The sequence below is a fragment of the Nyctereutes procyonoides genome, unplaced genomic scaffold (assembly GCF_905146905.1).
Source record: "Nyctereutes procyonoides isolate TBG_1078 unplaced genomic scaffold, NYPRO_anot_genome, whole genome shotgun sequence".
NCBI classification, from domain to species: domain Eukaryota; kingdom Metazoa; phylum Chordata; class Mammalia; order Carnivora; family Canidae; genus Nyctereutes; species Nyctereutes procyonoides.
The window spans coordinates 9932182-10004270 of record NW_026575121.1 but is presented as its reverse complement, the minus strand read 5'-3'; the positions used below and the strand labels follow the sequence as shown (position 1 = coordinate 10004270).

Below are 72089 nucleotides of genomic sequence, written 5' to 3'. Positions count from 1 at the left end.
TTCGCATCCTCTTCTCCCCCAACTAGTAACCTAACATCTGACCAGGATTTGAAGTTTTCTGAATACATCTGCTATTCCTTCTGCCTGAAATACACTCTCCCACCCTTGGCCAGCAACCAGTTGTTGGTTCTGTATTCCCTCTGCTGCTTCATATAATGGTACTTCCCTGAATGCTTTTCCTCTCCTAGTGTTGGTTTACCTCCTCTGCTAGGCCATCAGCATCTAAGGGAAGCGATTCATCAATGCCTGCCCCTATTCACATACCTACCCAGTGACTGGTACAGGCATCGGCTCCTGGTGGGCCACTCATGAGGTGATGGATGAGTGCATGCATAAACGGAGGCACGCAAGCACCAGAGAAACAATACAAGAAAATAAGGATTACTGAGGAGCAGTGGAGACTCCGCTTGAAATGTATTACATTTTACTGCCCAGGATCCAAATCCATCATTTAACTCAGTTCCATCACTTTCTCAAGCAACACCTAACACCTGGAGAGCAGAAGTGGAGCAAAGGGGAGAGAGCATCAGGGAAAGTTGCTTAGGGATACAGTGATGACAAAGGGGCTGGCATCATTGTGGAGTGGTGCTGAGCATGAGGATAAGTGACTGGTTGTGGCTGGTGATGTAGCAAGAGCTAGAGTGACAGCCCCGGAGCTGACGGAGCTGACGTGATAGAATTGTTGTGAGGTGGGGCTCAGGGAAAAGCTTTCCAGAGCATTCTTTCCCAAAGTAGTGCTAAAGTATGTAAATAGGTATTTATGCAATGGGAAAGTCTTCCATGGCCAAGAATTTGGGAAACCCTGAATTCAGTAAAGGTAGAGACAATTCTCAGTAGCAGGATTTCTCAGAGACCTGACTTTAGTAAACTGCTTTATGAAATGTCAAAAGGGTGCTGTACCAATGTTTACCAAATGTATTTGACCTAGTGTATCAGTTTGCTTGGGTGGTTATAACAAAGCTCCCTAACCTGGCGGCTACAACAACAGAAATTTATCATCTCACAATTTTGGAAGCTGCAAGTGTGAGAGCAAGGTGTGTGTGTGTGGGGGGGGGGGGTGGTTCTTTCCGGAGGCTGGGAGGGAGAATCTGTTCCAAGCCTTTCTCCTAGCTTCAAGTGGTCTCCTAGCAATCTTGGACAGTCCTTGGCTTATAGAATCACCCTAAATTCTGTCCTCACATTCACTTGCCATTCTCCCTGTGTGGGTGACTGCCTCCATATTTTCCTTTTCTATAAAGACACCAGTCACAATGGATGAGGGTTTCCCATTATACAGTAATAATCCCATCTTGACTTGACCAATAACATCTGCAACAACCCTATTTCCAAATAGTCACATTCCAAGATTTCAATATATAATTTTAGAGGGAAACAATTCATCCCACAGTAAAAGATTCAACCCCAGGTGAACTGTGGAGACCCTGGGTCTCAGGGCCTTGACACAGCCAGACCTGAAGGAATTGCTGAAGGTTCTTGGTCTTGTCACAAGAATGAATTTAAGGACAGGCATACAGCACAGTGGCTGAGTCACACATGCAGCCACCATGACTGGCCAAGTCCGACTTGGGCCAGTCTGGTTAGATCTGGCTTCTCGTGGAGTGCTGCGAGGACCAGCCTCTGATCTTCCCAACAGCTGGCCTTGATTTCCATGATGCTCACCTAGGTTATCCTGTTAGAACCTAACTAACTGCCTACGCTAACATTAGCATGCATTAACCTTTTGGCATGTAACTGTAGCAAAACCACTGCCTCACGGAACCCAGTTTTGGTAAGATCTGCTAGAGTGGATTCTCTATCATAAAGTTCTTCCAAAAGAGAGCTAAAGATAGGGGCCTCCATTTACTGAGAGCCTAGAAAGCACCAGGCAATCTAGGAAAGGTGGTATGGCGATGACGATTTTACAAATGAGAAATAAGAAATTTACAAATGAGAAAACATTCTGATCACTAAAGATACCCACCCAAGGTGACTGAGCCGTGTTTCAAACCAAAATCTGTCTCATTACCAAACCACTTCTCTCTCCACTCCAACTTGCTATTTCCCAAATGAATGTGAACATCATTAGAGTGAGATCCTTGCTGTGAAAATAATGGGGTTATTTTTTTCACCCTCACGAATGCCTAATCCATACTGAAAAGTGGTTGAGATTTGAAACAAAGCAAAGGCAGCAAGGCTTCTTTCTCATCGTTGAAATAAATCTGTTTAATACGTAGGAAGCACTCCTGGTTAAATGTTTACCTTTTGAACCCTACACTGAAGGAAATGGTTTCCTGAAGCTTTGGCTAATCTTTTAGCAAACTGTCAAACTAAAAACTTGGGTGCTTCTTGATGAGGATTTTAACTGCACTATTGATTATAGTGCAGCTAGAAACCATTTTCAGACTTATCTTCATATGATTTAATTGACATTGAGAGGTATTTTAATTGAAACGTTAGACTTCCTCAGTAGAACTACCCTTTGTTTCTAGCAAGGCAATCTAGCTTTTATGCTTTTAATCGCCATCTGTTGTTCAATAAATGTCAAATCGTTCCTAATGGTCTCTCTAAGCATAGGGTTGGTTTTTGTTTTTTTTTTTTTTTTTTTTAATTTGCTTTTGTACTCAGTGTTCGTTATGGGCAAATGAGTCCTTGCCGTAAAAAGAGTGCCATTTCTCATGGTGCTTCAGTCCCGTTAGAAGGAAAAAGTGATTAGAAATAAAGAGACAAGAGAAATGCTTCTTCTTCTTCTTTTTTTTTTTAATTCTTCTCCGCAGTGGGGAGATTTAGAAAGTCTATAAAAATGTTTCCTCTCAGCACTGCTGGTGATTTTGCTCCCACTCAAAGCATAAAAGGAACAGAGACCTCCAAAAATCTTTGAGTTGCTTAAACTCTCTGAAATGATAGAAGCTAATATATTTAAAAAGATGGGTGAAAGAGAACATCCACTGGACTCAACCAAGTTCGAGATGTACCAAAGATCTCTTGACTTCATAAGCCAATGGGGATTCTCTCTCTCTCTCTCTTTTTTTTTTTCCTACCTTGGGAGAATTTTGTAGAGATAAAGCAGAGGCCATACAAGGACTCCATTAACCAGGACCCCACAATGGATTCTGAATTGAACCAGCCTACTCTCCAGAGGTGGAGGAAGAGAATGGCCAGTGACTTCAAATGATGTCAGCAACGAGAGAAGGAAAGACCCTCCCTGGGGAGATGCAGAAAATTCTTCAAGAAAAAGAAAAAAAAAAGCAAGAATTTTTGTTTTTCCTCATTAGCTTCCTAATACCCAGCATCCTCCATGAAAGATCTATCTTCCAAGGTTAGGAAATCAAATGACACTGGCTCATTGGAGGCCCAGAGATAACGATTAAATGGCTGCTGGGAAGGGGGAGTGGTCTTTCATTGAGACTTGTGTGCATCAGGTCACAATTAGCTTGCAAACCAAGAAGTATGCTTCGTTGCTTGGATAAGGGTTTGAAATATTCTCCAAGGCTTGAAAGAAGTATTTTCTAAGAAGTAATTAGAATTGGTTGAAATACAGGGCTATAAATGGGGGACAGGCACAATTTTACACGAAACAGATCATAACTCAACATTCTAATAACTTTTGCTTTAGAGAAGGTCAGCAAAGCTATTAACAAGGGAAGTGGGCATGCAAAGTTCTCCATCCCAGACTGTGACTGAACTTTGAACAAAGTCCCTCCATCAGGATTTTGACTCTAATTATCTGAGCAGCTGCCTTTGCTCGGGACCAAGTGCTGAGAGGGGCTAAATGGGTGGCCGGGTTTCTGACTACCATTTTGCATGTCTCTGGCCCTCTTCCCCCAAAGAGATAAGAATAAAGATGATGACAAATTCATTTTTTCAGGTACTATAGCCAAAAATACCATGGATTATTACAAATATTAAAGTCCTCCAGACCCAAGTAGAATTTCCCACACATTAAAAAAAGGAGAGGAGGCTTAACAGCAGTCCCTCTGTCACCCTGTCCTCTTCCCTGAGATACAGGCAAACACGCCAACATGGGTCACATGGCCACAGAGGGATTTCAAAGGGGGACCAGTCTCCCGTGCTTCAATTTGGAAACATAGCCTGGATAATTTCAAAATGAACTCACTTGCCCCACAGCTGCTGTGTGTTACTTGCATACACATCAAATATACTCTCATTAGCTTTAAACTAAGGTTAGGGAATGTGTCTGTTTATTTTGTCTTTCTGCTCCCCATCTTTTAGTACTCAAAACACTGCCTGGGATCGCAACACATATTTATTAAATTAAAAATAAGGATTATAAACTGGGAGTTTTCAGAGGAGCTTCAGAGCAGCTTTGAGTTCTTCCCAATTACCCTAATCTTTCCCAGTGACCCAGGAATTTGGAGGGTGGGGCGGAGGGAGCAGTATTCCCTTCCTATATCCTTCTTGCTTTCTTTAAAAACCCAGCACCATTCTTACTCTTTTTTGTTCCTCTGGGGGTTCCCCACTGACTCAAGAGGAACTTGACCCTAGGCCTCTCCTTCTACAAGGCCAGGACCAAATTAATCACTAGAGTCAGTGTCAATAAAACTATACGTCTAGCTATATAGCTCTCCCCAGGTGGCCTCACTGAATTAAAACATTTGACCACTAGACTCCAGAATCAAAGTATTGTCTAGTCAAAATTATGAGGAACAAGAGGGGAATACATCTTTGGACCATCTTACCTTCCTTCCTTGCAGATTATCTATCACTCCCTCAATCATAATGATTCCTGATGGACTATATTTATATGTTTTATAAAACATAAATACATATGTATTTATATACATATGTATATAAATTATACATAAAATATAAACATATAAATTTACAATTTCCCTGTGTATGATTATATATGTCCTACAATTATATATGTCCAAAATTTCCTTTGTTTCTAACACTAAACAGTGTCACTTTTATGTTGAACTTAACTCTTGTTGCTCTCAACTCTTAAAAAATTGGAGAATTAATGGATGGGATCCTTTAACCCAACTTCCCTATATCTGTGATGTCATTTAGCCTTGGAGTCTGAATTCCTGGGCCTATTTCTGTCTTTGCTTCAGCTCACCTAAAGTCTGTTTATTTTCTGATTTCTGTGAACTCTAGGCTTCCTTCTGTGGAACCAAGGTAACAATATGTTGCCTTAATTACTCTTCAAAGATGTTTATTGTGAAAGAACACCAGAATAGCTTTTCCAGCCCTCCTCCTGTGAAGAATTCTAAAGGTTAAGGCCTCCAGTAAACTGTGATTAGAAAAAAAATCAACGAAGTAACTGTATAATCACTGCTATATTTAGCAGGCTAGTGATTTCCAGAGAAACCTGGCATTTCTGCCCTGCAGCCTCCTTCAACCCCTCAGGAAGTCTTCCGGCCAGAATCTGTGACGCTCTCCTAGCCCAGCACCTGGAGCAGGGCTACAGGCCTGAAATAGCTCAAAATACCTTAGCATTTCCTGTAACAAAAGGGAGTCCATCTCCAAAAGAAAAAGAAAGGGAAATGGCTTACCATAAAATGGTTGGGTGAGGTAGTGCTGGTTCATAAAACAAAACTATTGTATAAAATTCCAGTGAGTTTTTTTGTTCTCTTAGGTTCTTATAAGGTAGAACCCAATTTCTTTTTCTTTTCTTTTTTTTTTTTTAGTAATCTCTACCCCCAGCATGGAGCTAGAACTAACAACCCAAAGATCAGGAGTCACATGTTGTACCAATTGAGCCAACCAGGGGCCCAAACAGCCTCCTTTCTTAAATTGCTCAAGACCCTATAGTAACTGGCCTAGTAATTAGTTGTATTCAGGGACTAATGTCTCCTACAGACTCTGGGATTCCCTTTTTGTGGTTGTACTACCCTCCATGAAACTATTTCTCTTTTCCCTTCTAGTATTGCTCTGTGCTCTTCCTTTTCTATTTAAAAAAAAAAAAAAGCCTACTTGTCAGAAAGTCTGTCATTTATACCTTAGGATATATTGGATTCACTTGTGGGAAGAAAGATATAATTACTTAAATTATAATGGCTAACACGTATTTAGCACTTACCATGTGCAAGGAACCTTTCTAAGTTCATCTTATATATGAATTCAGTTAAGTCTCACAACCACCCAATGAGATAGTTTGCTATTATTTAATCCCCATCTTATAGATGAGAAAATTAAGGCACAGAGAGGTGAAAAAATTTGTCCAGGGTTGCACAGCTAGCTAGTAAATAGAAGAGCTGGGCTACACACTCAGGCAGTCTGACTCTATAAACCATGTTCCAAACTTCTAAACTATTCTATCTTTCACATACTTTTCACCACCAACACGTCTCATTTTTTTTTTTTTAAGGAAGATTGGAACAGAATGAGTGTTAAGTCTGGCCCCTTAGCACTGCCTTTTGATCCTGTCTGCACTCTAGCTATGCTTATTTGTCACAGAGGATCACAGGCACCCAGAAGATGAGAGGAATGGAGGGCAAAAGGGAGAGAAGCTGGTCTTCAGAGCTATAAAAAGGAATGGAGAGCTGCTCTCTGGGCTTTCAAACTGCTTTTCTCTACCCCCCAGAGTATCATCGTGGGAGAGGAAACAGGCCTCCAGGACCCCAGCTTCTGCCAGAGCAGCTCCACTTTCAGCTGCCTCACATGCAGGGCCCTGGGATTTACACTGAACACTGAGATTCATAGCTCAAAAAGGTTTGGAAACCCCTGGGGATAGAGCAATCACCTAGGTGTCAGGTTCCTTAATTGCTAAGCCCTCCTCATGGCTGATTTACACAGCCCTGTACTCCCTGGAGAGGAAAGGCAGGAGGGTATAGACCAGGGCACATGCTGGAGTCTGTCTGCCAGTAAAATCTCTGTGACTGTCAGCTGTCCTCGCCTAAAGCAGGGAGAGTGTTCCTAGGAGAGGTAGACAATTAGGGAAGACTGTGACTTTATCTTCAGCCCAGATAGGCAAGCTTAAAAAAATGTTCCATGGTAAATGGAAATAAGATGACTCTATGAGGGCAGCCCAGGTGGCTCAGCGGTTTAGCGCTGCCTTCAGCCCAGGGCCTGATCCTGGAGGTCCGGGATCGAGTCCCACATCAGGGTCCCTGCATGGAGCCTGCTTCTCCCTCTGCCTGTGTCTCTGCTCACCCCCCCCCCCCGCCCCCAGTGTCTCTCATGAATAAATAAATAAAATCTTAAAAAAAAAAAAAAAATGACCCTATGAGAGCCCTCCAGCAAGCACAAAGTATTTGGAAACCCATTTCTTCCCTTCTCTTCAAAATTCCTTAATTCAATTATGCAGTGTCCTTCTCTGGTCCCCATACTATTTTTCACTTGCCTGTCTATGCCCCATGAAATTCTGAAGAAGCACCGCAAACAGGTGTGTGTATGCATGCGTATGTGTGTGCATGCACACACCCATGTGCCTACACACACATGCTTAGGAGCTTGAAGCCAGATCAGCTCAAGACACCAACTGGGTGGTCTGCCCTGGGTATATTTCTCAGCAAGGCACCTGTAGATCAGAGAACCAACGTCCTGTTGTCAACCCATAACATAAATTTTATTCAGGGCACCCTCAGATTTACAGGCTCCAGGGGGGCCAAATAGTACAGTGATGGGGGAATGCTGGAGTCAGAATACCAGTGCTGGGATCCCAGTTTTGTCACTCACAAGCTGTGAGATCTCAAGAGACCTCCTAACAGAACTTCTCTGTCCCCCAGCTTTCTCCTCTGTGAAATCGGAATAACAATCATGCCTATTGGTAGGATTGCTGTTCTAAGCATAAAGTGCTGAGAACAGTGCCTGGCACATGGCAAGAGTTAAATAAGCATTAGCTATATTTAGCTATGGAAGCGCCTACCTGCACCCTTGGCCAGCCCCTCTGTCAGCCTAGCCCTAATTCCATTCCGGCTACAGTAAGAGCTCCTGGCTGCTATTGCTGCAGAGTGCAGGTGGCCACAGTTCAACAGGAAGATTAGCAGCCTTCCTTGTTGGAGACAAACAAACAAGTTACAAGGTTCCTGGAGGAGGCTGGCACTTCATTAGGCTTTCTTTATAGGAAAATGGAAAACACTGCCTGAAGCATCCTGTGATCAGAACCAATATTCTTCATGCATTCACCACATATTTATTGAGCACATCTTTAAAATAATGGGCAGCTACATATAAACACTCCCTGTATAAGCGCTGTACTAAGGGCTTTCTATCCACTTATAACAATGCTATCAGGGAGGTGCTGTCATTCCTTCCAGTTTGTATATGAGGCTCAGTGAGGTAAGACAACTTGCCACCAATGACACAGTTCTGGTGGAACTAAAATTCAACCAGAGAAATGCAAATCAAAACCACAAGGAGATAGCACCTGTCAGAATGGCTAAAATCAAACACACAAGAAACAACAGGTGTAGGCGAAGTTGTGGAGAAAAAGGAACATTTGTGGACTGTTGGTGGGAATGCAAACTGGTGCAGCCACTGTGAAGCATAGTATGGGGGTTCCTCAGAAAATGAAAAAAAGGGACGCATGGGTGGCTCAGCCGTTGAGCGTCTGCTTTGGCTCAGGGTGTGATCCTGGAGACCCGGGATCAAGTTCCATGTCGGGCTCCTTGCAGGGAGCCTGCTTCTCCCTCTGCCTATGTCTCTGCCTCTCTCCTCTCTCTCTCTCTCTCTCTCTCTCTGTCTCTCATGAATAAATAAAATCTTTTTTAAAAAAATTAAAAAGAGATCTGCCCTAAGATCCAGTAATCACACTACTGGGCATTTTCCAAAAAATACCAAAAAACCCCATTAATTCAAAGGGATATATGTACCTCTATGTTTATTGCAGCATTATTTACAATAGCCAACCTGTGGGAACAGCCCACATCTATCAATTGATGAATAGATAAATAAGTGTGTGGGGGTGGAATATTACTCAGCCATCAAAAAGAAATGAAATCTTGCCATCTGCAACAACGTGGATAGAACTAGAGAGTATAATGCTAAGTAAAATAAGTCAGTCCGAGAAAGACAGATATGTGATTTCACTTATATGTAGAATCTAAGAAACAAAACAAATGAGCAAAGAGATAAAAAAGGAGAGAGACAAACCAAGAAACAGACTCTTAACAACAGAGAACAAACTGCCAGTTGCCAAAGGGAACGGAGTGGGGGAATGGGTGAAATAGGTAAAGGGGATTAAGAGCACACATATCATGATAAACCCTGACTAACGTATAGAAGCGTTGAATCACTATGTTGTACAACTGAAGCTAATAGAACACTGTATGTTCACTATACTGGAATTAAAATTAAAAATTTAATTTAAAATATAATAAAATAATAAAATAAAATAAAATAAAATAAATAAAATAATAAAATAAAATAAAATAAAATAAAATAAAATAAAATAAAATAAAATAAATAAATAATAAAATAAAATAAAATGCCACCAGAGCCAGAGCTTAGTTTTGGACCAGTCTGCCCCTTCTCTCCTGTCTGAAAAACTCAGCCTTCAAAACCACACAGACTGGCAAGGTGGCCTGTGTCCTTTCTTCCTCCTCTTTCTCTGTCATCTGAAAGGGGAGGTTGCAAATCTCAATTCCTTTCTCAAGAACTAATAGAAAAATCCTGAGGCTTCTGTCCACACAGCACCCCACAGCCAGATGGGAACAATGCTGGAATAAGCATTGCTATTTAGCCACACAGAATCCAGGCTTCAGTTTAAACTTTTTACACAAACCTCCTCTAATCTCTCTGCCACCACATCAGACAGAAGGTGTGAAGAAAGGCTCCCTTGTTTGCAAACTGTACTAATGTAATTGTGATAAAAATTGTCTTGGTATGCCAGTCCTAGCCATTAAAAACAACAACAAAAAACAATCCCAGTAGGTATTTTGGGCTGCTTTTAAGCAAAGAGAAGCTATAGAATCCTTTTTTTTTTTCTTTCAGAGTAATGAAATCCTTTGTTTATTGTAATTAGCAGCAAGTATTTTGTCAACTGAACAATAACACTAGGCCCAAAGTATAGATAGTGTAATTACAGAGTATTCTCAAGGTCTCTAAAAATGTTCATGGTGACATCTAGTCAAATCATGTCTACCCCTACCCCCCCCCACCACCACACACACACAAAGAACTCAAGGAGGCCTTGCTCCCTGATTTAGCTACACAATTTCCATTCAAACTGGTGAATTTCACATAGCTAACACCCCATTCAGTTCTTTGAGTTTTTTTATTAATGTAAAAAAATCAAAATACATATATTAAAAAAATCTGTAAGGCAAGTCCTATGGTCAAGGGCATTTTTAGCACAGAGGACCAGACAGCAGTTCCTAGAGGGGTCCCTCAAATACAATGTCGTTCAGGTGCTAGGGAGTCTCTGAGCCCAGCAGTCCAGGAGATGTGGTGGTCACCTCTGTTCACAGTGACCCCTCTCAGCAGGGAAGATGCTCCCTTCCCCAGTTCGAAGAGCACAAGAGCATCCCAGGCCTCAACCCTCTCCTGTCTGCCCAGATTACCAGGTGGCCACAGGAGGTGAAATTTTCTGGCTCTTTCCTAGACAGCAATCCCTGTGGGTGTTGAGGCCTGGGGATCCCACACTCCTCCAGTGGCTCTATCAGGACTGCAAATCCCCACTCCAGGGCATGGCAGAGCCAAGGAGCACACACACTGGGGACTGTTGTGCCTGGGCTTGGGGGTGTGGCTCTGCTTTCAGCTGGATTTTAGACTTAGGGCCAGGGCCTGGCCCTCTCTGGACCTCTCTTTCATCATTGATTAGATAGTGAGGATAGTACTTACTTCACAAGGTGATTGTGAGATACAAGTGCGCTCGCCACAAATGATGATAAAGGGGCAGAAGAAAACTTTGGAAAATTTTTATGGCCTTGATAGAGGTGATAGTTTCACAGATGGATATTTACCCCAAACACATGGAGTTGTATACATTAAATATGTACACTTTTTAAAATATCAGTCATATGTCAATAAGATAGTTTTAAAAAAAAAGAAATAAAATATATAAAAATATTTGGTAAATGCTCACTCAATTTCAGTCTTTTTAGTTTCTTTCCTCTTTTATGTAATTTTCCCATCACTTTTCCTAATGGAGTTAAGGATTGAAATGGTTGATTAACTATCTTGGCAATAGTCTTTGGCAAAATCCTGGAAAAGGTGAAGCTAAAAGAAGGATGGAATGCTTCCTACAGAACATTAGAATTCTACTGGCGTATAGCTAATGATAGAGAGGAAATCCACACAGAAGGAGGTAGGCCTGGACCCTGAGGTTGACCTTCTCCTTGGGATCTTAGGGTGCTATCCACTGCCAGCTCCCCTACTCTCAGGGATCTGTCCTTCTCCTTTGTCCTCCAGCCCAGGCATTGTACCCTCCACCAGCCCCCTTGCAATAAAGCAGAAACCTGGCCACAGGTCTTTTGGAAGATTACACTAATGGTGGAGGAGTCAAAAAGAGAAATCAACAGGGGCACCCAGGTGGCATCAGACTCTAGATTCCAGCTCAGGTCATGATTTCAGAGTCATGAAATCCAGTTCTGCCTCATGTTCCACAGTGGGTGTGGAGCCTGCTTAGGACTCTATCTCTCCGTCTCCCTCTGCCCCTCTTCCTCTGCTCTCTCTCTCTCTCTCTCTCTCAAAAAAAAAAAAGATAAATCAACAAAAAAGAGCAAGCAAGCAGTCATATCTGTTTTACACGATGTAGTTTATCCATCTTTAGTATGTAGCTTCAGTGCGAAGGCCTCCCTGCCTGGCTGCCCTTCTGCCTCCCTGTGGTGGAGGTCACATTTAGCCCCTGCCATCCTAGAGGGATCCTGTGAATCTCCACGCTAGGAATGGCCAGTTCACATCCTACATTCTGCATGTCTTTCATAGGCTGCTCAGGACAGATGTCACCAATCAATCACAGCACTCTTGCTTGTTGAGTGCAGACTTGGATTTAATACTCAAGGTATCAACTACTAATCAGCCAAAGTAACATCAACCTATGATCCCAGCTTTACACCTCTCACAGTCCTTATCAAAGAAAGCAGAGCCCTGAGAAAAAATTCCCTATCATTGCTGATGAGGGCCCCCTTCTAAGTTCTGGTTCCCTGTCTGAAGACTACCTAATCTTGAAGTGAGTAATCTTCCAAGAATGACATACATCAGAGGAGCCCACACCTGACCACAGATGTGCCCCTCTCTGCTCACCAACTCAAAACCACACCTTCATATGAACATCAATAAGAGAAGCCTTCTCACAGGAGTGAGTCTCCTCTTATACTTTCTACCAAACCCTCAGGCCCAGAATTGAAAATACCAGATGCCACAGTATTGGCTGAAAATGGACACGTTCATCATGTTGTCATTACTCAAGCCACAGTTACCCTCACTGGGGACAGAGAAAAGTGCAAGCCACTAGTTGGTTAAAAGAATACTTGTGCCCCATACTAAATTTTCTGCCCTAAAACTAGGTGAACACCTACTAGGAATATGAAGATGTACAGGTATATCAGGGCCCAGGCCGGTGTGAGGGGATGTTAAGAGTGCTCCTTCTTTTCCCAATCTCCCTCCCTCTCCACTTACTGGTTCTGGAGAGGACCAAAGGCACTACGTGCCTACTAAGTATTTAGGTCATTAAATTTTCACACAAACTCTGTGAGTCATATACTCTTAATGCCCATTTTATAGATAAGACAACTAAAACTTAAAAATCTTTCCCAAGTGCATGCAACTTGAAACAGGTGCTGCACAGTTTCAAATCTTATGCTCTTCCTAGGCCATGCTGGCTCTCATGTCAAACACTGCAAGGCACAGTCAGAGGCCACACCCAAACCCAGCATGGTCCCAACCAGAGTCCTACTGCCATCAACTTTGGCCTTAAGACATATAAGAAAAAGCCTGACCCCTCAATGGAGGGCTTTGATAATATTGTTCACATAATAAAATATTGTGGGATGGTTCCCCATCACTAGTTAGTGATGACTAAATGCTGAAATCTTCTGATGACTCAAGAATCCTACCACTGCCTCTATGGTCATCACCTTAATGCAGACAAATGAGAGCAATGGCTAACAACCCTTCTTCCAGACCTAAGACTTTAACCACAACCAGCCCATTGTAAGTACAAGCTGTCTTCCTCTGAATCAAACCTCAAATCAGTTCACTTTTACCCCCCAGTGGTCCCACCAACCTGGTCCGAGCCACTATCATATCCTTCGGGAGCTGTAAATAACTCCTCTCCCTGGGTTACACTTTTACCCCCCAGTGGTCCCACCAACCTGGTCCAAGCCACTCATATCCTTCGGGAGCTGTAAATAACTCCTCTCCCTGGGTTACTCTGTTCCAAACTCTTGTCCCCACAGCTGTCAAATTCCTTGCAGTTAGAAGCCAATAACTTCTCCTAGAACAGAATTCAGTCAACCTGTGATGGCCTCCAAGCTTCTACCTACACTGACTCCTGCCTACTCACCTCATACCTTATTTATGTCCTTTCTGACCGGTTTTTCTACCCGTTTCCAGCAGAAAGTGTCTCATGGGAAAAGAGACTTTTCTATCTTGTTAAATATGTGAGTGAATGTTGAATATATGAATGAATGTTATCTGTGACATGTAGAGAAATACAAACTCACCCAAAAAGGCTTGCTTGATTTATTGAGTTTGAGGGACTAGAGAAGGGTAATGACCTAGAAACCAGAAGCCTTGGGTTTGGTTATTGCATTGCTACTTCAATTCACAGCATGATTCTGGAAAGACCTCTTAACTGTCTAGGGCCTCAGTTTCCCTGTCTATTAGTTCTGCCATTTCTGTGAACAGATAGGATGATGCTCCTGGTTCAGTAAACTTTATTGACTATTTGCAAGGCGCTGTCCTAGGTCCTGGCAATGCCGAGAGGACTAAGACACAGCTCTAGCTAAGAAGGAACACACAGTTGACTTGGGGCCAGAGGTGAGTACATAAATAATGTCCGATATCCTACTATGTGCTCTAACAGAAACCCGATGAAGATACAATATGACACGGAGGAGTGAGCTGCTGGTTTCATCTGGTGCTGAGAGTGGAGACCACTCTTGAGCAGGGCTTTGATAACAGGCAGGAACATTAGAGCAGTGTGCATAGAGCATGTGCAAAGCCCTGATGCATCATGTGTAGGGAACCGGAAGTGGTCCTAGATGGCCAGTTATGGAGAGTATAGAGGGGCACAGGTGAAAAATGAGGTTAGACAGGTAAGCTGGAGCAGGGAACATGGAGCTTCTCTGTCAGGCTAAGGAATTTAAATCCTACCCTGTCAGACAAGTGTTTTGAGCAGAGGCATGACCTAACTAAGTGTATTTTAGAAAGTTTATTTTGACAGCTGCCTGGAGGGTGGATTAGGAAGGAAACACAGTGGAACAGGACTACAGAGAGCAAACTGTGGTGGTAATCCAGGCAAGGAGGGTGCCATAAGGAGTCGCGGAGAACTGGAGAAGAGAGGTAGTGTATGCATGAGTGTTAAGAGACCAAGGAAGTCTCGAAAGCCTGGGAGAGGTGAAGCTTCCTACCTTGGGCGATCGATCATTGCCTTTCCCCCAACAGGGTACACAGGAGGAGGATCCAGTTTAGGAAGAAACGTATCAAGTTCTCTTTTGAACATGTAAGTCTGCTCCTACAGAAGCATATGCGCACAGGGTGTTGTGGCCAAAGTCTTATCTTAGGGTGACTGGAGGAGCTGAAACTGTGACCAGGTCACTGTGCTGTCCTTGCTTTGTCGCCTCTCTGGCAGGAGGAAGACCAGTTATGATCGCCTCTTTCCTCATGGGGGTGTTGCGAGGCTTTGTTTAGCTGTTTCAAGGGCTGTGCCACGCCCAGATGAAAGGAGCTCTGTTAGTGAAGAGCATAAGGAGACTGGGCACAAAGAAATATCTAAAAGACCGCCTGAAGGGTAGGAGACAGGCTAGCAAGGGGTTTGTTCTGGCCTCATAATGAGATTTAAAGACCCAGAGATGAAAATCAAAAGGCACTGGCAGCAGAAGATATGGTTTCATCCTCTCTCCAGATGGACTAACATTTGGATTGTTTTTCCCAGATGTAACTGGCCAGGATTAAAAACCCACCATGCTTCTCTCTCAGGGGGGACAGCATTGGGAGGCAGACCCCGAAGGGCTCCTAAAGAGACAGCTGTCAGCTCATCAGCTCACTGTGGGGACTGCTCTGTGCAGAGGTGTGGAGGCTGGGACCAGTCAGGCTTCAGGCATAAGATGCAGCCCTTCAGCAACCCAGGGAGCCACCATGGGTCCCTCCACCCTCACAGAGCCCAGATGCCTGGAGAAAATAAAAGGAAGTTTGCTTGATACTAAGCACCAGATGGCTCCCTTTCAGATAGGACTTTCGAAGTGTCCAGAGTGTTCTTTCTTCTCAGAAAGTAGCAGGCCCTCTGACTGCATCTGCCTCCCATAAACTGCTTCTCCCTGGGGCCTCTGTGAATATGGGCCAGCTTTTGTGCTTTTGTGAGTTCCGGAAAAGCAACTTCTCCCCCCGCTTACCAGTTTCTGGGAGAAACGGCACCTTCTTGTTGCAGGATTTGGCTCCTTCACACTCACCCTTTCCCTCCATACCCCTCACTGCCTGGTCTCTAACACTTGAGCCTTACCCATCCTTCAAAGCCCTGACAAATCACACCTCCCCACAAGGTCTTCCTTCCTACATTGGCCAGTAGGAGTTTCTCTCCTTATTCTTCTGTTGCACTTTATAGCCCTGCATTAAATCCATTTGCATTATACTTGCTGTGGTTCTAAGTTTCTTTCATACTCTTGATTTTCAGCCCTTGGAGACCAGGGCTGTGTCGGGCTTACCCTGTTAGCCTCAGGGCCTGCCACATTGAAGCTGTTTAATCAATGTTTGCTGAGTTTGTTAGAATAGATGAGTAAAAGCTGCAAGTTGTACTATTGCATTGAGGAGAGAGGCAGGTGCTCCCAGAATGAGTCTGCTTCTGCTAGAGCTGCCTGGATCTCATAACCTAACATTATTGCAGGGGGACTTAGGGATGTCTGGCAGGAGCCATGGTTATAGGTCTGGAAGCGGCCACTGGCCAGGCCTGCTGGCCATAAGGAAGGACAGGATAGTGGCCCTGCGAAGAGTTTCTGGCTCAGATGCCTTGGGTTGAATCCTGGCTGCCTCTCCCAGTTTTGAGCCCTGGAATAATAGGCAAGTGACTTCTCATGTTCTGATCCTCCATCACTTCATCTGCCAAGGGATCAGAGTCATTCCTACCCTTGCAGATAATTGTAGGAAGATAACTGTAGGTGCACATTGCCTGGCACCTACTAGATGTGCCATGAGTTCTCTGAGTTATTCATTGACAGAGAATATGAACAAAGAGACGGCACAGCCTGGAGATGGGGAATCTACAGCCTATGAACAAGGGTGATTCTTGTGATACAGCTTAGTGACAATGTCTAGGTGTGGGCACATCTGTAATTCTGTCCTAAAAACTCCGGTCCCCAGAGAATATGTCAAATACCAGCCTTGACTACATTGGGTCAAAGCTGTTCTTCCCACCACCTCCACATGGTTATTGTGAGTAATTAACCACTACAGACTGTTGAGTCTTTTAGGAAATGCAAACATATTGTACAGCCCAGCACCCAGGCCCTAGTAAGCAAGCCATGAATAAGGGTTCCTTTTATTATGATCTTTCTTTTGCTCTAGACTCTAAGCTCCATGGAGTCAGGTTCTGTGTCTGTTTTGTTTCCCATACAATACTCAGATCCTTACCACAGAACCTGATAGATGGGGGCCCAGGGGAGCTCGATGAATAGTTATTGAAGATATGAATTAATACCCATCTAGCATTTTTTTTAACTCTAACGCATGGAGGCTGTGATGATAATATTTATTTCATTCTATGACATTCAATGATTTCTAGTCAGAGGGGGAAACCAAGTTAGGAAGTATTTCCACTATTAAATCTGTGATTGCATTGCTTCATGGATAAAAATAAATCAACATATTTTTCCTTTCTCAATCTAGTTATTGTCTCTGTGCAATAATTGGGGATTGGAAGAAATTCTGTGTACCTTCTTTTTTAACGTTGAAAACCAATAGGTTGGTGAACTTGAACGCATGTTAGTGATTAGCATTGATTGATTTGATTTACAAGCTTGGGCACATAACTCTGAGCCTTGACTACACTGGGTCTGGAAATTCTGCAGATATTCTTGACCACTGCCACAGATAGGCAGAGAACAATCTGAAACCATGTTCATTATGAACTTCCTCTGGACCAAAGACCCACCCACACTTCTGACCCTGCCCAAACTCAGGGTTCCACAAGTGAGAAGGAAGAAGGAAGCCAAAATTTTTCATCTGCCATGCTTTGTGCAAGGAGTTCTTCTGTTTTCTGTTTTTTTGCATTTCCCTAGAAGTATTTTGTGCTGGCCACTGATAAGTATTTTAGGGTTTCTTCTGGGCACACTTCCCTTCTCCCTCAAAATTAGGTTTAGCCACATGACTTGCTTTAGATGAAGACATGTGAGCAGAAGAGATGCATGTTCCTTCTGGGATATAGTTTTAAGAGCCAGCCTGCTATTTTGCACATTCACTTTCCCTCTGCCATGACAATGTGCCACATGATGAAGCCTCCTTCAGCCTAGGACCCAGAGTGAAGATGACCTAGAAGAAAGCTCCCACAAATCCCTATGAGCGAGTGGCATTGGCAAGAAGTACATCTTTGGAAGTTTAAGACACTGAAACTTGGAGAGTCATTTGTTAGTGCAACATAACCTGAATAATCCTGACTGATATATATATATATATATATATATATATATATATATATATAGTAATCCTCATTAGAAAAAAAAACATTATGTGGTGTCGGTAGATGATTCTTCATAGATTTCATGCATTTCTTCATACATTCCTTACAGGCAAAGCTATAGCTCCCTTTATTCCGGAATATCTTCTCAAGGACATCTGTACAGAAAACAGCCTGGAAAGGTAGAGGTACTATCACCCTCCAGAGGAAAAGGCAGGCATACTTCTGTTCATTATAAATTTAGAATCCCTAAGCCTGGAAACCTAGAATCACTGTCCTAGGACATAGCTCACTGTGTGTACAGGCATCCATATGGGCCAATTGCAATGGGAAGTTATACAAATATCAAATATGGAAATGTTCATGTTTTGCTGTTCCATGAGTAATAAAATTGGTGTATCTGACCCAAAAGTCCATGTCTCCTGCCAGCCTCTCTGAAACTGTGACAGGCTAACATGTTAGATGGAAGTAAGGTAAAATTTCAGACTTTTCACAGTGCTTGACAGCAGGTATTAACATCATCATTTTATACATGACAAAACAGAGCCTTAAAGAAAAAAAGTTACCCAAAGTCACACTACTAATAATTGGAAAATACAATTTTCCCCATTATTCTCCATTGCTTGCTATGGGGAAAAAGAAAAAAAAAACTTTAAATACCATTCATTTATTCCTATATTCCTGAATTCATTCATTCACTTATTCAATTAATGTCTATTAAATACATGCTTTACTATAGCAGCCAAGCACTATGCTAGGATGCTATTTTCCAGAGTTCTTTAAAAATTAGCATTGAATTATCCCAACATACCCAGTTTTGATACCTAAAGTAAGATATTTGAGATTATCTTGATTTCAGCATACACTATACCCATTTTCAACTGCTTTTCCCCCAGCCAACAGATGACCTGGAGAGTATAGTAAACTATCAGATTCCCCATAAGTTAATGTCAAGAGTACATTTTGCCTATAGATTCAGTGATAGGTCTGGGATCTCTGGAGATCTCTGGAGGAAACACCAAGTACATGCAGAGTACATGCAAGAACTTTGGGTCACCCAGGCTACTCAGACCCAAATAGTGGTCTCACTCTACTTCCCTGCCCTGTTGTAGGCACTGCAACAGGATGAAGAGGCACTAGGGACTCAGCATAACTAGCATAACTGAGCTCCAGTGGAAGCATGCACTTCCTCCACTACAAAGCCTCAGGCTCTCAGATCCCAGGAAAGCTGAGCCAGAGCCTCATATCCAACCCCTTCAGGTCATTCTTTTATAGCGGGACATAACAGAAGGGACTTGGGCCCATAGATCCAGGTTCAATTTTTTCTTTTTTTAAAGATTTTATTTATTTATTCATGAGAGACACAGAGAGAGAGGCAGAGACATAGACAGAGGGAGAAGCAGGATCTTTGCAGGGAGCCCTATGCAGGACTCGATCCCTGCACCCTGGGATCAGGACCTGAGCCAAAGGCAAATGCTCAACCTCTGAGCCACCCAGGCGTCTGATCCAGGTTCAATTCTTAACTCAAACTCTGATCTACTACAGTAGTGATTTGGGTGCAAGATTTTTGAAGATTTTATTTATTTGAGAGAGAGAGAGAGCGCGCACACAGGCAGAGGGAGTGGCAGGCAGAGGGAGAGGGAGAAGCAGCAGACTCCCTGCTGAGCAGGGAGCCCAACACAGGGCACGATCTCAAGACCCCGAGATCATGACCTGAGCCGAAGGCAGATGCTTAGCTGACTGAGCCACACTTGCACCCTTGGGTGCAGGATTTTTAACCTCTCTGAGCTTCAATTTTCTCATCATAAAGCATAAATTACTCATTTCTAAGGTTTTTATAGAGATTGATGAATGCGATCCCCTACATAAAACACAGTGTCTGGCACATAGTAGTCTTTCAATAAATAGCAGCAACTTGTATTACCATCATCATTTTGCTTTGACTGAGTAGACAACATCCCTTCAAACAAAAAGAAAATTAGAAACTAGGTGCAGAGCCCCTGGCTGAAAGCCAAAGGGGAAGATAAAGCGCTCTAATTGCCTCTCCTGGGAAAAGCAATAAATCCAGGCAGCTGTGCTGCTCCCACTCTGTGGCAGCGTGGCAGAGAACTTCTGAACTTCTGTCTCAGGACCTGAGTGTCCACCATGCACCAGACATTCTGCGGAGTGATGTAAGGAGCAGAGAGAGGAGGCAAGCACTGTTCAGCCTTCCGGGTGTTTGTGATCTATAGAGATTGGCACAAAGGAAGGATTCAATAATAAGAGATAGATAATGGAGGTGGGTAATCTTTATTATCTACCAAGATTTGGACAAAGGGAATATTAGAAAATACTGTGTTTGGGGGGAACTGAGAAAACGGAAGTGATGTGCAGGTGTTCATGGTGGATGAGCTCTCATTCTGGTGACAGTGTGTTAAGACAGGCTTCATCTATAGGTATTCAGGATAGAGTATTCAGGATTTCAAGAGAGACATGGAGAAAAGGGAGGAGACTTAAGCAAAAGGAAAATAATTAATCTGACAAGTATTGGGTCCTTTCAGGGAACAGAGAGTAAGGATGTTTGACTGGAAAGTGCTTTGGGGGTAACCAGGAAACAGTCTATGCAACGGATGGCCTTGAAAGTGTGCTTAATCTGGTCCTCAGTGAAGAGCAGCAGCCTCAGGACTATGGCTAAGCAAGACTAATCTTGCAGCTATACGTAGGACAGAGTGGAGGAGGAAGATTTTGGCAGCAGGGAGACCAAGGAGGTAAGTATGCAGCACCCAAGGCATGAAGAATAGGAGCCCTGAACTGGAGGTAGCATACTAGAGGATAGAAAGGGTGAAATCAGGAAAGGTGAAGGTTCTGGATTCAGGGGAGAGAAGCTTGAGAAGCAGCTTAGCAATACCTAAGCCATGTAGCAAGCATTCCCTGTGCTGGACTCAGAGAGGTATCGGCAAGGCACCCCTGTGATGTAGTCACCATCCACACACTATGGAGAAAAAACATGAACTGGAAGACCTCTGCTTAATGGGACCAAACTGGTCAAATACAGAGGGTAAATTTAAGCAGCAACTTTCAAATATATAAGGGGTATTATCCACACAGCGATAGACTAAGCAAAGAACCCATGGACTCAACTGTTCTGAAAGCTTTTAAAAGATGAGCATGATGATAAATACCATTCCCCTAGTCAGAAGACTGACTTAGGTCAGCTGAGCTTGCAAGGTCAGCTCAGGTTTGAATAAGTCTCCAAAACAAGAGAGAATGTGAGGCTTCCTGGGGAGGAGATTCCAAAGGATTCCCAAATCATGGACATTTCCAACAGTCCTATGTGCAGCCCAGGAAGAGAAGGAAGAGGAAATTAGCTTTCAATTGACTGAGGATGTTATGTATTCTACTTCCCCTTTCACAAAAACAGCCCGGTGGGAAATGTTGACATGTGCAGCTTTGGAGAATGAGCTTTACAAAGCAAAGCACTGTTTCTTTCTGCAAAGCAACTCACAGTGTGAATTGAGATTCTGACATATGTTTATATTTTGACCCAATAATTTTACTTCTAGGAATCTATCGTAAGAAAATGATCAAAAGTACAGACAAAGATTTATATGCCAAAATGTTTATAAAGGGGAAAAAATAGGGAAAACAAACCAAATTGCAACAATAGGGAAGTAGTTAAATAAATTATGGTATGTCTACTTATGAAATCTTTTGTAGACATTAAAAATCATATGTTTGAAGAATAAGAGAAGATGTTCACAAAAGAATGCTAAGTGGAAAAAGCAGCCTGCTAAATTATACATACTTTGTGATACCATGATGATTCCACAGTAGGAAAGTAACAAACTCAGGAATGAAATGGAGGTAGCTTTCCTTCTTCATATTTTTACAAACCTTCAAATATTTCTATAAGTATTTATTAATAATAATAAGTCACATTTGTTGAAGCCTTCCTGTGTGCCATATGCGGTATTAGAATATATCAAGTCACTTAATCCTCATAATGACTCTACAAAATAGGCACAGTTACCGACCCATATTATAGATAAAGAAATAAAGTTCTTCACCCAAAGTCATCCAGTTAGGACAGAGTAGGGGTGAGACTCAAAGTCAGGCCCCCGTGGTCCCAATCTCCCAAACTTACTGACTACATTAACTCACCTCCATGATCAGTAAAGAATAGGTGACTGTAATGCGCTTAATTTAAATGTCCTTTTTTTCCCCTATACCCTTTACTTTATATGGGAATATATAGGATGTTTAGTGGAGGAAAGTATGGCCTTTGGGAACTGAACCCTGGTTTTATGCCAAACCATTCACTTTTTATGCCAATATCACCAAAACATGGATGATTAGACCTTCTTCTCTGGAGGAAGAACACGGATTAGAAAAGGTCAAAGGAAATTACTTTACATTGTTAACAATTAGCTAATTAAGTAAATTATGTTAAGTATTTAACACTAGAACTAGTCATTAGAGTTTACAGGTAGATTAAGAACAGATAGGAATGGGTTTTATAATTGGGAATAAAATGAGCTGGGAATGAGATCCCCTGGGAACCCCAAGTGTGTTCCTTTGCAGAAGCACTCATGCTCACCTGGACCCCAGCCCCAGCCCCTTGTCAGCTGTGTGAGGACTTCAGGTGAGTCACTTACTTTCTCCAGGTCTCAATTTCCTATCTGTAGGACAAAGGAGTCGGTCCAGATGATGTATTGGTTCATTTCTTGCTCTGATTGCTTCAATGACAAATTCTATGACAGAGGATAAACCTATACCTGAAAAGGCTGGTAAGCTGACTACCAGGCACAGGAATCTAGCATTTTGTGTGACCTTTCTCTTCTAGAAAAAGGACCCCTTCTCTTCTCTCCAGCCTGGCAGCCCCAGCTGAGGTCATAAGCCTTCATCCAAGCTTTTTGTGATAAAGCAGCCAAAGTGGGGGGTGAGGCTCAGAGAAAAAAGTGGGATCAGGGAAGATGGAGAGCTTTTGGGTGCTGTAAGGATTTCTAGACCATATTTCCCACCCATGCTTTGTGTTTGGAAGTGCTGCGAGAACTGCATTCTGATTCCTTTGTTACTGTTGCTGTTTCTTTTTTTCCCTTTAAAGCACTATCTATGGGAATAGAGGTTCATAATCTCAGGGATCGCTGAGCTAATTTATAAAATGAGAAAAGGAAGTTATTTTCTGTGCACGTAGCATGATATTCCCCCTGACAATGCACACACTGGGCTGGCAGCGCGGGGCTTGCTTCTCCTCCACACCACTTGATATTCTGCTCACAGTGCAGAACACGAGAGAGCCAAGGCCAAACATAGATGATGCACAATAGAAACAGGCCAAGAGCAGGCTTTTTTCTGGGGACCGGATCCTGTTACCCTCTTATCATTTGGGGAGGGCAGGAAACGGAAAGAGGAACAGGCCCTCTACGGTGTCTGAGAGGCCAACACCCATGCTAAAGCTCAACAGGACCCACCTGCAGGAACCTCAAAGAACAAAAACCTATCTCTGAGCAGCGTGGCCCCTGGTAAACCAGCAACAGCAACTACACTTCTCGCCAGCCAGGGGCCAGGCACATACAGGCCCACGGAGCATATGGAGTTATGTGAACTGAGGCAGAGCTAGAAGCTTCCAGGAAGGAATATGAAAACAGAAACTGAGTAAAAGATGGCCCATGGGCACATACCCTTGCCAGCAGAGAGTACATTTTCCTCTTCCACAAGCCTTCCCCGTTCAACTTAAAGATTCTTAAACTGGAGCTGGAATAAGGATGGGGAGAGACCAGTGACTACCATTTCTTGACTGGTGCTGTGGGTCAGACCTGGTTCTATGGCCGGGGAGGTCAGTTCTCACAACTACCATATTTCCTAGTTAAGGAGACTGAGACTCAGAAAGTTTAAGAAACCTGACCAAGCTAACACAGCCAGTAAATCACAGAGCTGGGGGGACTAGACGCCAAGTTTGATTGTTCTCAAACCAGATCTTGTTCCATTGTGCCTCACCATCACCTCTCATCTGTAAGTTGAGTGTCTGCTGCATAATAAACACTGTGGATAGAAGTGTGTGTGTGTGAGAGAGAGACAGACAGAGAGAGAGGGGAGAAAGAGAGAGAGAGATTGTATGTGTGTGTGTTTATATTCAGATCTCCAAACATTCTAGGATCTGAACACAGGTCAGTCCAGCAGAGCAAACCACTCAAGCCTCTGCTTGGCCATGTTTCCTGATTCCAAGAATCCTCCCCTGAGAAGACAGCTGGGCTGAGTTACCAGCCTTTTTGTTTTACTGCTGGAACTGGAAGCAGATGTGACTGTGACCTCCCCCCACAGTGTCTCATGTGCTACTCCTACCACACAGCCACTTCCTCAGCATATGACACCCAAAAGAGCTCCACTCTGGGCCACTGGGCCATCAGTAGACCAGCCTACCGCACCAGCTTCACCAAGCTTCTCCCCTGCTACCAGGAAGCATTGATCTCAGGGAGCACTGGATGCTTGAGAAAGAACCAGGGACCCTGTGGGGCACTTCAATCTGCATTTTTGTGCAGCTTGACTTCTTTTAGGCTTGCCTTGATTTTCCCCCCAGTCAACTCCTATTTCTAGTTGTCCGTAATTTGCTGTGTAAGAGTAGAAGTGATGGGGAGAACAAAGGCAAGGAGAAGATGTAGATAAAATTAAATGTCCTTATAACCTGTGGCCCATTGACAAATACTCGAGGCAGACAGAACGTGACCTTCCTCCAGGAAACTCCCAAAGTGCTAATGCTTTGCTAGAGGGAAAAACAACCGTAGCTCGATAGTAGCTAGGCCTTCAGGATCCTGTGGGTCTTCTTTAGAATTGGAAACTTCCCTATGTGTTTATCTCCCCACTCTAAAGTATATATAATCAATCCTCCTCACAACCCCTAGTGTGGTTCTTGCCGCCCACAGTCTTGTCCCTGTGCTTTAATAAAAAAAAAAAATACCTTTTTGTACCGAAAATGTCTCAAGAATTCCTTCCTTCCAACCTTCAAATCGCTTCAGAAGCGTGTGTCTCCTTGTTGCTCCCCCAAAACAAGAAAGAAAACAGATTAAACAACAACAACAACAACAAAAAAAAAAAACATATGACATCTTCCAACAATATGCCTACAGATGGGTGGCCTATAGGGTGGGCAGCTCAACCTGGAAACTTCTTTTTTTTGTTTGTTTGTTTTTTTAACTTGGAAACTTCTAAGCATGACGGGGGACCCACTATAAAAATTAGGCCAGGAAGTAAGCACGCACCAACTGGCCCAGGCAAAAACAAGGTTTGTCGGCGCTATGAACATCTCTGCAGACAGGATCTGTATTGTGGCCCTTTGCTGTGCAGCATGTAGCATATTTGGAGATGGCGGCAGTGGTCGTAGTTCTCAATAATCCCTATGAAATGAGAAGAATAAAAAAGCAAAAGGGTTTTGGAGTGGGGAGGGAGTGTGGCAGGCAGCAAAAATAGGTAAAGCAGCTTTCCCTGCCTTTGTCTCTCCCTGCAAAGTAAACTGTCAGAGACGTCCGTCTTCTAAGCTTGGCCCCACCTCAAAACCTTTAAGCTCTCCACTGTTCAAACTTCTCAGGCAAGTGTTAAAAAACCATTCTTTTTTTTTTTTAATTTTTTATTTAAAAATTTTTTTAATTTTTTAAATTTTTTTAAATTTTTAAAAAATTTTTTTTTAATTCAATTTGCCAACATAGAGTATAACACCCAGAGCTCATCCCATCAAGTCCCCTCCGTAGTGCCTGTCACCCAGTTACCCCATCCCCTCCACCCACCTTCCCTTCTGGATCCCTTTGTTTCATTCCTATGTGGACTATAAAAACAAACCATTCTAAGTAAATTCTCCTAAGTAAATTCTCCTGGCCAGAGATCTGTATTACCACAGAGAATAAATCCCTAAGGCAAGGGAGTGGCTCTCAGCTGCCCCGGGGATCTTAGAATCCTACAAAAGATAGAGGGAAGCCTACTCATCTGCCAACCAGGTGAGGTTTTTTTCAGAAGAAAAAGCACCTCCCCCTTCTTCACTCGTCAAAGGGTTTAAAGGGAATAACCTGGCACTCACGAATATTGAATCCTCCGGATTAACTGGCTTTGAGTTTTGTCGATTCGGGGTTAATGAGAGCCAAACGCTGAGAACGGCAGGATGTGTCAGGCTGGCATCCTCACCCCTGCACGAGAGGACCCAGGGAAGTAGCACCTCTGAGAAGGATCACCCCTGAGAGGCCCCATCAGTGGCGGGCCCACTCCAGACTCTCCTCTTTCCTGTTGACAAAGAGGAAGTTTCTCCACCCGCAGGCCATGAAGACAGCCCTGCAAACCAGAGCTCTGCTGCCGGCCAGGGTGCAGCCAAATGACAGCAGAGCAGCACCAAGAGAGAGCTTCCAGGGTATTCTTAATTGGGTGCACAGAATCCAGAGTCTACTAATGGCCATTTAAATACCAGCACCATTAGCTGTGTCGCTGTAGAACTACCTACCAGATGTGTAACAACCATATTTACTGTTCTGTTTGCAGCTGGTTGTACCTTCTCTGGGCTCATGCCCCATTCGTTCAGATGGCTGTTTCCCCATCTGCTTCAATGAGAGTGCCTCAATGCAGCCCCAGGACATGATGTCCCATGTGCTCCCAGAGGATGCCCAGTACGGGATCAGGAGAGAGAGAGAGTAGTGTAGAGGTCAAATGACTGCTAGCATCTGATTTTTATTAAAAACAACATTTAAAAAGAACAACCATTCTATTGCCACCAGAGTATTTTATTTTTCTGCTGGGAGAAGAAAAGCTCTGTGAATGTTTTATTCAGCAGGAACTAGAACACTGTTATTATAAACTTTCTTTCCCAAACTAATTCCCTGAGCTTACACTGCCAGAATTCCTCCTCTCCAGGGCAGTTATGCCTTCACTCATTGACTTCTGAGATCCTTCTAGAAAATCTGCCACCCAGACTCCAGCAAGCAGCAGATGGTCTCAGTGGGGCTATGGAACTCATTGTGGTGCAGCCCCGCCCAGGATGGCTCTGAGAAAACCCACAAGCTGTGTTATCAGAAAGGAACACCATGCTGCTGTCCTTACCAGGATGCTCTTCAGGAGCAGATGAGAGCCTGTTGACAGCCCTTGGGATGGGCGGAGGGGTGTCCCTATCTGCACTGTCACCTCCAGAGTTCTGGGTAAAGTGTCACCTCCTGAAGTCAGCCTGTTGGCCAAAGACACCCCCCACCCCAAGTCAGTGGAGGGAAATATCAGCCAAGGGGATAATGAGAGACGTGGCATATCCCAAATTCTGGAAGTTTCTAGATGGTTCTACAAATAGAAACAATTCCTGTCACCTTTGATGTTGGTACCATTCAAACATATCCAATGGAATCTGATAGAGGAACTATAAAGTTGTAAAAACCAGCTCCCCTTTGAAAGCTCATTCAGATTGACCACTATGGGAGGAGAAACTCTCCCATTATGGCAGCATCAGGCAAAGCCACTACCGAGAGAGGGCATAGAACAAAACAAAAAAACAATAATGAATGACCAGGAGTTGAAGGACATGCTAAAAGAAGTCACCAGAGACAAAATGGGAATGGCAGCAATGGTGAAAGCAAGAGTCACCAAATGAAGCTGCTGTGTAAGACAGTCTACTGGCACTGGTATCCATTTCCAACTTCTATCATCTTCCCTGTATCCCAGGGAAAGGAAAGTTGAAACTGCATCTCCCAGTCTCCTATATAGCTACGTTTCTGGGTTCATTTTCAGTCAACAAAATCCACTTATTTGAGCTCCAAAAGATGGAAGGCTTTGCAAGTATGCTAGTGGATAAGTGGGCACCAGTAGAGATGAGAGTTGGCAGCAGATGGGCTCCACGCTCCAATGGCTGGTACCAGTTTGGAGGGTTGCAAAGATTACACCAGTGGTAGTGGAAGATGCAGTTTCTTGATTTCTGGGTGGTTGACAGAGAGGTATGACCTCAAAGCCAAATGTTAAATGGTAGCCTCCAGTTGCCACACTTTAAGCCTTTCCAGGGATTCTGGAAGCCCTTAGTTCTCTATATTAAATCCTTTTCTTCTTGTAATACCTAGAGTGGCAAGCAGACTGGGTGGTGGTTCATCAACCCATTTTCTTTCCTCCTGTGTACCCATCCAGACTATCTGTCCTAGTCTCCCTTAGGATTAGGTGTGACCCTATGTTCATGGATTGTAACGGGTCACAATCCATCACAGTTGGACACCACTTTCAGATCTGAGCTAAACAGCCAACACTGCAAAGCTCCCATGTTCTTCTCCCTTCCACTTGCCTGATGCAGACAAGCACAATGACCTTGAAGGTTACTAGTGGAGATGGTGGAGCCAGAGGGTGGAATAGAATGAGCCTGGGTCCCTGCATCACTCTTTGGAAGAGAAGCTCTTGGCCATCATGGTGGCACCAGACAAAACCACAACCAGTGGGTGAAGGGAAGAGAAAGGTGTTAGAGATGAGGAAGGGGTTGTGGACACAATGACTGAAGACAAAATGGTTGAAAGCAGTGGTCACTGAAGGGAGAGTGAAAAAAATGCCTGCTATTGTGGTGTCCCCAAGGCTGGGAGGTTAATCTAATACAGCAGTCAGCAGCACCCCAGTTAAGAGAAGTTGTTTCTGTTTCTGTGCTGAACTGACTCATGACAAGAGCTCTCAAGGTGTAAGTCAGAGCAAATCACTAATAATACATAAAAACATTATAGGCCCTAACCAAAAAGAACACATGAGCTGGCCAGAATCTACCTAAAAAGAAAGATTTGGAGTCCGTTTAAAGTTCCTGGGTGGACAAACTCAGGAATAAAATTCCTTTGATGTCACATGAACCCTGGCCCATGCCTATCATTCCATCCTTATCCTCCTGCACCTGCCATGCATACTGAGCTCCAGAAAAACCACAGAAAAGCCCCCAAACACACCATAGGTCTTTCTTTCATATTCCACAGAGGGGCTGGGGCTCTGTGGAATATGATGGGAAATCATCACAGATGGGAAATCATCCTTCCAGTTTCCAAGACATCCAGAGGTGGCACCCAGGGAGAAGCCTCCCCACTGGATAGATGAAAGGCCATCTTTCTCCACAGTGGACCTTGATTCCAAGAGCTGTTCCCTTTGAATGAGCTCCAGGAGCAGATGCAGATCTCAGAGACAAGTGGGCACATCCCAAGCTACAGATGTGAGGCCTGGCAACTGAACTGACAACTCAAATAGCATCTCTCATGGATGAGCCAGGCCAGCTGGTCTGTTCCACTGGCTGGTAACATCGTGCCTTAGAAACGTGCCTGCCTCTTATTTTCTGATGTGTCACAATTTACCCTTTTGTGAATGTTTCAGAACATTCTGGAGTATAGGAGGCTAATCATCCCTCATGGTGTGACATCTGTTTGGGGAGACTGAGGGCTCAGGCCCAGAACCTCTCTATGTCATCCTGAAGGCAGCCACATGGTCACCGTTGGTCCATCCACTGCCATTTCCCTTTCAGTGGTTCACAAATCAAGAAGAAAGGGAAAACACATTCTTCAGGCTGGCCATGTAAACAAACCCTGAGAAAGAAATACACTGTACTAAAAGTAGAGTACAAAATAAACACCCATCCATGCTCTGAGAAGATTGATGTTCTTATTGACAACAGCAAAGCCAGTAGAAGAACCATGCATCTATTTTGGTCCCACCCTTGATGAAAGATGGCCTTCATTTAAGTTTTCATTGGCTCCAAAGAAAGGGAAAGGAGCCTCAGTTTCTGCTGCTCATGTCAGTTTGTGTTTTGGCTTCAGAACATAATAAACATCAGCTCTGAGGGCCTGTCCTGGAGTTGAGGACAAAGAGAGGGGGCTTCAGCCTTTGGAACTCTTTCATGACCAAATGGCACCTGCTTAAAGAGTTCCTACTTGCAACATGTCTTATAGAGGAGAAGATAAAAACCCTGATCCCAATCAGCTTTATATCTTATCAACCCAAGGATCACTCTGAACCTAAGATTCAAAATGAAAAACTAGGATAGTAACTCTTTTTTGAAGGCAGAGCATGTGCTGTAAACTGTACAAAACACTTTCTATATATAATATCATTTAATTCACCCAACAGGGCCCAGAGGTAGGTTGTTCTATTCTATTATGCAGAGAATGACACTGAGTCTCAGAAAAATTAAGGAAACTACCTGAAGCCCTATTACTTCTAAGTAGTAGAACCAATAGTTAAATCTGGTTTTGCTTGACCCCAAATTCTGGGCTCTTACCCAGAGCTTTGATTAGTATCAGGACTCAGGACTGAGTAAAGATGCTTATGGCTCAGACGTAGAGATTGGAGAACGAACATTGAATAAGAGTGGGAACAAGGAAAGTTTCAGGTTTGGGGAGTGCTGAAAGGTAGGTAGGCTTGATTGACACCCAGAACTAGGCCCCTCACATGGGAATTTCAGGCCAAGAGGGAATACTCATAAGGCAGAAGGTCACCTTGGCTCTCCAGACCTCTCTTTCCCCCCCACTTCCCCAAAAATAATAAAAATGGAGGGAACTCTGAGAGCACCTTATAATACTCAGTTACCCCCTGGGGTAATTTGTGTCCACAAGGTCTCTTTTTCAAGAGGAAACTTAAAGAAACCAGACTCAAAGGTTCATTGAATTGTATGATTCCATGAAGATAGAAAACAGATCAGTGGTTGGCAGGGGCTAGAAGATGAGGGGAGGATTTGACTACAGAAGGGCAGGAGAGCACTTTGGGGGGATGATGGAAATCTTTTACACCCTAATTGTGGTAGCCTTTATACAACCATATGTGTTTGCCAAATTCATTTAAGTGCACACTTAAAATTGGCAGATTTTACCTCATGTAAATTACATCTCAATAAAGCTGATTTAAATATATATTTAATAAAATAATACATATTTATACACAACTTTTTCCCCAAAGGGCACTAGCTGATGAATCCTGAGCTAGCATTTCCATTGTGTAACTGCATTGCAGTAAACCCCAGAAGCTGAATCCCTCAACTAGTTGTTCAACCTTCGCAGTAGGGAGATTTCCTGCAGGCAGCCACTACAGGCTGCTATGCCACGTCCAGTGGGAAAAAGGTTCTGAAGGGAAATGTTAGGCAGATGCTTCTGTAACCACTGAAATAAGAAGCTGATTGTTAGGGTTATCTTGGCTTCCTGCCTTCTTTCCCAGATCTTCAGAGGTCATACTGTGTATGTGGTAAAAAAAAAAAAAAAAAAAAAAATCATCTGGAAAATTGCCCAGAGCCAGATTAATATAACATCACTGTTTTTAACTTGTATCTCCCATGACATACCCATCTTATCTTCATATCTTATTGCATTGTGAAGGCCATACCTGTCTCTATGCTCAGCCTGAAAAATACAGAATAAAATTACTGAAAATACTATTTTAGCTACTGCCTGCCTCAAAAAGTGTGGCATGGCTTAAAAAATGAGCATTTCGGTAAGACTAACTATACTAGCCTAATCTATCTATTATTCTAGCTCCAGGTCACCTGTCCCCCTACACATTCTCTTTAATAAAAGTATTTCTCTCCCCAGTATGGCCAGTTAGTCCCTTTGCTTTCTGCCCAAAACCTTCTGTTTGGGGAAGATCTGGAGGCTTCTAACCCATGTTAATTGCTCAGTTGGAAAAGGAACATAAGCCACACAAATATAGTCTAACATTGAAAATAATCAGATCAGTCATGCAAATTAATAAGTACATAAGGTCATATCCCAAAAGAAAAGAGTGCAGTCTCACACCAAAAAAAGCTGCCAGAAAGAATGGGTTTTAAAGGGAAATGAAAACTAAAGAGCCAGCCCTGACTTTGGACGCCTTTAAAAGCTCCTGATGCTCTCTGCTGTGAGTTGTATGATCTCCTGGGCATTGCTGTTTGGGAGGTAGTCACACTCTGTACCGCACAACAAGGTGGGGAACTACCCTATTAAGAGGCTTTTTAGTAATAAAAATAAGAATTTAAAAAAAAACCCAAAGGCAACATTTTTATCAAAACACAATTTAATCATTCATTAAAAGGGGACAATTACAGCATTGAAGGAGCCGATCCTATAGACTAGGACTCTGAACATCAAAGGGAAAGAGACCAAGACCAGATGACAAAGCCACCCAAAAGTACAGAAGCACAGAAACCTGCAGAGTTTTCAAACTGCACTGATTTACTAGACACTAACAATAGTTTTTAAAATATTTCTTCCCCGAAAAAAAAAATATTTTCTCACAGGCTTTCAGGCTTAAACAAAGATAAAACTGCATGAAACAATTGATACAAGTGTCACATATGCTCCAAGGGCTTTATCATATAACCACATTTGCTATTATATTATCTGTCATCTTATCTTCCTTTGGCCTTAGAGTCATGGAAGTGAAATTTCATGAAGAGACAAAAAATTTGTCTTTGTAATTCTGTTTTTCTTGTATCCACTCCATTTAAAAAACTGGTTAATTTTCATTAAAAGCAGGAGGTAGGAAACAAGGAGACCGGGGAGGGGGGTGGGAATCAGTTGGTAAGTTTGGTTCTAATCTTATGAGCTGCCTTCGAATAAAGTTATAAGGTAGGAGGGCTCTACTGACTCTTATATAGGTGGACAGAGGGAGCAAAGAAAAATCAAGTGCCTTATCTGCAGGTCCATCTGGGACCGATTTACAATGTACAATTTAATGCATAAAAGAGCCTTTCTTCAGAAAACTCTCAGCACTTTACAGATATCATATAAGCATGCTAAATTTACTAATCTGCTTCATATAAAACATTGTTTCAGGTGCTAGAAAGAAAAACAAAGACGGAGATTTGATCCCTCGAGGAGCTTCAGATAATAGCCTGCCTAATTGAGCCCAGGCTTCTTTCAAGTATGGATGAATTAGCCTGGCTACATGGGGGAGAACTGGTCATTGAGACACATTGGTACAAAGAATCCCCCAAAGCCCTTAATTTCCAGATGCTGCTTGGACCACCGACACCTTCCCGGGACGCATAATACCCCTAGACCTCCACAATCCCATCCACCCTGAAAGAACCTTCTTTTCACTAGGGAAATGCATCTCTGGAGGCAGGCAGCTTCCAAAAGAACTCATCAAAGCAGGGCAGATATCCTATGTCTCCAGAGCGTGATAGAACTATGCTCCCAAATAAGCACACTTCCAAATCCCACCACCACCCCCCCACCACTCACAGATAGCTAAATAAGTGGAAAAGACCATTTTTTTCAAAGAACATTCTCTTCCTCTCTCACCCTAACACATTTACTTGGGTTTCTGGTTAAAGATCAGATCATAGTTCAGAAGGTAACCATCATTATAGACAAAAAGTTTCTGCTCAATAGGGTGGTAGTTAATGCTCTGCACTCTTTCCTGCATCTTCTGCACTGTAATGGCTAGTCGGCCTTCTCTCCCTGTGTTTGTGTCATAGTAGTAGAAAATCTCTTCTGCTTTGGTGTTCAGAGTGCGGGTGGCATACAGAACCCCACATATCATGAAGGCATTAGAAACAGATGGTTTATACTGCCTGGTGTACCAAGTGTTTAGCACCACAAGTGTGGTGTCGTTGAGTTTACTAATCACCATGTTACCAGTGCTGGCTTCAGTTGAATAAATCACCCACAGTCCCTGCTCATCCACAGCCAAGTCAATATCTTGCCAACCAACATTAGCATATGAAAAGCGATTATTATAGGCGGCATTAGGGAGAGTTTGAGTCAGTTCAGCCCTGTTGTTACTCAGGTTAATTTTGGCAATGTTCCCAGTGTTGTACCAGTTGACATACATGTAGTTGTTATAAACTACTGTACCACCACCTTGGCCATAGGTAATCCGATAATCTCGGGCATTTATGTACAATAGCAAATCATCCAGTGTCTTGTGGAGTCTGTAATATTCCAGAGTTCTTCCATCTGTATTCAAAGGGGCCACCCAATACAGACCCCCTTCTGGATTCTGGGGAGAGTAATCCCGACCCCAGGCACCATACTTGTAGGCAAACCCTCTCCAGTTGAGCTGAACTACAGCTGGCTTGCTGACATTCATGATACCACCATGGCCACAGGTCCCTGTACAAACAAGAACATAAAAGGGCATTCTTAGATAAAAATGAATGACAAGACACAAATGGTATAGTAGCCTAAGAACCAAAAGAATCCGTAAATATATTTCTTGTCAAGGTTCAGTGACGACAGTGGTTCTGATGGAGAAAAGCCAAAGACCTCTCGGTGTCAGTCTCAATGTAGACCCGCTGTTGGCTCTAGAGAAAACAACCCTCTATATCTATGAGTAGGCTTTCCTTCTGAAAATGGAAATGCTAAAACTGTCAATAGCCATATTCAAAAGGTTTGAGGGCCCTGAAAAGAGGAAAGGAGGACTTGGTGGATTTAATAGATTTTCTTCTATCATGATAGGAAAGCATTTTGCAAATTTTTTTTAAATTTCATTCTTCTTACAGAGAAATCAAGAAAGCAAGGTCATCCCACACCCTACTTTTTTTTTCCCCCATAAAGCCTGCTATTCTCTAGGATCAAAGACAATTATGATGAAGACTGTCCTGGGCAAGTGTCCATGCCCTTCATCTATCTGCCCCCCCACCGGGAACCCTAAGTGCATATCTACACCAGGTATCAGTGCTGCCCCAAGCCAATCTCAGAAAAGGAACTTTTAAATATGATATTTTAAAGATACAAAAAGATGGCGGGATTTCAGCCTCGAGAAGCCATAGAAGTTATTTTAAGACAATGTAGCCTGCTCTGTGCCCAAAGCATAGCCCATTACACAGATCACTTGGTGACCATCTTGCTGCAGAGTTATAAAATATTTTGCTGGGCATCAGAATGCCAGACAAGTACTTTACCTTTCCCGTCCAGACAGTGCCATCACAATGTGTACAATCAAGTGGGACCAGACTCACTAATCCACTGAAAGCACCTTCCCTGTAATACCAGTAAATGACCCAGGCTGGGCAACTGACCCTTCACATTGCACTCTGAAATGCCTGCCAACCCAAACCATTTATGAGCTACAGAAATTAAAGAAAATTCTTCTAGGATTTCTATAATAACTATCCAGAGTTGAACACACATTTTCTGGGATCTTAATAAACACTCTCTTGGATGACAAAGAAAATTCAAATGCAAGTACATTTGAGGTCATTTTCCCTCATCCTACTGCCTGGAGCAGAGCAGGTGAGGGAAGGAGGAACAGAACCTGAATCACTTGATCTGGCTTTGAACGCTTGGAGGGAATCAGGGAGCCGTGGAGAGCGCATGATGTGAGCTGGAGCCAAAAGCAGAGCTCCAAAGAATTACCTGATTTATCATAGGGGGCGGGAGGGGGTGGTTAAGGGGGAGCAAAGCTTTGCCTGTAAGTCTGTGCCTCTGACCTATATGGAAAGACTCATTCCTTTCCTTGCTAAATGTCTCTCCCTTCTCCCCTCCTTACTCAAGGACTGCTCAGAGGTGAAACCATTACTAGAAACCCTGCTTTTATTTTTCCAATCTGCTGGGGCTTTTTGGTCCCAGAATTACATACGTGCTCCTTAAATGCTCTCATAAATCCGCAGTTGGTGGGAAAGCCAGCCAACCATACAACAGGTAGAGAAATGAAACCATTCTGTACCCAACCTCAAATAATTTTGCATATCATTAAGCAGAACACAGTCGCAGGTTTATTTTAATAATGCATGCACCATTTCATAAATAAAAAAGCAAAGTGTGTTCAGCCAAGAGACTGTTCTCCACCAAAGAAATAATAAATAAAATTATAAATTATTATTTCTTCTCCTAAAAGTGATCTCTCAGATGAATGCTTGTTTGCTTTTGTTTATGAAACAATGCATGAATTATTAAAATAAAGTTAGCGGTGTGTTCAGTTTAATGATAACAAAAACTGTTTGAGTTTCCATATGCTACAAACTGGATTTTCTAGTTAGAATATCTTCCCGAGAACTTATTTATTTAACTACATTTCACTCTGAGGATATGAAAGAAAGTCACGTTTTTCTTGCAGGTTGGAAGACTTAGGAATTGTTTGCTTAATTGAATCTTGCTTTCCTGGAAAGAAAATACCCCAAACCAACAGCAACAAAATACTTAAAGGAAAGTTATGATGCATGAACACATCCAAGCATTATCATAAGTTTAAAGATCATAAACTACTCTGTCTTGGATGTGGAAATCCTTAGATATAAAGGAACCAAAATATACTTCTCTTAAAAAGATTACTTCTACTACTGTTAATAACAGTAATAATGGCACATCGTTTTCCACGCTGACCAGGAAATTAAAAATTATACCTGGTATAAATACCAAAACTGTATAAAGCCATAATCTCTGTTTCTCACTTCCCAACCATTCCTAAACATTCTCCTGTCCTTTTCATACCCTTCTTCTCCTCCATGTCCTTTGGGCCATTTTTAGGGCCCTCACTATGGTCAAAGGAGGTGTAAATAGAGGAGAGAACTGAGCATCCCTGCCAATACTATAGATGTGGCTACAGCCATGGTGGACCAGAGAAAAGGCAATGGTGGGCTTCCTCGACTCCTGATGGAAACAATACTGAAACTGACAGCCATCCCAGGGCCCTCTGTTCATCCAGCCCAGCTAGAGCCCCCAACCTCCTTCACCCCATCTACACCAAGAGTCCCCCCCCCACTTATCTCATATCCCTTCCCTGCCCTCTCCTTCATCTCAAGGTCTTAGTGGTACTCCATTCCCTTCCTTAGCCACCACAAGCTTACCCTAACACTAGAACAACCACTCATGCCCAACCTAATCCAAGAATGTGAAAGACCAATAAACCATTTTGCATTTTCTGGTAGAAAAGAACATGCCACAGAAATAAATACCCTTTCAGCTACTTGTACTTTCAGTTACAAGCAAGGAAGCCAAGATAACATGGTGTTAATCAGGTTGGTGAGGTGGAACTTTCTTGTTACTCTGGGAATCACAGGTGCACCCTTCTATCAGAGCATCTATGAAAGACTGCCTGGTACAGCGAAAATAGTGGCAGACAGATGCCAAGTCAAATCCTGACTCCAGTACTTGCTGACTATGTAACCTTCTGAGCTTCAGTTTCCTTATATCAAAAAAAAATAATCATAATAGCTACTCTGTAGAACTGTTAAGAAGAAGAGAGAAGGCATATGCATGTAACCCAACAAATGGTAACTATCAGCATTATAATCACGTGATGTTAGAACTTTAAGGTTCATGTGACTATCTCTCTTCCAACATAGTGGACGTTCCTATATACATCCTGGTAGCCCTGTTTCCCAGAACAGGACCAGCCATGTAGTGGCACCAAATTAGGATTATGGAATAAGAGAACGAAAGACTGATCAAATCTCCCAAACCCAGCTTACCTTATTTATAAAATCCTAGCCCTCTACCCTGCTACGCATCTTGGTTTTTCAAAAAGCCTAGTATCCACTCCACAAAACATAATGCAAGGAACCCTCCACACAAGAGTGGCCATGGTTGGCAATCTCTTCATCATGCAATTCATTAGCTCTTGCCATGGTATTCTACAAATACCCTGGGAAGCCACCAGATAAGACTTTAACATACTCTACCTTGACTTTTTAAAAAGTCTCTTGGTTGTATTTGTGTGTGCGATGGAGTAGAAAGCTTTGAATTTGCATCAACAAATGGGAATTCAAATTTGTATTGCCCAATTTTTGAAATTGGGTAAAAAAAGTTAGAAGCCAGGTGCCAAACTCCAGAATTATAACCCATAAAGATATTCTAGTTTATCTGATGGAAATGTTTACTACAAAAAAAAAGACTTATGGCTAGTACCATTTTTTCTTAATGCTATACACAGAGGAAATTTAATCTTGGATCTATGAGTGCAGTCTCTATCTCCTACCCGGACAACTGAACTTTGAGCAAAGAAGAGACTACAATTCGCTTGTGAGAATTAGGCAATTAACCTAGTCATAATCATAAAATGATAAAAACCAAATTGACTCTGAGTTACTGAGTATTTCTTACCCACTCTGCCTTTCCTAAAGCTTGGGATTTGGGCAGGTCACCCCATATCTCTCATCAACCATTTACCGAGCACCTACTATGTATCAGCACAGAGCACAGCATCATCGCCAAGCACAAAGGTGACCCGTCCCAGAGCATGTGTGCACATCTTGCCTCTCTGCAGTCATTTAGATTCAGGGGGAGATCAGAGAGAGAGTCCGTTGTTTTCAGGAAAAAAAAGTTAATGAGCAGAAGACCAATTATTTTAGATTAGAAAGTTCTATGAAATGAAGCAGAAAAGGTTGCCATTTGCAGAATAAAGCAAATATAAAGAATGTTTTATTGAACCCTAATGACATGTACTGGTTCTAAGACCAAGCTGACCATAGGGGTAGCACACTGCAACTGCAAGGGAGGGACCCAGAGAACATAGAATTGCGTTAGAGCTGAGAATTGCACACGGTCTTTTGTTCTGCGCAACTCTGCAGTGAAAAAAGCAGACAGGCCAGATTTTAAAGTCCCATAATAGTGAGTAACTTTAATTAAAGTCTCCACAGGCTCACAACTTTGTGGTGCCTGGGGAGTTTCCAATTCTGCATTATCAACCAATCCGAACAGAAAGAGAGCAAGTAAAAAGAAATTGATTTAAAAACATGACAAAAAGTCAGTTTAATATAAACATCATAAATATAATATGAACAAAGCTGGAGGAGGGCCAAGTGGCTTGGCCAGGATCCAGGTACAGCCAAGGTTGTGGGAAAGTGAGAGGAAATCTGGGTCCAATTTGCTTAAACAACACAGCTGGGCTGGGATGGCTCACAAAAGTCTAAGCGTGAGGACCTAGGGGAAAGTTCTAGAAAAAAAAAATTCTAACAAAAATAGTCCAACTGTCTCATTTGTTTTCCTTCTTAGATATACCAAGCAGTGTACTTTCTCTCCCACCACCATCTTTGAGTTACTGCCATTGGACACTCTAGGTCCTGAGATACCCGCAGAGCAAAGGGCCTTGCATTTCAGCTTCAGCTCTGCCACTAACTATCTGTGTGGCCTTCTGAAAAGCAGCATCCTCACCACCTAAGTCCCCTCCTTTGAGACATGATGGACCTGAGCCAGATGGCTTTGAATGTCCCTTCCAGTTCTAAAATGTCCTCACTCTAAGAAATGTAAAGAAAACTGTGCTGGAAAAATCTATTCCATGAGGAAAATTTCCTGTGGAGAAAGACAGAAAGAAGGGAAGGGTCAAGGGAGAGGGGAAGGAAGGATGGATGGAAGGAAGGAAGGAAGGAAGCCTTGCTCAGGTGTTACCAGGAGTTGTCACTGCTTTGACCCCTGTCCTCAAAGGGTCCTGCATGGCCCAGCTGAATGAGCTCACATTTCCAATACACATCAACACCACCAATCCCAGATGGAATTTAACCTTAGCTTGTTATAGAGGACGAGACATGGCCTTTGTCCCGAACCTCCACTGTCTGTCATACTATAACAGATTGCCAACAGAGCAGAGGGAGGGATGAGTCTCCTAAACAGCACCAAGAGGCTTATAACTATGGCAGTATCTAATTAAAGCCCTTAAGAAACCAGCTACCTTGACAAGGATCCAGAAACACACAGCCTAAAAGGAAACCGGTTGTGGAAGGAGGAATTAATGAAAATAGCAAAAAAGAGCTGAATTATTTGATCAGAAGATATGGGCCCTTTTCAGGATGAGACACTCACAACCCGCAGAGAGAGCTTCCCTGTGCCAGGGCTACACACTGAGGCAGAGAGGCAAGCTTTAGTTCACCTGGAGGGATGTGCTCAAGCACAAGAGGACCTTGCACTGCTTTTGTTCACAGCAAGGTTTTCACTTCAGTTATCATCATTAATAATAAAAACAAATTCCAGTGTGTAAGTGCCAATCATAGAGCTCTGTGCTTTCCCAGACTTGTTTCATTAACCCTCACAGCAACCTGCAAAGTAGAGACCATCCTCCCATTTTATCAATGATGAGATGAAGGATCTTCTGCTGTGGCCACATAGCTGGGAAGTTCAGGGCTTTGGGGTCCCAAAGCCATACTCCTGACCCCTACACTCCACTGTCTCCATGCATGGAGGTATTTTGGAGCACCCACATCTATGCTATGCCTAGCCCCAAGGATGATCATGAATTCGAGAGTAAGAGGCCATCCCTGCCCTCAAGGAACTCACGTCTAAGAGGGATGCCAGGCCACACCCATAAGTACTGGACATGAGGGGCCATCCGTTAAATCCTCCCTGAATCCCAAGACATGCTAAAGAGCAGGCGCATTTAAGGAAAGCATAAAGGAAAAATAGAGATGGAAGCAGGGAGGGAAAGAGAGAAGGAGGGAAGGAAGATTCAAGGCACAACCTAGCTCATCAGATATAAGAGCCAATCGGCCCTTGCAATCCACAGGGCAGCACTGATGCCATGCACATTCCAGAGGCTTTCCCCAGCCCCTCTGACAATAACCCCATCACCACAGAGATGTTTTTCTTGTTAGCAAATGCAAAGAGGACACATGTAATGTGTGGATTTTGGTTTTCAACTCATCATTGATGCTTTTCCTGTATGAGTCCCAGAACGTGATGGCAAGTGGAGCTACTAAGGGAGAGATTTCAAAGCGTAGAAGAGTAAGCTCAAAGCTGCAACAATCCCATCCTCCCTTCACCACTGCAATCCCAAATCCCTTCCCCACCCCAATCTCAGTTCCTAACTAGGCCTGGCTCAAGTGGTAAAAAAAAAAAAAAAAAAAAGAAAGAAAAAAAAATGCTTTTTTCCATGCTTACCAGGAGCAGGAGGTGGTGGGGAGACAAGACCATTGTCACCTTTAGAAGCTTCACATTCCTTTAGCCGGGTCTTCAGAGCCAGGATTTCTCGGCGAATGGCAAGGACATTGTTTTTGTCTAGTGTCTCCAGCTTCTCTACCAGGAGAGTCATATTCCTTATCTAAGGAAATAAAAATTCAGAGTGACTTTATATTATTGTGCAATTTCTTTCATAAACATTCCAGGGCTGAATTTGTCATTTAGTGAAACATTGCTAGAGAATACACCCGAGATTCTTCTGAATGGTTTCATTTGGAAGAATACATTTTATGGTTTAGCGTAAATGCCTGTCACATCTCAGGCAGATGTGTGTGACAAGAAGAAAATGGCAACGATTTTAACAGATTTAATAATAGAGCACAGGCTCTGTCTAAGCATCCACAAAGGTCCATTAAAGTTCATTTCTAATAACCTTCCCCTATAAACTCGTGTTTACTCATGTTGTATTTTAATTAAATTTCTAACGAATGGTGAGGGCCAGAGTAAACCTAAAGTCTGAAATATGTAACTAGAATTCTTAATTATAGCCCACGTCATGACCTCGCTAGTAAATTCTCTTTGATATGAATTACCCAACCATATCATAACTGTCATGGTCTTTATCCATAGAGCTTAAAAGGCTTCACTAAAACATACTCACAACAAACCCTTTCAGAGACAGTTGCCAGTATGTGGAGAAGTGTCCCAAGAGGGATCAAAGATCACATGATCATTCAAAAAGAGAAACAGACCTAGCAAGTCCAAAATCAGGTAAACTGTAGCTTTTGAGTCCCACGAGCATACCTCTAGAACAGAGAAGGCACTTTATCTAACTTGGCCATGGAGTTGTTCAGATTTATATCTCTCCTTCCTAGAGACATTGAAGGACCACTTGGGTCCGTTGGCTGACACCTGCTCTTCAATGAACATGTTCCCATTGCACATAACTTACTATTTAAAGAGAGATGCCCACTGAAAGCAGAACATGGGACATGTCACGTGGTCATGAGAGAGTGCAGAATTAGAAGTTGGGAGAGAGATCCTTACACCTGCCCACTGGTCCTTACACCTGCCCACTGAGGAGAATTTATTTTTAAAGCTCTCAGAAGTGAGCTCACACCTTACCTCCACTTCCAGCTGGTCAACAATTACTGTGCTTCCAACAAAACTGCCCTTCAGCTGTACGATCAGTTTCTCCATCTCCTTCACTTCCATCTTGATCAGCTCAAAGTCCAGTTCAGTGTAAGAAATGGTATCCTTTTCCATGATCTCTATGCGGATGGTTAGGTTGGAGAGCTTTTTTTCATACACGCTGATTAACTGGACATACTCCCTCACCTGAAAGGGAATCAAAATGCTGAAGTCAATTCCCAAAGTAATACCATACAGTCTTCCTCCACTACCAAGCCCTTGGGGACTATTTGATTGCTGTCAAACTTTTTTTTTTCTTTTTTGGTAAAGAAATGGATCAAAAATATATTTGTTTTTTTAATCTATCTAAATGCAAACAAAAAATTATTACAAGTGGTGGGGTGAATTTTGCACTTGCCCAGACTAAAAATTATTTTGCTTCAGAGTCATCATTCACAAAGATATTTTAATTTCCATTTTAATGTTTGAAGATATTAGGTCTCCAAACTAAATTGGCTTGAACCAGACTCCATTGCCCTCCCTCCTCCCCTCAATGCACACACCATATCTAAATTAGGGTTTCCCAGCCTCAGCATTATTGATATTTTAGGCTAGATCATTCTTTCTTGGTAGGGGGAGGGGGCTTTCTTGTGTACTATAGGATGTTTACCAGCATTCCTGGCTGCTAGATGCCACTAACACCCACAGACCATTCAACTGTAACAACCAAAAGTGTCCCAGACATTGTTAATGTTCACTGGGGGCAAAATCACCACCACCACCATCCTCCTTCCATTTAGAACCCCGCTCTAAATCAAAGTATTTTCTAGAAGAGGGAGAAATGCACTAAAGTAGAATTCCTCCTCTCATTGTCATGTGCATTGAGTTTTGAGCCCCTCTACCTTTCACAAAGTGGCAGAAAGACCCAATTTTACCATACAATATGTGAGTGTATATGCAACTGTAAAGTGCACATTTCATTAGGCGCACTCACATTTATTCCAAGAACTGATTATTGCAATCAGACCTTTATGCATTTGTTGCATATATTTGAATGTCTGATCATTAAGCTAAAATACTTGCAAAAATTCCCTTGGTGGTTTAGTGTATAATTGGAAGCTCCAAATGGATATTTCAATAAACACATTTGGTGGTTCTTTTTGTATCTGATCTCTAAAAGAAATGCCATGGCTTTTTTAAGGACCTGCTCATTAAAAGTTACTGGTTTTACATTCTTTTTAAAAATTCGAACATAAGTGATACTTTTCCCCAAGCCATGCTAATGTCAAGTAGCTGATCCATGGTGCCTGGATGAATTCAGAGCCAGATGTTGGCCTATAATCCTCCTAATACCAAAGGCAGCCCTAACTTCTGTCATTTTAGCCCTTCCACTTAACCCCACTGTGCAAATTAGAGCAGACTCATAGGCCACAGACCTAAAGGGCTAGGGCTTCAGGCAAAGAGGATTTTAATGAAAGTTGAAAATGCAGCCGTTGGCAATGCTAGTGTATCTCCTCAGGCAACTGATGCTCACTGCCATCGGATGTGCCATCACTCGGAGGCTGATAAGGCTGGTGACATTTTGGTGGCTAAGGAGGTTAGAAATATATATATATATATATATATATATATATATATATATATATATATATACATATATCTATCCTAACAAGTTCCCCTCTCAAAACTATAAACACAAATATAAGGTAGCCAAGTTTTAATTTCTATAAAAATCAAGCATAAAACCTTGCCTGTGATAAAAAAAATAGTAATAATAAAGTGCCGATCCATTGCAGAAATGGAAGTTTGCAAAATGAATATTCTTGTTGGCATTTGGCCTTGCCAGCACTTGGAACAAATGAAACACCCTCTGCTTTCCTGGAACATGTTGGTGGCACATCGCAGCTGTTGTTCTACAAAAATGAGTGATCCAACTGTCATCTCTGCTAAATAAAATGTGGCTCTTCCAGATTCTCACTGAAAACCAAGGCATAACCTAGAGTTTGCCACCTATGAGAATGTGTGGCATGCCTGCCCTAGTTCAGCCACAAAATGAAGTCTCTAAAGATCTGTTGGGGGATAATTTGAGGTTCTTTCAGCTGGCATTTAAAGGAAACCTCAGTGATATTCAGGAAAACTAGAATCATCCATGGAGTTATAAGAAAGCAGGAAGGAGGGGAACCTGGATGGCTCAGTCAGTTATGTGTCCAATTCTTGATTTCAGCTCATGCCATGATCTCAGGGTCATGAGACTGAGCGTCCTGTGCCAAGCTCTGAGCAGAGCATGGAGCCTGCTTAAGATTTTCTCTCTCCCTCTCTTTCTGTTTCTCCCTCCTACCCTCCCTACCATCGCCCCATTCCCCACTCACACACACACACACACACACACACACACACACTCTCTCTCTCTCTCTCTCTCTCTCTCTTAAAAAAAAAGGCAGGAAGGAATTTGAGGACTTTACTGACTTAAGTAGATTGTTCATATAAACCCTCTTTTACATGTACAGATCTCTAGTGTTGCGATGGTGTGAGCAATTCTGAGCAATCCAGCTTTCCCTGGAAGTGCAGTGTCAGCAGAGGCAGCCTGATTTGCCCAGAGATATGCAGCAAGAATATGGGTCTAGCCCTAAGGGGACACCTCCCTGGGTCAACATCTTTACTGCAAGCTCCTTATCACTACATGCTTGAGCTTTAAAAGACTCGTCTATGCTTGCCTTCAAACCAACAACCTGACACGCAGAGCTTCCATTTTTTTTGTTTGTTATGCACATACTATGTCATTGGTGGGTTCTAAGAATCAAAGTTTGTCTGAGGGTTTGTTTTCGGGTGTTATTGTTCCATATAGTAAATGTAGTCTCATACATTTATCTATATATCTATATATCGTATAGATAGGGATGCAACACGGCTGGCTATTAAGCTTAAGAATCAGTCTGGCTCATGCTTCTGCCTCAAAACCTGTGATCATAATTATGGCCAGATTATTTGACGTAAATGACTATACTCAGCAACATACTGTTACTTTAATATATCATTAACAACAAGATTAGTTGAGCTTGAATTGACTGTGAAGATATGAAATACTTTGGAGTTGGGATCCCTGGGTGGCTCAGTGGTTTAGCACCTGCCTTCAGCCCAGGGCATGATCTTGGAGTCTTGGGATCGAGTCCCACATCAGGCTCCCTGCATGGAGCCTGCTTCTCCCTCTGGCTGTGTCTCTGCCTCTCTCTCTCTTTCTCCTTCTCTCTCTCTCTCTCTCTCTCTCTCTCTGTGTGTGTGTGTGTGTGTGTGCGCACCTCTCATGAATAAATAAACAAAATATTTTTTTTAAAAAAAGAAATACTTTGGAGCTGCAGCTACCTAAACTCAAATCTGCCTTCAGTACTTAGTAGGCAAATCACTTAATTTCTCTAAACCTTAGTCCCTCCTCTAAACTGGGGGTAATGGTATCAAGCTTACAAGATTATTGTTAAGATTAGAGATAATGCATACTAAGTGCCTCACTTAGGGGCTTCTGGCTCACTCCATCAGTAGAGCACGCAACTCTTGATCTCAGGGTTGCAAGTTTGAGCCCAACATTGTGTGTAGAGATTACTTAAAAACAATAAAATCTTTAAAAAAAAAAAGTGCCTCACTATGGGATGTCTATAAACTGCAGCAATTATTAGAAAAATAGTGACTTCAAGGTTTTTTTCAATCTGATCTTTTAATTTATTATATTTCACTACATAAAACATTGTCTAATCAATGTCATTTATTTATAAGTTGCCTAAATGTCTCCAAGACTACCCCAACCTTCTTATGAATGAGGATCTATTAGCAAATGTGTCAGATTAAATAACTTCCCCAAAGATGGTAACCCTCCAGAGAAAGAATATCCTGAGCTGCCTTTTGTGTCATCCTCTCTTGAGTCTCGTCACAAGAGGACATATCATAAACAACGGAAAAGCATAAAATGCTTGCAGCATCTTATGCAGAGGCAGCTCCCTGTCTTCCCTCTGTACTGACAGATAATGAATCAATGTAAAGCAGTCAAAACCCTCTTCTGCTAGCCTGTCCAATCGGCCATTCCTCCCCAGGCATCCAGATAAACGGTGATTTCCAAGACAACTTAGGAACAACTATAATAATTCAATACCTGAAAATTCAAAAGCCCTCAGCTGAAGAGATAACTCTGGATTGAAGGCATTACTGACTTCCTGCATTTCTTCTTTAAGGTTGATAACAGCATGGCAGAGAGAAAAGGAACCGGAAGGATTTCGAAGACCCAAATTCCTGACCTGGCTCGCCCAGCCAAGAGAGGAATGCCTTGTACATTTATGTGTCTTGACCTTTATGAACCTCCATTTTTCCATCCCTAAAATGGGAAGAACACCAGCCTATCTGCCTTAAAAAGTTGCTTGAGAGTAGAACAGACCTGGAAGCATTTAGAAAAGCACAAAAGAAAGCTGCTTGGGTTTTCAAATAAATAAATAAAGATTATTTATTTATTTATTTATTTATTTATTTATTTATTTGAAAAACAGAAAGAGCACGACCAAGGGGAGGGGCAGAGGAAGAGGGAGAAGCAGACTCCCCTACTGAGCAGGGAGCCTGACATGGGGCTCAATCCCAGGGACTTGATCCCAGGACCTTGAGATCATGACATGAGCGGAAAGCAGATGCTTAACTGACTGAGCCACTCAGGGGCCCCAAAAGGAAGCTGTTCAAACCGTTGTTATTATCATCTGTCACACAGAATATATGATGCAAATCTCAACTGGCAGGTCAATTCCTTTCTTAGGCCTCAATCACAGATTCCTTTAGGACCAGCTACTGATACTTTCAGAACTAAAAGTTCTCCCATCTACTTCATACTTCCTCCCTGCTATTTATTAGCAAGGCAGATGCCACCTGCCCCCTTTAAAGGACTGGAATTAAATGTCCCATACTCTCAACCCTGGCAAGCTGCACACTTCCCTGGAGCAGCATGGGGTTGCAAACTGCCCTTCACACTCCTGCCAGCAAAGAAGACATGCAAATCAGGAGCTTCCACTATTTCAAACCAAATGACTCTAACTGAAAAGATCTTTACTTAGGATTTTCCTCCACTTGTTATGTTTTTATGCATAACTTCTTATCTGTACTTGATTATGCTGGAATAAGGCTATGAATATTAATGGTTGGAATTTATAATTTAGTGCTGTGCCTTTTCTGCTGATTAATTCAAGGACATTTTATTTCTTAAGAAGCTAGGTTCCTAGAGTAGTCAAACACATTTTTCTGGACATTCATTTAAACATAGAATATTTATCTACCAATTCAGGTTGAAAGCAGGGTCCCAGCCTCATCATAATTTTTGTCTTAAAGGATAACTGTGCTGGATGTTGAGGTAGCTAAGTTTAAATTTCTCAGGAAAACTTATTTTGAATCTTGTAGGAAAGCCAGAGCTCCTTGTAAATTAATGGAGTTGTACTAAATAATGCATAATATGATTATAGCCTTGCTTGGACTTCACCTGTGCAGAAAATGGGAGCCTTTCTAATTGATTTTTAACTTGGCTAAAAATGTAGAAGGGGTCAAAACTGGAATGCCAGGTCACATTGCTCCAGCAAGCTCAGAGAAAGGCAAACCCTGTGGGATAACTTTCTCTGGGAGAGAAAAGCCGTAATCAGGGGGTTGGAGTCAGGGTTTTTACCAAGGCTGCGTGACCTATTAGGATTGATTCAGATTCCCAGGGAAGCCTTCAGTTTCCGTCTAATGCTAGACATGTCTAATGGAATGTTCCTGCTGAGACAACAGAGGATAACACACGAGAGAGAATGGGATAGAGACACACACAAAGAGACAGAAGGAAGGAGGGAGGGAGGGGGGGAAGAGAGTAAACTGGAAAGAGAAAATCAGAGGAAGAGAAAGGAAAAGACAAAAGGATAATAAGACAAGCTTCCAAGAGGGGAGGAGTGGAAGGAAGAGGTAAAATGGAGATGGGGCTTTCCAAAAGTAAGGGAGGACCAAAAGTTAACAAACAAACAAAAAACAACCCAATTAGGAAGGAAAGGGAGAGAAAGATTAGAAGGGATGGATCAGGGAAGGGGGAGTGAAGAGGAATAAGAAGGAAAATTGAAGGAGAAGGAAGAGAGAACAGAGGATAGAGGAGAGGAAAGATGTGGCAAAGCCAGGAAGGGAGTGGGGGGATGAGGAAGAAGACTTATAGGAAGAAGAAACATTGGAACCAAAACCAAATAAAAATTGCAGGGTTGGGTGTCTCAGGGGGAGCTCAAGGTTTCTTTCCAACTGCACCTGCACAATATTGAAGTGAGTTTATCCGTGGCATGCACAATCTCTCTCCGTCCCATTTTCTTACTGCGCCCTCATTTTTCCTGCTATCAAGATCCCTGCAGGTGTCCTGTAAAATACATGCTAACACCCCCCTGGGACAGAAGCATGCTGGCTTTGGCACAACCAAGAAGGCCGATCAAGCCCTGAATAAGAGGGGTTTTGTTTTGTCAGTTGGTTTGTTCTTATCAAGATTTGGTTGGAAGAGGAAGAAAGCAATGCTTACTTTAGAAAGCTCTTTCTCGAACTTCTGGGAGAGAACGTGGGCCGTGAGTTCCAAGCGTTCCACTCTCTGCACGGGAAAGGTGGTGTCTGGGAGCACGATGGAGCACTGGCAGGTCCCGTGGTCATCCTCGAAGCCAGTGAAATTGGAAAGCGACTGGAAATGAAAATAAGTTCAACATCAGTAATGAGTTAGGAAATGAGCTTTTTGGTAACTGGAGTGACAGGAATTGGCCTGTCAAGAGTGCTCAGAGGCAATCAAGTGGAGTTCAATCCATGAATGAACAGAATCAGGGGCGCCTGGGTGGCACCTTCAGCGAATCCCCTGCTTCTTGATTTTGGCTCAGATCCTGATCTCAGGGTCATCAGATCGAGCCCCACCAGGCTCACACTCAGTGAGAAGTCTGCTTGAGCTGCTCTCTCTCCCTCTGCCCCTCCCCCCCACACACATTCTCTCTCTCTCTCTCTCTCTCTCTCTCTCTCTCAAATAAGTAAGTAAATCTTTAATGAATGGATGGATGGATGGATGGATGAAGGGAATCAGAGACACAAACCAAAACTGCCATGTTTCCCAGGCAGTGATTTACACTTACTTCAGCCACATTTCCACCAACCAGGCTTAAACATTGCCAGACACCTTACCTAAAGGAAGATTCTCCTTTCTTGAGGAGGCTTCCAGGAAATTATTACTGTTGCCACGTAAGGAAAGACAAATAAAGAAGTGATGGGCAGCCTAAGTTTGAATTCCAATTCTAGCACTTATTGGACATGAACCCTCTGTAAGTCTTGCTTTCCTCATCTGCCAAATAGAGATAACCCACTTCACAGGGTCATCCCCAAGAGTAACCAAGTACCATAAATCAAGTCCACTGGCACGTGGTCAGTGATCAGTAAGTGTCATTTTCCCTTTCTTTCCATGTACTCATTTTCTTTACCCCAAGCCCAACCCAGTGCCTTCCAACAGAATGGGAAAACTATCACAGATATGGGTTACAGGCAAAACATACAGTGCAAATTCCATACTCTCTTCACCTGGGAAATTGTATAATTAACATTCTTCAAAATAGAAATAAACCAGCCATTTTTAAAAGACTGAATAATGTAGGAGTTTGAAGGTATTGTGCAAAAAAAAAAAAAAAATTTTTTTTTTTAAGTTTTCCAGCTTACCACTTGCAGAAAAGCCATTTTAAAATATTTGATGTTTCTTTAAGATATTCAGGCTCACATTTTGGTGCCGCTGCGTATTTTAAAATGACAGGTTTGAAAGATCCTGTTTTTCTTTTGTCCCCTTTGAACTTCCCCAAGGGGATCCCAGCACAATTAGCATTTTTTTATTACTACTATTGTCTTCCAGAGGAACTCTTGGCAGCTGACTGGCTGAGCTTTACAATGATCTCATCTGATGGCCAGCCCAAAGATCACCTGTGGAACATCAGACCAAACTGTCTCCCTGGAACTACCAAGGGCAGAGCAATGGTTTGCAGAATTTGAAGAGATGCAGGCCACACCTCTCAAAGTTTAGGTCAGCTGGCTGCAGCTAAGGTTGTGTGCTCTCTGCATTTAATATCTATCAACCTCCGTGATTTCCAAACAAACTGGACCTAGATGCTTCTATAACCAAGATCCATTCTGTCAGTGAACTCTAGATGAATTAATTCAGGCTTTTGCAACTAAATTGCTTGCCAGTTTAACCTAATCTTCTTTAAGATAAACAAAAATACACACACACACACAACACACAGAGGTTATGGATATATATATGCCAGGTCAGTTCTTGACATTGGCCTAAATTTTCTTTGCCAATCACAATCAACACCTGCAGGATCTGGGGAATAAGGAGGAGAGACAAGCAAGTTTATCCTGAACACAAGGGCTATGGGAGGGGGTTAAGGGAAGGGTCTTTGCCGGGGATGAGGAAGGCCTGGACAAGCTACACCAGAAGTCTGTCAGAGAGACCAGCTTCCCTAAGAATCAGATTTTTCACTCCCACTGAAGCTAGAAAGACTCTGGTTCAAGCGTGCCAAAGCTTTTTCAGGAGGACCAATGTATTGTGGACTTTCAAAAAAAAAAAAAATAGCTTATTATAACAACTATCTACCCACCCCCAAAACGTCCTGTGTTGCATTTTGACAAGAGGAGGTTAATTAGCTGCACAAGACGGGTTTGAACCATTCTTAGAGTTTGCTGGAAACCTCTGTCAAATCAGAAAATAGTGGAGATCCTCAAGCAGTCTCTAGACAATCAACTAGAAACCACTAGCTAACAACTTTTAGTCCTGAAGTTCACCTGAAAGACAGGCAAATAATTATAAGCCCTGCTGACAGCCATTCCACTGTCTTCTATTGAATATCTCCGTCCCAGCACTGTGGACTCCCCAGCTTCCATCCTGCTTATCATCAGCCCAGCATGCTCAGCTGACATCAAAATGGTCCATAAGTTTGATCAGTGTCTCCCATTAGAGATATTTCTGCTTCTCACATTCAAAGACAATGAAGCTAATGGTGATGGGTCTCTCTCTCTTTGCAGTGAATGCATAAACTCTACGTGAAGGTAACATGAGGAATGGGAGACACACACGTGTGCTTATCCGCTTGGCCTTTGAGAGGATATGCAGTCCCCCTCGTGGAGGACAAATAGGACCCTCTGTACCTTACAAGACACCTCACATTGATGAGTTCTCCTCCAGCACGTGTTCAATTAACATTTACTGATGTCTACAGTTCGCCAGGCTTTGGTGTTCAGGAGACAATTAAGACCCAATTCCTGCCCAGTGAATCAGGCCCATTGTCATTAGAGAGGCTTTCGTGTCTTTTTTTTTTTTCCCCCAACAAACCCAAACCCCTTAGCCTGATGACATAAGCACACGACTCCTGGTTCCGACTCTGCCAGTCACTGTGCAGAACAAAGCATGGAGCTTTTTCTTGTCTGTGAAATGAGGACTGTGAGAGTGGCCCCTTCTTGAAGGGGTGAGGGTGGGGTGGAGGGGGACATCTGAGGCATGTGGAGTGCTCTGAGTGCTAGAGCTGAAGGTGTGACTCACATTTGTGATTTAAGGTTGCAATTGGCTCTAATTAGCAGCCAGGTCTAAGTGCCTGTAAAGATTCAAGGCATAAAATAATGGTACTCAACATTTTCAAAGTACAGAAAATGATACGTTTGGAACTTACTCAATGACAGTTATAAAGGGGTTTTCCACCACTTTCCAAAGATCTCATCAAGCTGACAGCCAGCCCTAGAAAATTGGGTTTATAGTAGAAGTGACACCTTGCCTGCTATAAAAAAGAAGTTGGGGTAGTGATACTGACTCACCAGAGGGAGATAAGTAAACCAGGAAGGAGATTAAAACCTCTAAGTACAATTTAACTACCACTCCTTATCTACTTTTAAATAGTTATCTTTTTATGAGACAATACGCATGTTGGATTTCTCTGTTTCTTGATGTATATTTTATTTTCTGTTATTTTAGCTGATGGTCTTCCCCAAATGCTGGTTTCTGATTAGTGGTGAGGCTTCAAAAGAAACGATTTATTGTTAACCTCTTTCTTCAATGTTAACCAGTTCTAATTGTCCCCAGAGATCACCTAGTATCATGAAATAAAATGATGCATCTGATTCCTGGCTACAAAGAATATCTGAACATATTTATGACTTCCCAAACCATTCTCCTCCTAAAAATAAGCAATTTTCAGGCACCTGGGTGGCTCAGTGATTGAGCGTCTGCCTTTGGCTCAGCTCGTGATCCTGAGGTCCTGGGATCGAGTCCCGTATCAGGCTCCCCACAGGGCGCCTTCTTCTCCATCTGCCTATGTCTCTGCTTCTCTCTCTCTGTGTCTCTCATGAATAAATAAATAAAATCTTTTTTAAAAAGCATTTTTCATCTACACTCCCCCAAAACACAGAAAGCTGCCTAGGGAGAGTGGTGAAAAGGAGGGGCAGACTAAGTCTGAGCTATATAATCTGCTGATTTAGTAGCTTTAAGTCAGTGACGTCACCTCTCTAAGCCTCCATTTCCACATCTCTAAAACGGGATCATTAATTTTACCGACCTCTGAGAGTTAAATGACATAACACATATTATGTACTTAACCATGTCTAGTCATTTATTAGGCACTCAATGAACACTGTTGTGGCAGTTCCTATCTGGGCCCTATCCAAACCATTCATTAATCGACAAATTTCCATTGCCTCCATAGTTCTCTTTTTAAGATTTATTATTTACTTTAGAGAGGGAGAGCTCACTCGAGCAGGGAGAGGGCAGAGGGAGACAGAGAGGGACAAGCAGACTCCCAGCTGAGCACAGAGACCCAACACTACAATGTGGGGTTCCATTCCATGACCCCAAGATCATGACCTGAGACAAAATCAAGAGCCAGCTGCTTAACCCGCTATGCCACCCAGGTGCCCTTGCACTGCCTACATAGTTCTGATGGAAACTACAAAAAAGCCTTTTCCTCCCCATTTCCCAGTGGCCCTTCTATTCAACCTGACCTGGGAATAAAGATCATAAAAGTGCACAGGGACAGCCTTTGGGGGAGTTAAGACTCCTCCACCCCAAGGCACACCGTAGCAAGGAAAGCTTGGGTTTTACAGGGGGGGGGGGGTCCTACAGAGAGACCCAGAGCCCACAGGGGCAGAGTTGGAATGAGGAAATGTTTCCTGACCCCTAATGTCTCACCCCTCCGTGCTTCTTCCCAACTCCTCAAAGGAGATACAAAGAGGACTCGGCTCTCAAGGAATGAGGCTCATGGAACAGCCTAGTCACAGGGCCTAGCTGGGACAGTCCCTTTCAAGCATATTCTTTGGTTTTTGTTGTTGTTTGTTTTGTTTTGCCTGCTTATTGCTATTGAGGCTGTTGCTGTTTTTGGAAATAACTCTTAGGATTCCCTGTAGGGAAGATAGAAGAGAGTTAATACTCTTTTGGGGGCATATCCACTGTAAAAGCACCTTCCTGAAGACCTCTCCTACTTCCGAAATCCACTTCCTTTACAAATTAGACCCAGAGAAACCCTCGTGGCTGCAGCTGGAACAACGTAGCTCTCACTCCCTCAAGGCTATTCTTGATGGTCCTCAGGGTCCCAATGGGCAGCAAATCAAACTTTTCTGTAGCCTCCATTGGTAGGGCACCTTCCCTAAGAGTTCTCATCTGGGATAGAACCTGGATCCTCCCATCTCCACCCCCCAACCCCCATTCTAAAGCGCAGGCAAGTTTAAGAACCTCTTAAATACTTAGATTTTTTCCCTGAAGTCCCCAGAGGAAGAACCAAGATGTTGTCTCCCTTGCAAGCAATTTAATTATTTTACCCAGGTTTTAATTCATTTCCAGGGCACCTACAGTTAACAAAGGGAACTGTAAATCTTTTAGAGTGCTCCCGGTTAGCCATCCATGAAATTATATTCAAGTCCCCAAAAATCGAGGGGAAGGGAATGAACACAGCTCCCAGACTGTGGAGCCTCCTCACCTGAGACACGGAGCCAGGACCGGGATGAGAGCTGCTGCTGGAGCTGAGTACAGAGTCAGAGAAAGAGCTGGAGGTGGGGCTGGAGATCCACAAACTCCCTGTGGTCTGGCAAAAGAGGAATGGAAGGCCTAGGAGGCAGAAGAGGCCTGGCCTCATCTTGTGCTCTTAGCTGGAGCCACTGCCTTCTGCCCAGAGCCTAGGGCTTCTTATAGGGCCCAATGGGGATTTCCCCACATCCAGTTTGTAGGAAGAGGAAGCCACCAAGGAGCATGTGACCACCCTAGGATGGTCAGGACACCTGGGAACCTGAATCACCTTCACACCTTGTCACTGAGCCCCTCTGCCAGCTGCCCTTTGATCTAGATATCTCCTGCCAAATATTAACTCAAATGTGTTTTTTGAAGGCCAATATCGGTTTCTAACTTGTTACTTCCTTGAAAGAGATGGGTTCAAAGCAATCTTTGTGGATGAAACAGAGCTTGGAGGTCCCAGGAGGGAAAAATAAGCCTCAGTCCTTTGCCCAGAAGTTTTTTTCTAGTTGTTTCCCTGGACCTGCCCCACCTCTCGTTTTACTTTCCAGAGAAAATTAGGGAACTTGCTTTAGAGGCTGTGAATCTCCCCACAGGGACTCCCTCTTTAGCTGCTACTGCCCAGGTTGTCTCTGACCTTCCCCTTACAGAGTCTGCTTCTGGACAATTTTTTTCCAACCACCTTCCACTGAGGGAGAGACCAGCAGTGTTTTCGCCCTGGATGCTCAGTTACGGCTTTGTATGACCAAGCACTCACCACTGCGAGCCTGATAAAGAGGAAGGAATCCAAACAGGAGGCTGCCCAGACTAGTTAGGGAGGTCCATGTTGAGCAGTTTCTCTCACCAGAAGGCTCTAGCTGACTGACTTCCATTGTCCCAGACCCTCTTGTGAACTGGTCAAGGCATGTTCATCATGAAACTGAGAAATAGGGATGCATCTTTAGGCTGCATTTGGAAAATCTGCTTCCTCCCTATAGAGTAAAAAAGTATTGGCCTGAATATTAAAAACCAGTTTTCTCACTCATTAGTTAGTGGCCTTAGGCAAACCACTTAGCCCCTCTAGTGTTGTAACAATTCCTAAGTTGTTAGAATTAAATGAAGTATTATATGAGAAGTTGCTTATAAGCTTTGAAGCACTATACAGATGTCACATTTTATGCTTTTTGGTTTTATCTTTAATTTCCTAAAATCTGGCTCAATATGTAAGATTGTTCATTTCACAGCAGGGAAAGAAGGCCCCTGCCCCACCCCCTCCATTCCCCACCCTACCACAGGAATGCTTTGGAAAACCTGAAGAGTTCTTTCACCACATAAAGTCTCAGATTGGGAAAAACAGAGCCTGAAATCCTTGGTACACAATTCAGATACTCAGGGGAGGGGACAGGAAGGAAAAATATGAATGAATGAATGAATGAATGAATGAATGAATGAATGAAGAAGGAAAGAGGATAGGAGGAACAGGGAAATGAAGTCTCTCTCTTTGTGGTGTACCCAAGGCCCCCTTGGGCTGCATCCTTGAATCAATGCCCCACATTGCCCCTTACTTCAGAGGGCTGAGCAGAAACCCCACCTAAATCAGTCTCCCCAGCTTTAGGATCCCATCCTCCAGACTATCACTGCTATCTCCCCATTGAAACACACTACCTGAGCCACAGGATGACCTCACAGGCTACTCTTCCACCCATATGCATGGGTGATGAGAGGCAGTTAGAGTAGAACCAGGAAGACACAGGAGCTTTCTGGAAACAACAGCTTTCACCTATATTATTTGCTCCAAAGGCAATCAATCTGTGGTAGAGATTGAGGTCTTGGACAGGTAATCCATGGCCGGGTGCTAGGGGAGTAGGAGGAGTATTTGTAGCCCCCTCCTCTCATAGTCTGCCCTATGTCGAGTTATTAGATTTAACAAATAAAGATACAAGACACTCAGTGCAATCTGAATTTCAGATACATAACAAATCATTTTTTTAATATAAGTATATCCCATGCAATATTTGGGACATACTTACACTAAAATAACTGTATGCTATTTATTTGACATTCAAATTGAACTGGATTGGATGCCCTGTATTTTATCTGGAACCCTCCTATTGAAGGCTGCTTGCTCCACCTGGACAGAGCCTCCTGGGGCAGGATATGAGCTGCAAAGTTCACTGGTCCCTGTGGGAAGCAATTCATCCTTGGCCTCTTTGGCTGAATGTTCTAGCCATTAGATGCCCAGTCCAAAATAGGAAAAGCATAGGACATGTGTGAGAATGAACACTGGCATGCCAAATGTATTTTCTTGGGTCTGAATGCTATGAATATGGATATGAGGAGGAGAGCTTTCCTCTCCCTTCCATCACATTTTCCCTCTTCCTCCAGATCCCCACCAAAGCAAAGGGCAAAATCTCTTCTCATTTGCCAGTAGCCTCTGCCTGTGGCCATAATGAGCTTTTCTTGTCCCTTTTATCAAGGAGCGTGTCGGTGCCCTTGTCAGGAAAAAAAAAAAAAAACTCATTAACAATAATAGTCTGTAGTCATGACTACCTTTAGGGACTTCTATGACCAATCCTTTAGGAGACCCCTTTCCAGAGGGGTTACATTCAGACAGGAATGAGGCAGCAATTCTCCTAAACACAAATGTGCCCCAGCCAGAAAAAAAAACGCCCAACCCTCACACGGTGCTCTTAAGCTGCTTTGCTCCTGTGTACCTCCAGTTCTCAGAATAAAACTTTAATCTATTTGGTAGCCTCAAATGCACAAAAGAATTGGTGATGCCTCAATAATGAGATTATTAATAATAATAGTTTGATCAGTTCCTCTGCAAATATCTTTGTCCTAAGAAAAAAACAAGCCTCCAGGTTATTTGACAGCCTCAAAGACAGAAGAAAATTATCGGCACTGCAAAGCAAACAGTGTATTATTTATAAAAATTTGTTCTGACACTGGGTTCTCTCTAGAGGAAGAGGTCACCGAAATTCACTTGAGTAACACAGCATTCCTCATTGACAGCTTGAAGGAAAGTTACTGTTTATGCACTTCATTAGGGGAAATCCCTAAAGCTGTACTTCTTGAACAGTTGCAACACACAGGAAAGATGTCCATATAAATATAACCTTAATTTAATTCCCTTGTCATTAAAAACCAATGCCAAGCATAACTGTGGTACTTTCAGAAGACAGTGTCTTTAGGATCTATAAAAAGACAATAGAAGTCGTGTTTAGTCCACAGACTGATTACAGAGATTGTGCTGGGGTGACCATCTTCATGTCTGTTGATTCTGTCCCCCAAAACCGTCAAATGTCTATTAGTAATGCCAGTAATCCTGTGTAAAAATAATAATCAACTGACACCACTCATGCTCCATGGAAAGGTTAGCAATGTGTATTAGGCCCTCATTAACAATGTGTAGTAGGCCCGACTCTGGGCCAGATATCAGGCCCTACAAAGAGTTGTCAAGTGAGAGGAAAGTATAATTTTTACTAATGACAATGTCTAAGCCCCCTGGGGAGACAGGACACATCAAAGAACATTCTAGAAAAAATAACAAATTAAACACAAAACCAATTACATTAATACTGAGGAATGGCTGGATAGACTATGGTGATCCAATCCAGGTAGTGATAGGGAAACACTTGCCAGGTGGTGAGCTTCTTAAGAATGGAGATGAAGGCCTTGTTGGTTTTGAGCCTAAAAACCTAGCCCAGTGCTTGTCACTCGGTGTTAAATAAATATTTGCTAATTGGAAAAATGTATTTAATAAATATATAAATGAATGAATGAGTTGATTTAAAAAGAATTATGAGGGAGGGGTGCCTGGGTGGCTCAGTCAGTTGAGTGTCCAACTCGATTTCAGCTCAGGTCATGATCTCAGGGTCATGAGATCCAGCCCCGCACCAGGCTCTGCACTGGGCGTGAAGCCTGCTTCATATTCTCCCTCTCTCTCTTCCTCTGTCCTTCCCACCCCCTCCTCAACAAAGAGTTGTGAAGGAAATTCCTAAATTACTGTTGAAAAAAAACAGGAATTGTTTCAATGACTGTTAGGGAAAGAGAATGGGTTCCCATCAAGAGAAATTGCATAAGTGAAAGAACTCAGGCCATCTCAGTTCTCTCCAGGGTCACGATTATGCCTATACCTCTGCAATCTCATGTAGCCAACCCTAGCAATTTATTCTCAGATCAGAGTTCCTCAGATTATTCCTCAGCCTGACCCAAAAGCCCAAATCAACATTCCAATTCCATAAGCAATTATATAGCAGGAGCTAACTAACTAGCTTTGGCCATCCCATAAGGGTTAGAAGATTCGAACCCCAAATTATGGAATTTTCAACTAAAAACTTATATATTCAGTCTTCAGGAAAATCATCAAAGTTGACAAAGTACATAACCAAGCTAGTAAAAAATTTTAAAATTTTTTAAAAAATTAAAAAAAATGTAACTAATGCAACCAGTGCAAGGTTCTGTGCAAATGCTGAAAAGCATCAACAACAAAAACACATCAGAAGGTAACATATAATGTATTAACTTTTCAGTAATATAGAGAAACTATATCCTTTTTACAGAGAAAGTTTGGACTAGAGAGCCATAGGCATGCTCAGAGTATTTCCTTCAGGGATGCTGATGTGCAAGTCAGGAAATACTCACCTCCACCAGGGCGGATGGCCTCAGGCTTATCTCTGGATCCCACAGGATCTGCCCAGTGGACCTAGGACCATGGACAGCCCCCTAAATTCCTCTTTTTTTATTTTAGATTTTTATTTATTTATTCATGAGAGGCAGAGACATAATGGGAGAAGCAGGCTTCTTGCGGGGAGCCCAGTGTGGGACTTGATCTCCAGACCTGGGATCACGCCCTCAGCTGAAGGCAGATGCTCAACCACTGAGCGACCCAGGCATCTCCCCTAAATTCCTCTTGCCATCTCCTGGCCACTGCATTAAGGCATCCCCTCACTGCATCTCCATAGCAACACCTGAGTTTGCTATTGGATATTATAAGTCATCCACCATCCCTTAAAGGCCAGGTGAGTTGGTTTTCCCAACCAGAGGTGAAGGTGCTTCTTCCTCTTGCTTATCTGCCCCACTGCAGAAACTTGCCTCACATCCAAATTATGGATGTGAGTTATGACACCAGGCTTCTCCACTAGGTTTATAATTAGTTGTACTTGTCTACCTTCATACATCTATTACTGTGAGAAAAGTCAAACTCTTTCCACATCCGAGAAAAGTTGTCACCTGGAAATTCTACATGTGACCACTGCAACCACTACAGCATTTTCAGATTTAGTCATATCTTCTAATTTTTGTTGGTGTGTTTGTTTCCATTACTTCCCTGGCCTGAATCCTTTCAGACCCTACAAATGCTAAGTCCAAGCTAGAAATTCTGCACTTAGGGACAAGTCAATGTAGTAAGAAGGACAAAGAGTTCAAAATATGCAGCAAAACTAATGGATCTGCCAACTTCCTCGCTGAGTGACTTTGGACACTTAAGCACATCAGGACATGTCAAACCTGAGCTGTCCAACATGGTAGCCACTAGCCACATGTGTCTATCAAGCCATTGAAATGTGGCTAGAACTGAGTTGTGTTATAAGACATGTACTGGGTTTCAAAGACTTAGTATGAAAGAAAACAATGTAGAATATCTCATTAGTAACTTTTATATGGTGATATTTTTAGATATATTGTTTTAAATAAAATATCTTATTAAAATCAATTTTACCTGTCTCTACTTTTGTTTAATGTGGCTTCTAGAAAAATTTTAATTACATGTGTGGTCTATATTATATTTCTGTTGCACAGTATTGTGGCAGAGCATACAGCATTATTAACTGTAATGGAGAAGCTTCTGGAGGTTACTGAAACATCAAAAGTTGTACCAAATGACTCTTCCCACTGACAGGAGGTTAGCTAACCAGGTGAGTTACTGTCTTGGATTTCAAATTTAATATTTCTTCATGAGTGTTATGTTAAAAAAAATCTCTAAAGAGCCTCAAAATGAAATTATAGGTAATTTTTTCTTTTTCTTAAAAAGTTTATCATGTCAGAAAAAGGAAAGATATTTCAGAGCTATTTGGAACAAAGCAAAGGAATCATGTTAATACCTCTACGACAGCAGTCACATGGGTTTTATTTGAGCTCAAGAGATTAAAGAATAAGATATTTCACATAAATTTCTATGTTTAGAGTTCCTCTGGGGGAGAAAGAAGGACACGGTAGTGGCAGGCCTACATTCCCTGTCTCACAGAGCAGGAACTGGGAAGCGGCTGCCCCTTTAAATCACATACCTACTCCCCAGCTGGCCATTGTCCATATCATTCACCTCGTCTCTTTTCTCTATGTGCGTGGCCTATCTAGCTTTTATAGGCCTTTTGGATATACAATTATTATTCTAAACATTTCACATTTGAAAAACCAGCTTTTCAGAGGCCAAGAAAATCTGCTTTAAAAAAAAAAAAACACCAAATCAAGAATGTGGCAATTTGAATATTGCATTTCCCCTGTTTGATCAGAAGAACAGCATAATGTTAAAATATATTACCACAGATTACATGCCATATTACTAAACTTAGATTTATGAGTTTTGGAAAACAATCAGAACACAATGAGACAAATTTTGAAACTGCTATTTAAATAGAACAAAATTTAATGAATCATAAAATGAAGCAATAGCCAAACATGTGCAGGAAATTTATGCAAATATGATCACAGAACTATCAAACAACTCAACCTCATCTATGATCATTTAAACATAATTGAAGTTGGCTGTTGGCTTGTCCATCCTGAGGCTCACTTAACACATCCTACCTAAACCAGCCATGACTTATCAGTGATCTGGCCCATGTGGGGCACAGGGAAAAATAAAAATATGGGCCTCCTGTTCAAAAATGATTGCGAATTTTAAGTCATAGCAAACCATCAAAGCAAGTGTGAACCCCTTGTAACCATGGACCCTGAGGGATTGTACAGGATACGTGCCCATGAAGCTGTCCGTGACTATGAAAAGGGGCATTTAATCAATTCTAGAGGGGGGGTGAAGCCTTCCTACAGCAGAATAAGTCCCAGGACAATCAATACCTGAAACATTATTTTCTAATCTGTATCATCTAAAAATGGACTTGGCAGCAGCGAGATAGAAAAGCTACTCTTGGAGCTGTCACCTGTGCCTATCAAGCAGCAATTGACAACTAACTGCTACAACCTGAGAGGCCCCACAATATTGTGATGAGCAGGACAGAGCCTTCTCTAATTTCATCTTACTTTTAAGAAGTCTGTGCTTTGGGGTGCCTAGGTGACACCTGGCTTCGGCTCTAGATCATGATCTCAGGGTCCTGGGATCAAGCTCTGTGTGGGGCTCTCTGCTCAGTGGAGAATCTACCTCTCCCTCTCCTTTTGCCCCTTGCTTGTGTTCTCTCAATCTCTCTCTCAGATAAATGAATAAAATCATTTTTTAATTTTTGCCCTTCAATTGCTACATAATGACATTTTACAGTTTCAATATGCCTTATATGAAAGCTTGCTACTAAGGATGGTGGTGACTTTGATGTCATTGAGAAAATTAATATTTAATGAAAAGTTTTCAAGATTATTTTTTAAATAACTTATAGAAGATTAACCTGAATTTTTTTAAGGGTATTGCTTCATTACAACCCTCTAGTGACTAGATCAACTACTACCAAATCAAGTAGTCTCTGCATAATCTTGAACCAGAGTCCCCCACCACTTCCTGGGTCAAACACATTGATCATGCTCTACCTATTCTTAGCTGAGTTTTTTTTTGTATGAGTAGGTATCTATGTGTGCATGTGAATGGTTGGTGTTATTGAGTTCCCAATTCCTCCATTCAATGAATGGAAGAATGAATGATAATAATAATGCTTATTTAGTAGGACTATTCATTTATTGATGAATCTTCAATGATCAAGTCTTATGTGTCAGGCACAGTTCTAGGCATCAGGAGACATAGTAACAAAAATAAAATCTCTACCTTCATGGATCTAACAGTTTAATACCAGACAAATAACGAATAATATAAATAAGTAAAATATGTAGTATGTCTGATGGTGTTAAGTACTATGGAGAAAAATAATGTAGGAAAGAGAAATAGGAAAAGTTCAAGGCAGGGGTTGTATGTTAAATAGGTTGGCCAGGGAAGGCCTTTGCAGGAAGAAGACTTTTGTGTAAAGGTGTAGATGAGGTAAGGGAGAAAGACTTGAGGCTATCTGCGGGGAGCACATTCCTGGGAAAAGCAAATGCAGGACCCCAGGGCAGGCATGTCACCTTGAATTAAATGCCACAGCAAGGAGGCCATATGGCTGACAGGGAATGAAATGGAAGAGAGTTTGTGGGTCAAAGGGAATGCCGCACTGCACTGTGCCTCAAGATCATTAACAGGACATTGGCTTTTACTCTGGATAAGTGGGAGCCATTTGAGTAGAAGGGCAATGTGGTCTGATGTATATTTTAACAGGATCATTCTGTCTAGAGAGTTGAGAACAGATTGTGCTAAGAAAGTTGTGAATGCTTCTGAGAGAATCCAGACAGGAAACAATGTGGTTTGGACCAGAGTGACAGCAGTGGAGACAGTGAGACATGGTGTTAGAGATGAAAATATTTGCTGTGGGCTAAGGAAGAAAGAGAGAAGTTAAGGCTGCTCCTGAGGTCTCTGGTCTTAGCAAATAGAAGGATGAAGTTGACATTAACCAGAAGGAGCACATTTAATGTGGAAGTTCATGGATGTTTGGGAATGCAAAGTTGGAGATGTTTTTTAGACCTCCAAGTTGTGATGTTGTGTAGGTAACTGGATATATGAGTCTAGAATTAAGAGGAGAGGCTTAGGTCCATAATAAATATTTAGAAATTGTTAGCATAGCAATGATACTTAAAACCATGAGACTCAGTGAATCACCAGTGAAATGATTATGGATCACTACAGGAGATCTGAGATCAGGAAGTTAATCCAAAGTTAATCATCAGGAAGTTGCAAAGGTAACAATAGCCAGGGATATAGAGAAGGAGCTACTTGTAAGGTTAGAAGGAAGCCAGGCGAGTATGACATCTTAAAACCAAACGAAGAAAGAATTTCAAGGAAAGAGCGATCAACTATGTCCAATAACTCAATAGGGTCAAGTAAAATGAGAAGCCTGAGAATTGGCGACAGGATTTAGCATTGTGTGGGTCAGGGTGACCCTTTGTGAGAGCAGTTTCAACAAAGAGGTAAGCTGGAAAGCAAGTGAGGAGATTTATAGAGAGTGAGAAGAAAGAAATCAAAGACAGTAAGAACAGACAACTCGACCAAAGAGATTTGTTTATAAGGATGCCAAATAAATACAAGGACCAAATGAGATACTGTATGTGCAAGCATATTTTGAAAATTATAAGAGCATTTTGTAAATGCCGTCTAAGAATGTAGAAACCTAAACGTGTTGTGTTCTAAGAATATGGCTTTCAAAATGTCAGCCAGACTCAAAAATTTCTGTGCCCAGTTTGAGCTTTAGCACCTCAAAAGATTGTGTTCTCATTATGCCTATTGTGGTTCCAAATAACGACTAAACCCTTAAAAAAAAATCCAAGTTCAAAGACTCCTGACAGTGATAAGCAGGGTCTACTAAACTCACCTTTCTAACCTAGTTTTACAAGCAACTCGCAAAGTACAGGATGAGGAAGAAGTCAGATTATAGACACAAAGAAAAGCTACAGTTACACTTTAATGAAAGGTTCTTTGTTTTTCAAGGTTGTAGAGCCTTGGAAAGTTCCCAAAATAACCAATACATGTTACTTCATTATGGTATCAAGATATTACAAGACAAGAAATTTCCAGTAAGAAGATTGTCCTCACCCTCTGCTACTGAGAGTGAACACCTCTGATACTACCGAAGGGCGTTGCAATTGTTCAAAATGAGCATCTGTCCCATTCCCAATTCAGGGCATCAAGTTAATATTTAATTTCTGGAGATATGCAGAAGATGCACATGTGCCTGCAGGAATGGATCCATGGGCAGAGGCATGGTGTTCCACTTGAGTTTGCTCCATCCCTTGGGGCCCCAGACCCACAGACCACTTAGAGCCAGGCTGTCCAGATCAGAGCACCAAGCATGAGATGGGGGGGCAGTGAGGTCACACTTGGAGCAAAGCCAACACTTAGATCAACATGAGCTGAGGCTGAGGGGAGATCTATGCTCTTCTACAGATCCATCTACCAACTCATTTGCCTGACAGATGCACCGGGCACTACACTATAGACCAGCACAGTCCCATATGGATATGATATAATCCACAAAAGGAAGCCTCATATGTGATTTTCAATATTCTAGTAGCCACCTTCAAAAGAATAAAAAGGGGGCACATAGGTGGCTCAGTAGGTTAAGCATCTGACTCTTAATTTCAGTTCAGGGCATGATCTCAGGATCCTGGGATCCAGCCCCATGTTGGGCTCTGTGCTCAGCAGGGAGCCCTGCTTGGGGATTTCTCTTCCTCTCCCTCTGCCCCTCTCCCTGCTTACATGTGCTCTCTCTCAAATAAATAAATAAGTAAATCTCTTAAAAAAAGAATTAAAAAGACAAGTGAAATTAATACTAATAATACATTTTATTGAACCCTGTATATCCTAAATTTTATCAGTCCAACAAGTAATACATATAAACAATTATGAATGAGAATGTAAAATTATTTCACATTCTTTTTTTTTTTTTTTTGGACCAAGTCTTTAAACCCAGTGTGTATTTTATACTTCTAACACATCTCAATTCAGAGTAGCCACATTTCAAGTACTCAGGAGCCACCTGTGACTAGTAGCTACCATATTGGCCAGTACAGCTCTAGACACCGGGGATTCCACTATGAACAAATCATGTCTTGCCTTCAAGAAGATTTAACAAGTCTTCCAGAAAACTGTCAGGACTCAGAAAAAAGAGTAGGCCGTCAGAAGCATGCCAAAAGAAGGACATGGGCAGCATGTTAGCAGCCTGCAAAGAAGTAGCATCTAATCAGATCTGAAGGGGCAGGGCCAGGAAGACCAATTCAGGGAGTGAAAGTCTTAGCTGAGCCCCTCAAAAGTAAGAATCAAAAAGAGAGAGAGGCAGGACAAGGGCACAGGAAATGTAAAGACAGAGGAGCTGCATCTGCAAAGTCCTGGCACCAGGAATGTTGCATGTCTGGGAGCTTTAAGTCATTTATTATTTCCAGAACTGAGAGTCTGAGGAGACTAAGAATGAAGTCCTCAAGGTAAAGAGGGAGCAGACCACAAAAGGCATTATGAGCCATAGTGAGGAGGTTGGGCTTCCTCCTGAGGGTGACGGGAATCCTGAAAGAATTAAGTGGGTGTTTTAGGTTACCCCATTTTGTAGGTCCATCTACTTCAAGCCCCTTTTTCCTCGCAGAATGGATAGCCCCTACGGGCAAGGTAAGTTGCTTAGAGTTCTCAGCTGGCTGGTGACAGAGCTGAGACCAGAACCCTGGCCCTCTGAGATCCTTCTACTTGCCCACCAGGCAGGACACAGGTGTGTCTGAGCAGAAGAGGAAATGCCAACAAACTGAGGGTTGCTGGAGTGGAGGCAGGTTGGGGAACAGGTAACTGAGTGATAAACATTAAGGAGGGCACATGATAGAGTGAGCCCTGGGTGTTATATGCAACTGATGAATCACTGAACTCTTCCTCTGAAACTAATAATATACTATATGTTGATTAATTGAATTTAAATAATATTTTAAAAAGAAAAAAGAAGGGGAAACGCCATTGTCACTGGCACACAGTAGATGTGTTAACAGAACAGATCACAGCAGGAGATGAGGCAAGAGAGTCAAGAACTAACCCCCCCAGGGGAGAAAAAGAGAGAAGTGTGATTGTCCAGGAGGGGAAGTGGGCAGCCAGCTCTGGTTCTGCTCACCTGTCTGAGCAGGGTCAGGATAACGAAAGAAGTCCCATCTGGTGAAAAGGTAAGTGCAAATGTTAAAATAACATTTAAGATGGACACAGCATAGGCACCTAGACTAGGATATTCTTACCCTCAATGTGCCAGGAGTGTGGAAAGCCACAGTATGACTATAGTGTATCTTCCAGTTTTATCCCTTTTAAGTGTTATTTTTATATTAAAATAAACATAGGAACATTCCAGACTCTGTCTCACTTGCTAAATTTCTGGGCAGGGTTGGGCCTCACCGCCCATCTCTGCAGGCAGCCTCCAGTTACAGCCTGTGAAATGGAGAGAGCTTATTAATCTATATCTTGGGCTCAGGGAGGTTAAGTGATTCCTCTAATGACTTCCAAGAAGTTGGTGGAAAAATTGAGTGTAGGACCCACTGTCTCCTGGTTCCTTGATCCCCCAGAGTAGAAATGTGCAAGGGAGGTAACAATACAAGAGGAAGCTGGTTCAAGGCCACCAGCATCATCACCTAGCTCTTCTACTATGTGGCTTAAAACCTCTAGGTATTATGTGTTTATAGCTCTAAGGCTACCCTTGTAAACAAAAACATTTCCAGAAAGGGTCCAAACTTAAAATATTTTCTGTTAGCAAAGATTACACAAGATCGGGAATGGGATACAGAAAGAGTTGATGACCAGGGACCAGGATGAGAGCCCAAGAGGTCACAATGGGACACTAGCAGGGCTGTGGGGAGGCTAAAAGGCTGGCTCTGCTCTCTTCACTTTCCTGGAAACAACCTGCGGCCATACAGCAAACAATTACTGAGCACCTAATGTATATGAGACACTAAGCTACATACCCTGTGTGACACATAAAGAAGTATAAGGAATGTCTCTACCCTCTACATACTTAAAATCTAGTTAGAGAGTATATTGGGTTTCTGTTGCTGTTGTTAAAAAAATAAAAAGCAAAAAATAAAAAATAATAAAAAATTAAAAAAACAAAAAAAAGACAAATAAATAAATAGCCAAAAAATGGAAAATGGGTGGTTTAAAACAACACAGATTCATTGTCTTGCAGTTCTAGAGCACATCTCAGTGGGCTAAAATCAAAGGCATTGTCAGGATTGTGTTCCTTTCTGGGGCCCTTGCAGGAGACTCCATGTCCCTATTGTTTCTGGCTTCTAGAGGTTGCCTGCATTGCTTGGCTCATGGCCACTTCCTCCATCTTTCCCGCTTCACATCCTTCTGACATGGACACTTTTCTTTGTCTCCTTCTTCTACTTTGAAGGACCCTTGTGATTACATTGGTCCACGCAGATAACCAGGATCATTCTCCTCATCTCGAGCTAATCTGCAACCTTAGTTCCATCTGCAACCTACTTCTCCTTTGCATGTAACATACCTATTCAGAGGTCGCAGGACATGGACATCTTTGGTAGACAGTGGAAAGCATTCTTCTGTCAACAACTGAGAGGTTAACCATCCAGATGTAAAATTAATTCTTACATAAGAGCCACATGGGCCATGAGTACAGCCAAGTTCAGGAAGGGAAAGACTACTCCCTGCAGGGGCATCTGGAAAGGGTCTCCAGGCCAATGGACAAATGAGGAACAGGAGACACCAGGACATGCCAGGAGATGAGGGGCTTGATCTCTGTGACCCCCTTGTGGCTGGCCAGTCCTAGAGCATTATGTCCGACAGAAGGGGTAGCAGCAAAATAGCAGGGGTGGGAAAGGGTGTGCTGTGACTGTGGATGCTACAGAAACCACAAGACCTCTGCAGAGATGTGTTCCCTGGGGATGGGTTGCAGAGAGCGTGGATGCCTGGCCAATGAGTGAGGCTTTATCCCAAAGGCACTAAGCAGCAATCAAAGGCTAAGATATGCATCTGAGGGGCACCTGGGTGGTTCAGTCCGTTAAGTGTCTGCCTTCAGCTCAGGCCATGGGTCCTGGGATGGAGCCCCACATTGGGTACCCTGCTCAATGAGGAATCTGCTTCTCCCTCTGCCCTTACTCCCCACCCTGGCTCTTGCACTCACTCATTTGCTCTCCTTGTCTCTCTCAAATCAAAAGCAATGTAAAAAAGAGGGGGGTGTAAGGACATGACCTTGGGTAACATCATTTTTAGGGGTCGGGAGGAAGAAAGCAGCCCCTGAGGGAGACAAAAGCAAATGAACTCTAAGGGCCACCGCACTGGAGCGGGGCTGCTGGGTGGTTTATGGCATTGATACGAGCACCTTATCAGAGAGATAATACGGTAACCTGTTATCAGCTAGGGTGCTTATCAGCACCTAGTCTATCAAACACACACACACACACACACAGAGAGAGAGAGAGAGAGAGAGAGAGAGAGAGAGAACCAGGAGAGTGCTGAGAGGTTAGAACAGGTGGGTTAGAAATAACAGAATGTCCCAGCCTGGAGCTCTGCCAGGAAACGAAAATTCCAGAGAATGCCGCACCCCCCAAGCCCGCCCCAATGCCATGTCTCCATAGGACAAGTCAGGAGTGCTGCCCTCCCGTAGACTGGCCTTCTGAGAGGACAGACTAGGGGCTAGAACCAGTTTGAAGACTGCTGAGGCAGGGCCCCTTCTCAGTTTCCCCACAGAGCCTTCAGGTCGCTGTTCTGTAATGTCTCCTTGGGCAACAGGGCATATCCGCAGTCTCTGGCACAATGTCCCATGTGTAACAGACCAGCCATGTTTGCCCATTGCAAGGACAGATGGAAGGAGGGGACAGAGCCACTGATAGTACTTCCCATCACAGGATTCCTCTGTAAAAATCTGCTATAGGCAAAGAAGATATACTGTAGTGTCCCATTATATAAAACTCAAAATAGAGGCAAAGCTACCGTGTGGGGCTAGAGGTCAGGATAGAGGTAGCCCTTGGGACCAGGGAGTAGGGGCTGGGTTGGTTGTGGCACAAAAGAGGCTGCTGAGGGGTGGGAATACGGTTTCTTGGTCTGGGGTTGGTTACATGAGGAGGCAAAATTGGTGAAAATTCATCTGAAGTAGAGCCTCATGACTTACGCATTTTTCTGTATATATATATATTATATGTAGATGAAACAGTTTGATTTTTGAAAACACTATGGTAGAAGAGGGACCTGTGGTCCTGAGTGGGAGGTCAGGAGCCCTGGGACAGGAAGATGGAAGTGATGCCAAAGAAAGGTTGAGGAGCACGAGATGAAACCTTGGCCACCCTCCAAGGGCCACACTTAGCTTTTCTCCAAAGGAGGGAATCTGGCTGATGGAGGAAAACTCACAACCGGCAAGCTCACCAGGCATGGTCGGGGCAACAGGCAGCCTTGGAGTTCATTGCTTGTCACATGAAGAAGGCACTAGGGCTCTGCAGTCAGCAGAATGCCAGTTTAGGAGAGGACCAAATTTATATGTCACCTTGGCTGGCTTAAGAGCACTTTCCCCCAAAAAAGAAGGAAATCCGCGTATAGAATGCAACATAGAAGCTGCACCAACCTTTTCAGACTCAAGACTGCAACATCAGCTCCTACTTGAATTTCCAACCTGCCCTACAGATTTTGGTTTAGACAGCTCCCCACAATCACATGAGCCCATTTTATATGGACATTGGTTTTTATAGTTCCTATTTATATTGGTTTACCCTGTGGGTTCTTTTTCTCTGCAGAACCTTGACTGAGGCGGTCCCTAGTAGTCTGTTTTTCAGAATCTCAAAGCATCTTTCTCAGGCCTCCCTGGAAACCAGACAATGTGGGATGCAACACTTCCATTTCACAGTTAGACCTAAAGTTAGAGGTTTTTCCATAAAGGAAAAGGAAGCCACAGCCAGTCCAAGCATCTAACTGCTCATTTTGTCCTCTCTCAACTCAGTGAATGTCACCGGGCACATTCCAGCTAGTGCTAAAAAAAAAAAAAAAGGAAGTGGTGGGAGAAGGAAATATTAAGAGAAACCAGCTAGGGTTACTTATTAGACTTATTCTGGGAGTCCCCAGAAATGCCAGACAAATAGCCAGATTCCTAGAGGGGTATCCAAACTCACCTCAACTCTGACCCAGTTAGATACAGCAAAGGAAACTGGGTGAAACAAACAGGAATGTTTGCAGGGCTTTAATCTTCTCCAAACACTGAAATATTGTTGAGATGTTTTATCTTCTATTGCACATGGAGGAGATTAAAAAGCTATGATAAATGGTGTGCTCTCTGGGAGGGAATGCCATATATAGGGCAATACATAATTTCCTGCTTCTGGTACCGTTCGGGATAATTGTCCTGGTAACGTGAAAACAGGAGGGATATTAATTTAAGATTAAAGCACCATTATAAGCCCTGTCATACTGTTAATTTCTTTTAAATGTTCCTCTGAATAATTCCACCTTGCAAGATGGAATAAGCACACAATTAAAAACTGCATTAAATAAATGAATAACTAATTAATGAATAAAAAGAACTCTGAAAATAAAATGGGCCATGCAAATTCTAAACAATAATTTTAACAGCAGGCCAGATCTTAGTCCTTCAGATCTTTGAAGGAACTGCACTTGGGTGCAGATAGATAGCATCTCTCTCTAGATTTAGCTCTCAAATCGCTGTGTTCTTTGCTCACACGCTGCCAGCAATAGCTTGAATGAAGGCACTGCAGGCACTGAGGCTGCATCGCTGACCAACCCTAACACTGTTCTCTCTCTCCAAACCTTGGCACCATGGTCTTCTCCCCCCACCCCGTTGGCCTGAAATTCTATACTTCCCTTCGTCCCCCAGCCAGAAATGGGGATGATTCTGCTGTTGATTAGGAACTCCATTACAAAATGCAAATATTCCTGCAAAGCTGAAAGGTGGACCATTCATTAGCACATTGATATGAATCGATTTAATTAGATTGCTTTCCTCCCAACACCTGATTGAGGCCAACCTCTTGGGGGGGGTTGGCAGAAGGAGGAGAAAGGAATGGTCATTTTGCAGCAAAGGGTAATCATAGGGTGAGAAAGGTAGGAATGGTGTGGGAGCATTCTGGGAGCCCAGGGAAGGTGGGAGAGTAAGATTCCATAAGGAGCCTCCATGACCCGTCTACACAGGAACTAAGACTTTAAGGATGAGCCACGCAGATGAGGAAGAAAGGAAGGGCACTATCAACCAAAATTGCCTTTCATGAGCCAGATGAAGGTCACTGTGATTATATACATTTTACCAACTTAGGAAACTGAGACTCTTTTTTTAAAATATATATTTTTTTTAAGTATTTAATTTATTTATTTGAGAGATAGTGAGAGAGAGCATGAGCAGAGGGGAGAGGGAGAAGCAGGCTCCCCACTGAGCAGGGAAGCCTTACTGAGCAGGGAAGTCCATCCCAGGACTCTGGGATCATGGACCTGAGCCGAAGGTAGACTCTCAACTGACTGAGCCACCCAGGTGCCCCTAAAAAATCTTATTTAAATTCCATTTAACATATAATGTATTACAAGTCTCAGAGGTAGAGTTCAGTGATTCATCGGTCTTATATGATACCTGGTGCTCCTTACATCACATGCCCTCCTTAAGACTCTTCAAAAACGTATTAATAACAGAAACCACATGGTAACTGGTAAATGGGAGAGAAGAAATTAAAACCTCTATCCAACTGACTCCAAAAACCATGCTCTTTCAACCACACCACACTTCCCCACAGCAACTTATGAGTTAGAAATGATTGCCCCCATTTTTTAAATGAGCACAACAAGGCATTCGGAGGCTAGAGAAGTGGAATCATTTGGTAGTTCCAGGTTTGAAAACATCAACACTCTGGCTCCTTGTATTGAAGACTGGAATGGCAGGAGATGAGGCTGAAATGTTGCAAGTGAGATGATGGGAACCAGGAAAAACCGTTAATGCTACCAGCAAATCTGAGTCAAACTCAAATCCTCACCTCCAGGCTCTAACAGGATGTTCTGACCTTGAACTAACACAAGTCGCCAAACCTGGGAGAGAGTCCAAGTTAACACCCAAAAGCATTGCTTTCACTTCAAACCACCTTCCCCTAAAAGCCATTGATAAGAGCTGCAGTTAACAGCTCTGTTATCAGGGGCAAATTACCAACATAAAAGCCTGCAGTTATTAAAATTATCACTTAATTCTGGGAGGATTGTGAGATAACCCTTTTCACCAGGTGCCAGGAAATTCTCAGAACACTGGGCTCAGGAAAAAGCCTGTTACCTGTACCCAAGGAACTTTCTCATGAGGCCAACTACAGCATCAGAGTTCAATGCCGCCTGCATGTCCAGCCTCTGTGGCTCTCGGCTTGCCTGGAAACATTGTCTGGGAAGCCCTCCCAGTCTAGAACACTGCTGGCAGCCCCTCCTGAGGGCTCACCTGGCACAGCCTCCACAGCCAGCCACCACCAGCCCCTCTAGGTCCCCAGAATCACCCTGCCATCTACTCCACTCCAGGAGGTTCCCCCAATTCCTGCTTTTACCTGGCTCCCCTGCTCACTGACATCTTCCTCCCCCAGGGACTCCACCACCCATGCTCCCCAGACCTGCTGGGGAAAGGGGTTCCCAGCAGGATCTTCTCTTTCCTCATCAACCCCCAGCCCCTGGCCCTTTTACCTGTGTCCTTCTCCCCAGTCTCCTCTCCCTTCTAGAAGTAATCTGAAAAACTCACCCACAGTCCCCACTACAGCTCACTTCCTGCATCTGTCA

At 42.8% G+C, this 72089-nt stretch overlaps 1 protein-coding gene across 1 annotated transcript; it reads right to left on the bottom strand.

Annotated features, from left to right (window-relative positions):
• Positions 1-32893: 32893 nt before the first annotated feature.
• OLFM4 (olfactomedin 4) lies at positions 32894-53729 on the bottom strand. Its single transcript, XM_055335660.1, has 5 exons — positions 53574-53729; positions 48119-48271; positions 41572-41784; positions 40429-40588; positions 32894-33732 (listed from the first exon to the last, which is right to left on the bottom strand). The coding sequence occupies exons 1-5, from the start codon at positions 53727-53729 to the stop codon at positions 32930-32932; spliced, it is 1485 nt and encodes a 494-aa protein (XP_055191635.1). The 3' UTR covers positions 32894-32929.
• Between the last annotated feature and the right edge of the window lie 18360 nt (positions 53730-72089).

What these genes read in the sequence shown, in the direction of transcription:
- OLFM4 (XM_055335660.1), bottom strand. Translation starts at nt 53,729, where the DNA reads ATGAGGCCAGGCCTCTTCTGCCTCCTAGGCCTTCCATTCCTCTTTTGC. An exon ending in TTGACCAGCTGGAAGTGGAG is followed by an intron (nt 40,589 to 41,571) that starts GTAAGGTGTGAG and finishes TTATTTCCTTAG; the next exon opens with ATAAGGAATATGACTCTCCT. An exon ending in CCCACCACCTCCTGCTCCTG is followed by an intron (nt 33,733 to 40,428) that starts GTAAGCATGGAA and finishes TTGTTTGTACAG; the next exon opens with GGACCTGTGGCCATGGTGGT.